General features: G+C 43.8%; 2 protein-coding genes across 2 annotated transcripts in view; one reads left to right on the top strand and one right to left on the bottom strand.

Moving 5' to 3' along the window:
* Positions 1-11,865: 11,865 nt before the first annotated feature.
* TTC9 (tetratricopeptide repeat domain 9) lies at positions 11,866-39,783 on the bottom strand (the record flags this gene model as incomplete). The annotated part of the gene is made up of 3 exons (XM_083862567.1): positions 11,866-12,681; positions 17,811-17,993; positions 39,411-39,783. The coding sequence occupies 3 exons, from the start codon at positions 39,781-39,783 to the stop codon at positions 12,602-12,604; spliced, it is 636 nt and encodes a 211-aa protein (XP_083718693.1). The 3' UTR covers positions 11,866-12,601.
* A 17,600-nt stretch (positions 39,784-57,383) lies between these two features.
* MED6 (mediator complex subunit 6) overlaps positions 57,384-59,864 on the top strand; it is a 9,848-nt gene continuing 7,367 nt past the window's right edge. Inside the window, exon 1 of the mRNA XM_083864197.1 lies at positions 57,384-57,459. Coding sequence (XP_083720323.1) covers positions 57,429-57,459 — 31 coding nt within the window. The 5' untranslated portion in view covers positions 57,384-57,428. The remainder of the gene's footprint in view (positions 57,460-59,864) is intronic.

Below are 59,864 nucleotides of genomic sequence, written 5' to 3'. Positions count from 1 at the left end.
GTCCATGTCCTTCTTATACTGAGGCTCCAGAGCTGGATGCAGTACTCCAGGTGGCAGCTAAAGAAAGCAGAGTAGAGAGGAATTCATTTTCTTCCCAAGCCAAAGCAGAGGAATCTTTTCCTGTGTGATTTGATGAAGAACAGAGACAGCTCTAAAGCTCCCACACTGCAGGCTAGGCTCTGTGAATGGTGGTATCTTTTTGCAAGCAGCAATCTGAGGCACAGAATCTCCTTCCAATTTTTAAAATTTGCTGCAGAAAGTTTTGGTGTCCATGACATGACACATCTGTGGGGAATTAGCAGCTCTGCCCATTCCTCCTGTTATGAAAACCAGTAATGATGTGACAGGACACTGCCTCCTAGTCAGCAGTACTTACTACTTCTAGAGCCTTGTCAGTAATGGTAAGTACTAAAAAAACTAGGGATATTGAATCCTCTTTCTCCACCAGAAATGGTTCCTCCAAATGAGGTAGTCTTTGAGTATCTCAAAGGTTAAAGGTAAAGTGATACAGTAATTCAGAAAATGAATCTGTGCAACCCAACACTCATCTGTGCTTGTCCATGCTCTGATGTCATCGGCAACCAACCTGAGAGCTCCATCTGCATCCTGCTCTCTGCAACCACTCTGTAATTATGTCTCATTGTACATCATTTTTGTTCAACAACTTGCTGGCTGTTTTTCACATCAAATGAATTATTCAGCAGCAGACTCTGTTCTTAGTCCTAACAACAGCAGCAGTAATACTTCATGCTCATAGGGTCTCTTCAAAAGTGTGCTGGAAACGTTATTTGTTGAGTTCTTCCATACTCTGCAACAGCAGATGGGGTTCAGAAAGTGAGAAATGGGGCTCAGCACAGCTCTCTGGCATGGGCTAAGTGAAAGAGAGAGTGCAGAACTAGGAGACAAGTCTATCCTCTACTGCCCTACACAACTTTTCTTTCCCTCTGAGCCACTTTTCAGCACTGTACCCAATCTGTCAGATCCTCAGCTACTCTAATTAGCATTATTTCCTTCAATGCCTCGGGGAAATACCAGTATTTATTTCTTATGTGTTGGTTAAAGACAAAAACACTGGGATGTGTGCATTCCAACCCATGACCTACCAAGCCAAGTCCTTGGCTGCATACACTTTCTCTTGCTAAGGAAGAGAAAACATCAAGTCAGACATTCAGGATGTCTTTCTGGATGTCACTGAGCTACTCACTACCTGTGAGTACAGAATGAAAATCTGTGAAGAGAAGCCAAGCCATAATCTTCACTGAAATCTGTACAAACTTCAATTAGCATTTTCTTTTTTTTTTTTCTTTTTTTTTTTCTTTTTTTTTTTCTTTTTTTTTTTTTCCTTCATCTTTCATCCTCAATTTTCATTTCTGCTGAGCATCACCTGGTTTTCTGTTCATGGTCAGGTGCATGAGCTGCTAAAAAACCAGGACACGCATGAGATTTGGTAATTCAAATCTATGGGCTGCACTGCCTGTGACCTTTGCCTAGAAGGTTTTGAAAGAAAAATGAATCTTCTGCCTGACTGGGTATGCTGGGGAAAGAGCTTGCAAGGAGTGGTGAACACTTGATTTTTGTGCCATTTGTTCCTCAGTGTTCTAATCTTGTTGAGGCATTATTAATCCTGCTTATTTTGGAAGATCTGAATGTGCCTGACTCTGCAACATAATTTAAAGGAGCAAGGAGTTGCTTTGCATGATGAAAGACACTGTGAGTGAAGATCCCAACAGTCTGTGACTCTCAGCTCTAAGTGTTTTTCGTAGCTGCTAAAGCACTGCTGAGCTTGTGCAGTAGAACTTGTTAACAATGGTACACAAGTGGAACAGATATATTGATTTTTCCCCACCCCAAACCTGGTACTTTATGCTGAACCTTACTTTTGCTTCATTTGAGCACATGCATCCTTTTAAAAGCAGAGATACAGATCTGTTCTTTCTATGGAAAAGGAATTGTGATGTGTGATTTTGTGGAATCTGACTATTTCTCAGCCACATGGGATGCAATTCAGTAAGGAATGTTGGCTGCAGAAATCCAAAAGGGCATGACAACAACATTGAAGAAATACTGGAGTGAGTCAAAGCAATCTGGGGTGAGACTTGAACATGAGTCAATAATGTCTTGCTAGTACAGCAAATATCTAAGGAGGCCTATCATATATCAGACTTCTGAAATAATGCTTCTGCTCTGTCTTGTGCTGGAAGACCAAACCTAGAGAACTGTCCTGCTTTAGCACTGCACTCCAATAAAGATGTAAACCACCTGGAAGAAATCCAGAGGAGAATGAGTAGAACAAGCAAGGAACCAGAAGACTTGCTGAGTTGAAGAAATCTTGATGGAAGCTGAAAGATCAGTCCTAGAGAAGAGCCCTTCACAAACATAATGACTTACTGCAAAGACAGAGATAACTTTTGATCGTATCTACTGTAGGTGAAACAAGAAGTAATTGGTTTAAATCACTGCAAAGGAGACAATTAAAGCTGTAGTAAGAAGTCTCTTAACTTTTCATCCATGAAGGCAGTGATATTCTGTCATAGGAGGCTTTTGAGAACAAGTTAGATTAACATCTCTCAGGAGCAGTTTAACTTGATGTGACCTAATTGCCTTAAGGTAATGGGGTGATGTACATGCTCTCTTGAGAATCTTTTCAAGTTCTATTTTCAGAGTTGGTACTTCCTCAGGTTTATAGTATGAGACGACATGGCTTGGTTTGGCTTGCTCATCGTGAACAGAGCTGTGAAGTCCCTGCAGGGACTTTGCTGATGTAAAGGAGAGATCTCATCTTTTATTAGACAGTCATTTTTCATTAGTGAAGTGAGTCCATCTGACATCACAAAGGTGTAAACATCTGGGATCCCTAGAGCTCCACATCAGTCTGTAGACTAATAACAGGTGGAGTGGGACATGGCTGTCCCAGAACACTGAAAATAAGAGGGACGTCTCTCTACAACAGCTTAAGTCTTAGAAGGAGATTCATTGCTTGAGAAAAAAAAAAAAAAAAAAAAAAGAAGCTCATTTTATAATGGGAACCAGTAACAATGATACTGTGGGGTTCTGCATTTTTCTGTTGATATGAATTTTGAGTGTGTGTCATGGTTTAACCCCAGCCAGCAGCCAAGCCCCATGCAGCCACTCGCTCACTCCCCCACCAGTAGATCAGGGAGAGAATTGGAAGGGTAAAAGGTAGAAAACTCATGGCTTGAGATAAAGACAGTTTAATAGAGAAAGCAGCAGCTGTTCACACAAGCAGAGCAAAACAGGGAATTATCTGAGTGCTTTCCATGGGCAGACAGGTTCATCCATCTCCAGGAGAGCAGGGCCCCATCACACACAAAGGTGACTTGGGAAGACAAACACCATCACTCCAAATGTGCCCCTCTTCCTCCTCCTTCCCCCAACTTTATATACTGATATATATATACTGATCTCATATGGTCTGGAATACTCCTTTGGTCAGTTGGGGTCACTGCCCTTGGCTGTGTCCCCTCCCAACCTCCCATGCACCCCTGACTTCCTCACCAGTGTGGCTGTATGAAAAGCAGGAAAGGTCTTGGCTCTGTGTAAGCCCTGCTCAGCAATAACAAAAACATCTCTATATCATCAACTTGGTGTTCAAGACAAATCCAAAACACATCCCCATACCAGCCACTATGAAGAAAATTAACTCTACCCTAGTTAAAACCAGCACACTGTGTATGCTGCAAGTTACAGGAGTTTCCAAACTGAGAGTGTTGTGTTCCCAACCACTGATCTGAGAGTCAAGCTGTGCAGTTACCTGTAAACTGCAGATTCAGACTCTATTCCTATGTACAGTTTTTTGTCTTCTGTCATATGGAAATAATTTTCCAGACATCAAATTTCCCATACTGACAGCCTGTTGAACAGCAACTTGAGTTTGCCAGGTTGAGGTGATAACTTGAGTTTGGTTGCTGTGACATGTTGGTTTGGTGATGCTCAAGGCAAGGTTTTCTCTTGCTCAGCCCTTCCACTCTGCTGGGCCACTGACAAAGTAACTATTTTTCTGTTTTTATATGGATGCCCAAGCCTGTGTGACACAACAGCAGGCAGGCTTGCCTGCCACAAATATTAAGAAGGGATAAGCTGAGCCCTTCTGAGCTCTAAAAAAACCTCATGGATTTTTACAGTTTATTTGCTGATGTTTGGAGTCCTTCATACTGCAGTTTTAAAGGACTTATCAAAAGAGAGACCTACCTCTACCTCAGGGTGACAGTGCAGGCACCAAAGACTGGGAGAGTCAAACCCCATGAGGGTTGTTAGCAGTGGGGATGTGCTGGTCAGCTGTCAGCCCTGGCCTCGTGACACCCCCCTGCAGCTTGGGGAGCTGATGTGAGGGCCTGGCCTCTGGACCACGCAAGGGTCACACATCTGTTCTGCTCAGCTGATGCCAAGACCTTGCTTTTTGTGAGCACCCGGGCTCAGCCCCCATATCTCACTCAGTCAGAGGCCATCCAAAGGACCCCATGAAAGGGCTGGCATCTTGGCTTGTATGCTTGGGCTCATATGCTCTCCCTGAGTCAATGTTCAGAGCCTGCCAAGAGGCAGCTGAGCCTCAAAGACAACCTACTGAATTCAGCAAGCTGTTAGTTTGGATCTAATTCAGCCCCAACAAAATGCGGGAGACCACTTCTGAGTGAGGAATATGCCATTTGTATGTGGCCATTTCTCTAACCAGAAGTTTGTAGGAGGTAATATGAAACAGCTGGGGGTTTATCTGCTGCCAAAAGTTCTGCTGCAATCCAATACTGCTGCTGTGTGAAGTGGAGGAAGCCTGCAGAGGCTGTACCTCTATCACCTGCTCTTTTCAGGGAGCCATAAAACACGGTCCATCCTGCACATGGCTTTCCCCTGAGGCTGTTCCAGGCCATGCTAAGCTGCTTTCTTTGAGCTGCCATCACGAAATAACACTGGCAGATAAACTGGCTGCCAACCATCCATTGTTGGTTAAGTGAAAATCCTTTGTTCTCAACTGTAAATTCTCCAGCTGTCTTTTCTAAGCAAAATCAGAGAAACACTTTGTTCATCTGTTTCATCCTGGATAATTTGAATATGTATTTTTTTTCTTGTGGCCATTAAAACTCATTTTAATTTTAGTATCACATGCTGAACATCATTTAGAACATGAGTTAAAGATGCTGCTGCAGGAGGAACCAGGTGCAACTACATCTGAGTTTGGACAACTACTGAAGCTGAAGCATTGACAGCAATAGCTTCCGCCTACCAAAGTGGAAGAGCAGCCTGCTTTTATGGACAACTGTGGCATAAGAGCTGGAATTTGAAGTCATCAGGAAAAGATCAGCCTTGGAAAAAAGCTGTCATTGGCTTTGTTTCAGGGTTCAGAATAACTCTGCCCCCAAAAACATAATGAAGGTGGCTTATCACTTCCAGATAATATAGGTCTTAAAATGATGACCCTGTTATCCCTGTTCCCCCAGCCCTGATGCTGCTGTAATGTGTTAAGAAATAAATCAGGATAAGGCATTTGGGCTGTCTCTTGGTTCACTATATTGAAAACAATACAAAGGCAAAAGAAAGGGATCAGCATTTAAAGATCCAGCAGAGAGCCACTCTTGAAATCTTGTGTCCTCAGGATGATACTGGCCTCACTCTTCCTCCCTCTGCCCCCAGAGTCAGAGTCTGAGTACCCAGATGCACAAGTCCTGCTGGGGTGGGAAGACGTACTATCAGCTCTATCTTTTATTTTTTTCTGCCACATTCCATTTTTCTATTTCCTCTTGCATTTCACTCCTTGTGTCTCCCATTCCAAAAACCCCTCCTCTGCCCTGGAGTCAGAGCTCCTGCCAGCTCCTTCAGACTTTCAGGTATGGGTATCTATGTTTCTTTCTCCTGTGTTCCTTTTCCCACCTAAACTGTCCTTTGAGATACTCTGATTCTGCTTTCTTGCTCAAAGGATTCCAGACTGAGAGCTGCATGTGCTTTTATTGATTTGTCATGAGAGTTTTCACTCAGGCTGGCTTTCACATTCAGTGAAGCTCTTGCTTCCTTTGGAATACCTTCTCCTTCCTCTCTCTCCATAGGGAGCATGTGTAAGCCATTATGTTCATGGCAGATTCATGGCCAGAGAAAAGCTTCAGAACTGGTAACAGCAATAACTGGTAACCAAGCATTTGCCCTGATCCCATTTCAAGAGAGTCAAGTAGTGGGGAAGAACATGTCAGGATGGTTGAAGTGGAGAAGTTCCTGCTGTGAGATGGAACTGGGCAGCAGGATGTGGTCAGGTCCAGCTCTCTCTTGTACATTTCTCCCTCTAGGGAACTGCACCCCACAACCCCCTTGTGCACCCACCCAAATGCACATTCATATATGTATAGACTGAGGAGTGCCTCCATAAACGTTTGGGAAAAAATCACTGGTTGAGATGATTTAATATTAAATATCACTTCTGTTATTAGTAACCAGGTATTTTTCCTTTTCTTTTGAACTGATTTTTTTTCTTGGCAGATTTCTTTACAGAAAGCTGTTCTGTCATCTTCAGTGCTCATATTTTGCATTTTAGATGTCAACATTACACAAAGTTAACAACAAATCTTTACAGTACTGAGGTAAGCTGGGGTCTAATACCAAAAATGTACAGTTTCAGATTAATCACAGTTTTGATTTGAAGCTCTGACAATAGACAAGAGAACATATGTTCGTATGCTTCTGTTAGCTCAGCTCTGAGGAGAAAATAGTACAACGCAGAGAGTACACTGGTGATTCACCCTTCCGAGCTCATCTGCCATCTCCTCTGTAGGCTGTGGAACACAACAGGGAGTTCTCTGAGTGCCTTGTGTATGGATATACAGTGGTCCTGGGCATTCTGCACCTGGGCACATGGAATCACTGAAGATCTGATGGCATTGCTTATATGAAAATCTGTGTTGGCCCCAAAGCCCCAGCCAAATTCCTCTTCTTATTTCCTGATGCCCTTGCCAGTTCTACCTGACTGCATTACAAATTATTTCCTAACCAGTGATGGGGAGCCAGAGGTAGCTACCAGCTGGCACAGGCTCATGTTGCCTCCTGACAAAATGGGGTGAAGGGGAGCCCTCTGGAAGGAAAAGCTGTGGAAGTTGGTTTTGCAGAGCTGCTGCTGTTTATGACTTGGCTGGCAGTAAAGGAAAAAAGGAGGCTGTGGTAGGGCCTGTGAAATCTCTCTTGGAGAGTAGCTTCATCCACCATGGCCATGGCTGTATAGTGTCATATGTGCCCCCTTGTCTGTCATGTAACAACAGTGCTTTCCAAAGGATAAGGAGTGAGCAGGAAGGTAGAGTGATTTCCTGGGCACTACAATTTATTTTCTGATTCCAGACCACAACTGCGACTGGAAAGAGTTGCTGTAGACACAGCTGTCTGGGCTGAACAGAGTTTGAGCTGCCCCGTGCTGTCACAGAGGGGGCACCTGTCTCTGGGAAGCAAAGGAGAGGAAAGGTTTTCCCCTCCCTACATCTGTGGGACCACTTCCATGCCCTGCCATCTCATGAGCTGCAAACTGCCTTGAAGTTACATACTGCTACCGGTTTCTTATGTTCTTATCATGTATCCATGAATTTACCTTCAACTGCAGCTGTGGGAGGAGCCAGGATAGTGCCTTGTCTTTTCATCACCTTCACTGAGGCAGCATTGAGGCTGTTGGGGGTGGGGGGGGAGCAGGAGGGGTGGTGGTACAGCCTACAGCACCTTAGTAACTGAGGAACTCCTAAAGAACAATCTCTGGAATACACTTCATAGCAGCTGCAGTGATCTTATTAATTGATTATGCAAACACATGGATAGTATTAAAAAACCTGATCATTTACTGCACCCTCCGAATCCCACGCAGGGGGCATGTTAGCCCACTACTGTTCCTCCTTATTTAAGTAAGTCCTGCCCAAGCCTCTAAAATACTGTGCAGATCAGAAATTTCACCATAGAGACTTGGGAAGAACATCAGTGTCCTTCAGAGTGCATGAGGAAAGATGAATAAACAACCAGAGAAAATGGATAGTCAGCAGGATCTGTTTGAATTTAGTTTGATTTTACCTTCACCCAGTGCATACCCTCCCCCTTCCCTTCTCCTAGATAAAAAGCAAATCAAAAAGGTATCATCAAGGGACTGAGCATAAAGAAAACAGTGCAAGTAAAACCTCTGTAGATGTTATGTGAAGTATGAGAACACAGCCACTCCTGGCTGTATTTTGGGGAGAACATTTACACAGATGAGGCTTGCAGAGAAATTCTGAGGAAGCTAAATGGAGATGCACAGCTAAAGGGGTTGCTCTGCACTTAAGACTCTCCTTTTCATCTTAGAGGCTCCTGGATTTCACTGGTAAGCAAGAATATCCAGACCTTTGCCTTCCCATCAGTTCTGGAAACTAGTCATACCCTCTCCCTAATTTAAACAAAAGACTCTCCACCTTGTTCAAACCACTTTTACCAACAGCAACTGTTAACATGTATTTGGAAAACTTCCACAAACAGCATCTGTTTGTCCTCTCCTTGCACTTTCAAAAATGATTGTGCAGCAGGAAGGAAGCCTCCCCCTCTTTTGCCCCCTCCAACTGGAAAAATCACATCTAATATCGCTGTCTTTTTTCCCTGCTGTGTATTCTGCCAAAACTGGGTGTCGTTATGAACAGGAAATAGTGTGTTTAAACCTTTGGTCAGTTTTTTCCTAGTTCAATTATCATTCTGCCCATGAACTTGTGTTTGGCACATATTTTGCATCCCATGATCATCTCAAGCCTCTCTCCTTTCACCCTCAGTTCCTGTTTGCTGTCCTACTGCTCTGCCTGGCACCTGCCATTTTGTTCTTGCTGTTTTACCCTGAGATGGATGAATGGGCTCACTTCTCATTGCACTGAGGACATTTTAGCCTTGCTGAGTATAGGTAGGGGCCTGTGTTTATTCCCCTGTGTACTGCACGGTGGTGTACTGCTGACATACAGATACACCACCTGGCTGAGCTAAAGCTTTGTTTACTTTTTTGGGGTTCCAGGATGTGTATCTTCACATTGCTACTTGACTGCTCCACAGAAACACACCACCAACTTGTAGGGGACATGGTTACCTCCAACAGTGTGTCTGCAGCTCCTTACAACAACGTCTGTGTAACTTGTGTGGGGCTGTACTGCCCACACCTTCACATCTGGCTGCTAAGGACCAGTTATTTGAAAAACCATGTCCATAATTCTCTCAAACTCAGTGTCACTGCATGAAATAGTTCCCAACTCTGTTCTCTCTTTGGTGGCTTCCTTCTTCCAGCCTCTGGTGTGAGTGTCACTGTTTACAGGTGCTCTGGCTGTCAGTGTATGTAAGGACAACAGTTTTCTGAAGAAAATAGGTTGTTGTGTGGCACCTGAAGGCTTTCTGAAATCTTTTTTTTAAGCACATTCAAAAACTTCCCTTTCCCCCACCCTTTGCAGTGCTCCTGGAGGGAAAGATGCTAAAAACTGAGGAGACTGGAGCCTGCTGTGCCCTTTTTATATTAATATATACACAGCACTGATGCAGTGACAGTACGTCAGTGAAACCATTGTGAAGGCTAAAATTGTTCCCAGACAAAATGACAGTCATGACCCTACATCTCCAGTGGCTGGAGAATGTCCTTTCTCTTACATTAAGGTCATGAGTAACAAGCCTGTCTCTGCTCGCATGAGCTTTCCTGGGGCAGTGACTGTTTGCGTAGATGGTGTCCTCTTCTGCATTGCCTGCAGGATGAATCCTCATTTCATTCCTAGTGAAGAGACACACGTGGCTGCAGGATGAACTGTCATCAGTAATATGAAGTAGGGGAGAGTCACTTCTATTTGAATTTTTTGTGTCCTGTGATGTATTTAGAATATAGAAGACTGCATGTGCCTGAGAAACAGAATCTTTTATGGATTCTGAGATCTCTCTTTTATGAATTCTGAGAATCAGAACCTTACTAACACTGTCTTTTATGCAGTACTAGGTACACCTTATGTGCACTCAAGCACATCTCTGCCTAACCTTTATTTTCTGGTCTGGTTAACAACCACTTACAGAATTTCCCTCATTTGTCCTCCCTGTCTTCCTAGCAGCTGTAGTTCCATTTATTGCTTAGATATCTGTAGTGATGGGCAGGGGTGCTCACTATTTGTGACCCCGATGTCTGAACCAAGGGCTGTCTGAAGAAGGTGACTGTGCTGCCTCCAGCAGCCCTTTCCTTTACATAGCTGCACACTGTTCCTGATTTTGGGAAGCAGCTGCTCTCCACTGCCCACCTGAAGAACATGAACTTCTGGTGCCATCCCAGCTGATCTTAAGTTTTACACAACTGAGGTAGATCTGTCTTATTTCAGGGACTTATATGCAACTTTTAGATGGTCTCTTCCCCAGCCCTAGCGTGAGCTGGATGTGTTCCTGTACTGAAGAATACAACTGAGGTTTTTTCAGAGACAATGACAGAGATTTCATAAAATCATAGAATCATAAACTTCCTGAGCTGGAAGGTACCCACAAAGATCATCAAGCCCAACTCCTGGCCCTACACAAGGCAACTTCAAGAGTCACACCAGTGCCTGAGAACCTTTTCCAAACACTTCTTAAACTCTGTCAGGCTTGGTGCTGTGACCAATTCCCTGGAGAACCTGTTCCAATGCCCAGCCACCCTCTGGGTGAAGAACCTTTTCCTGATATCCAACTTAAACCCCTCCTAACACAGCTTCATGCTGTTGCCTTGGGTCCTGTCACTGGTCAGCAGAGAAAAGAGATCAGCACCTGCCTTTCTGCTTCCTGTCATGAGGATGTTAAAGACAACAATGAGGTTCCTTCCTCAGTCTCCTCCAGGCTGAACAGACCAAGTGATCTCAACTACTCCTTACAGAGCTTCCCCTCAAGGCCCTTGACGATTTTTGTAGCCCTCCTTTGGACACTCTCTAGTAGCTTTGTATGTTTTTTATATTGTGGTGCCCAAAACTGCCTCCAGCACTCAAGGTGAGGCTGCCACAGTGCAGAGCAGGGCAGGACAATCCCCACCCTTGCCCAGCTGGTGATGCTGGGCCCAATGCCCCCCAGGACACAGTTGGCCTTCCTGGCTGCTAGGGCATGCTGTTGGCTTATATTCAATTTGCCTTTTCTCTTCATGTTTCTGTAACAACTCTCTAGAATTTTGGCTGGAGAAAAATGTTCAGCTCTGTTTCAGTTTCTGTGTTTCAGCTGAGGGCCAAGTGAAACAACTCTGGCTACACTCAACACTGACCACCATGAGACTAAACCACTCATGTATATCCTGCATATATAACTGGGAACAGGTTGGGCCACTGCTGGGACAAGTCACACTGAGAATATGTTTGTGGCACTTACTGATCCCATTAACTGACAGTTTCAAAAAAGGACCTTTGAGTCAAGGAGACAGAGCTCTCAGAGAAGATCAAACTGCTGGAGAAGGTCTAAACAGGCCCTCTGGGCTGCCAAAATAGGCTCCAAAGCTGTTGGTCCTGCTCTGTTGTCAGCACCACATTCTCCTACAAAAGAAAAAAACAGGACACAGGAAGCACCAACACAAGGTGGGAGAATCAAGACCTCAATCCAATGTACTAATAATACTTAGCACTGTACATCACTGTACTGTTACTTACAAACATTAACTGATACATCCTCACAACACCCCTGCGAGGTAGGGAAGCATTATTATCCCTAATGTACAGATAGGGAAACCGAGGCACCAAGAGGCTAAAAGTGACTTGCCCAGGATCACACAGCAAGGCATTAGTGGAGCCAAGGTACGAATGGAGATGTCCCTTGTTCCCCACCCCATGCTGCCCCCTCCCTAGATAATGTTGTCTGTCTGGACACAGGGAACCAAAGAGGCTCCTTTGGAAAGCAATGCCCAGACTTGTTGCCTATGAATAATTTTTATTTGCCTTTAATGAATTATTTCACAGTTTTTCCCTCACACTGTACACCATGCTTTCACAGTCCATTCAGCACTCTGTGGTGGCCCACAGCCTTCTCCTCTGGCACCAGGACAGCTCTGCAGGGGGTTCTTAGGGTGCTCTGTGCTTTCATCAAGAGGATGTTTAGAAACAGTTTTCACTGACATTAGACTGGGAGCATGTGAGCTCTCACTGGAGACCAATAACACACACTGGAGAAGGAGGCAGAGGGAACTGACGGTAAAAAGGCATTTGCTGTCCCCTGTGGAATGACCAGTGGCTCTCTTGGTTTCTTAGCTCTTCCAAGCTCCAGTGATCACTGAGCAGAAACCCTCTGTCTCCAACTTGCGTGGTCAGGAAGTCGTTGTTCTGGGGGTTGCTTCCCTAATAGGTAAAAGGCAGTCAGTTCAGGACCAGACAGGTCCCTCAGCATTGCCTACTCCAGGTGTGTGACACTGTCTGGGAACAAGGCTGGCTGTAGTTGTTGTGCTCTTTTGCCATGGGGAAGGGGTATTACCATGGTTGGCAAGCAGCCATATCCAGCGTCCAAGTCTCTTTCATGTCAAAACTGGTATTCAATGAAGAGCAAGGGAAAGTGGATGGATGAGGAGATGAGGATGAGGCAGAGCAAATGGGAAAATCCACCAAATGAGCTTCTAGGAAGGAAATGTTCCCCCTTGGGCACTTCAGCTGAAGTGGCTTCATTTTCACAAGGTTTCCTTCTCTCTCTGGGAACATCTGCTGAGCTTCATCTCTGTCAGCTGGATGTATCGTATGACATTGGTATCTGCAGGGAAAGAACACACACACAGGTATGGTGGTTACACAACTCCCTGTGACAGAAAGAACACACCTTCATCCCTGGTACCTCACAGGTGAGCAGCATGGCTCCAGTGCTGTGTGCTGGAACAGCACCACTTGGAAAGGGCTCTGAACCAAATCCAGAATCTTAGGTTTTAGAGAGCATGGTCTGAGTTGTGCTCACCATCCCTGTTGCTCACAGTCTTGCCTCAGCTAGTTTTTACCTTTTCTCCAATTATTCCTGGTCAGCACAGTTGAACTCACACACCTGAAACTATCCAAGTCATCCCTGCCTGTACTTGTGGAACGACACAACTCCATTGGCTTCTCTTCCTGCAGTACCTGTATGCAAGCCCTTTTTTGCATGAAAAAAAAGGCATTTTATGTACAGTTATGCTCTTCCTTTTCACTCTCTCACTCTATTTACAGTCTATTCCACTCTTTTCACATTTTTCCATGAATAGAATTGAGAAGAGCATCCTTCACACTGTCTTTATACTCCTCCTACCCTTAAATTTTCTGTTTGGATGTCCTTCCACCATGACACGCTTTCTGCAATTTTGTCACATGCTATATTCTGCATAATGCTTGTCTATCCTGTCTGATGAAATTCCTAGGGGCACCAAACCACGGATCCATCCTAGTAGAAAGCTGTGATACCCCAGCACTGTGCAGGTGCTAAGGTTAGCCTTCTTTTTTCCAGCATTTCAGAGCATCAACACATCACACAAACTATGCGAGTTTGGCTTAATCTCCTGGGCCCAGCTCTAAGGGAACCCATTCACCCTGGATCACAGTTTGATCTACATGAGTATGTGTCTCCAGACAGAGCCAATGATTCTGGAGTCATGGTCAATCCTGTCTTAAATCAAGCTGATTTCTATATTCAGGGTAAATTCACATATGGCACCCACAAAGTGGCAAAAGCCATGTAGAACCAGAAGCAAGCAAGTTAAAACACAGCCACTTTCACTTCTGTATTGATTAAAAAATGGTTCTTTGCTCAGAGCCTTTCTCTGACAGCCAACCAGGACCAGCTTGGTCCACTGAAGTTAGACCCTCAGACACCAATCAGAAGTGCAATCAGTCTAATCAGAGGGCAGTCTCGTCTCCTCATCCAAACTGCATTGTATTCCACAGTAGCTATAGAAGTGAGAAGCACTCCAGCTTTCAAAGTGATGAACAAATTACTGGGAACATGTCCAGCACTAGTGAGTGTGGGTATTGCAGCCCCAAAAGCAGTTGTAGGTGCAAAGCTTCCTTTAAAGATGAGGACATCTCTGTTGTGCTCTCTGCCAGTGCTGAATCAGTGCCAGACAGATTAGTTTCCTGCCACATAGAGTTATCCACAAACATGCCACGGGGCATCTATGGGCCACAGATGTGACGTCTCAAGTTGTCTCTGGTGAGGTGGGTCTCCCTGCTGAGTCTTCTGCAGGTTTAACTGCACCATCCTAGGCACTCCAGAGGGTGGAATTCGATGACTAAGCTACTTGAACTGTTTGGGACATATTTAATGAGCTAAGAATTCTGCTGTTGCTTCTGTCAAACAAGATGCACCAGCATCCTGGGCTGTTTATGCATTAGCACTTGTTACCAGCCCAGCAAATTTTAAAACAGCTTTTTAAAAATCAGAATTATTTTAGTTGTGCAGCCTCCTGAAATGAAGAAATTCATTTGAGGGGGTCACCCTGAATTTTAGGCTTAAAATGAAATGAGTGCAGTTGGCTGACTCACTCCCAGCAGTGCAGGGCAGGACACGCAACCTGAGCAGGGTCCTGCTGTGCTGCCTGAATCTCACCTCTGCTCTGTGCTCTTCTAGGCTCTGATGAGCTGTGCTCTGGGTACACATCCCCACCAGAGAGACACACTTGGAATGGCTGCCTGGTGCAGGTGAGAAGGGATAACTGCGTGGGCATGTCAGGAAATCCCACCTGCCTGGGCCCAGAGAGACTCAGCATCTTGCTGAGGGGGCAGAGGTGGGCTCATAATTGGGAAAGGCTGCCAGCCTCCTTTGGCTTTCAGGTAAGGTAGTGACTGCTGATGGCACAGCTTCACTCACCCAGGAGATTTCCACATGTCTGGGAAGCCCTGGGGAAAATAATGTGTAGCCTGACAGAGGGTGGGAGACACTCCCATTGCAAACTACTTATAGATCTCTCAGGCTGGTTTTGGCATGTTTTGCTTCCTTTGTGAGGGCCATTATTTTACCAAGGAAAAATAATGAGAGCAGCATTTTGTTTACAGGAGCGGAGCCCTGTCTTTGCCCAGTTTTTTCTACCAAATAGAATTGCACCATACTAGCTTGCCTGCAGAAGTATTCCAAAGTTATGTGTAAATGTTAATGGGAAGACAGTCATCTCAGTGGAGAAGCAGCGATCCCCGTTGGCTGATGAGGAAATAAAAAGTAAGAACAATTCAGATGAGGGGTCAGATCCATGCAAAGAGGTACTGCTAGAGCTGCAATGGGAATGTGTTTCTGGGCTCTTAGGCTTGTGCCTGTGTTTCTCTGCAGAGTGGCCTAATGCTATTTTAAAGGTAATTTCTGCTTCCCCTGTAGCTTTAGAGCCCACTTGCTTATCTGCTGTGCAGACACCATGGCCTGGGTTTTGCTCCCAGGACTTCTGAATTGCCAAGGGTGGAGGAAGGCAATGCCTGAGTGCAGCCACGAGCCCACCCTGCACAGCACAAGAACCGTCTGGTCAGAGCAGCCCTTGGGATATCTGAATGTGGGCTCCCAGCACAGGGACAGCAGGGACCACTGTTTGACATTACCAGACCACTGCCAGCTGATGGTCTGGTCTCAATCCCAGTCAGTCCCTAGCCTGGCAATGTAGCCCCAATGAGAGAGGGCTGAACAAGGCTTTCAGCAAGGTGCATGTTTGGCTGCCTATGCTGCACCAACCTCTGGACAGAGACCTCATGGAGGGTCCATGCATGCTTTACATGACTTAACAGCAGCTTCCCTCTCCCTTAGAAGGAAGGTTATACCACTATCTTGTGTTGTTTCCATCTGCTTTTGTGATTTTTTTTTGGAGGTGGCACAAGAAATGAGGCCAAATCCAACCTTTCTTCACCCTGGGCAGATAGTGAATAGCCATAAGGGATCTGCTGTGCTGACAGCCCTTTAGAACACTAAACCCCTTTGCTAACTAATTCCTCTTTCCTATTCAAAATCTCTCCTACCAAAGAGAATAACTGCCAGTGATTTGTGCCAAAAACATTCCTTATTAGAAAAAAAAAAAAAAAAACCCAAAAGAACATGACTGGAATAATAACCAGTGAGCCTGGTGAAACCTCAGATAAAGGAAAACAATCACACTTTGCAGATGGAGACATTGAAAGTGGAGACACTGACTTATTCCAGGTCACATAATAATTCTTGATAGTGCTACCTGATTCCTATTACTGTGTTTTAATACCCACATCCTTTTTTACTGTACATATTAATTTCTTTCCCCTGAATGCCCTTCAAGTTTTCCATAATCATAAATAAAACAGTGGAACAACAGCCTTGAATGGTCTACAAATAACAGGAAAGAGTCTGATGCAGAGCTGAAGGCCAGAACTGGGTTTTGTATACTTTAAGGGCCTTTAGGGACACTTTCTGGTATGTTTTTGTAGCAAATGGTATTTGAAGTTGTTGCTGTTGAATAAATTAGTATTTATTTCAAGAAGCAATGAGGAATACCAAATAAATAGTATCACGAGGAGGGGGGTAGTGAGAGAGCTAAGAAACACATATTTTAAAAATGGGAACTAAGTCATTCAGCTAAGAGAAATTTTTCACATCTGAGCCTAGTCAAAACTTCAAGGTTAGGATAACTTATTTTCCACTGACTATTTTTCTCTTGCATATCCTTCTCCATTTCCTGGTTCTGGCAAGGGCTGAAAGCAGAAGGGCACACTGTAAACTAAAATAGGCTAAACTGAGCTTTTAAACACATTTGCTCTGAGAGTGTGGGGTGCACAGCTGTGCTGTCAGACTGCCCAGAGCCCATGGCCAAGAACAGCAGATGGGACCAAGCACCCTTAGGGGAGGTGGAAGGAGATCCCAGCACACTCTCAAGCACACCCTCCCTCACAGTCCTCCAGGGCATAGCCACTGCAGGAGCCCTGCAGGGCCAGTGCCTTTAGGACATCAAGCACAGCCAACTCCAACAGCCTCCCTTCCCTCCTCTAGTTCAATGAATATCAGCTCCACCATGGTCCCTCTGCCAGGACCCAGGCTTGCCCATTTCACTCAGGAAAGAGTTCTCACTCTTTCCTCTCAGATTCACATGAAGAGCTGCTCTGTAGGATTTTCTTTGCACATGGCTTCCATGTTACTTTCTTGAAATTCTTTAATTTCGAGTTTTGCAAAATTCCTGTTTAAAACCACAGTGTTGTTTTATCTCCCTATGATTTCTGAAAAATGAAAGCATCATCTCTGCCTCACTCTCATTTCTGGCCTTTCACCCACCTTCTGAGGCTGGGCAAGTTAGCATGAAGATGGTTGCTCTGGCAAGGCTCAGTTGTTTGCATATATAATTTCATTTCTGTCCCCAAATGAACTATGTAATTTTGACAGATGGATGACAAACACTTAACAGGGAATTGGCTGATTTCATGGCAGAAGTTGAAGCATCCTGATGAATGCTTTGTGAGTAAATGTCTGTCTCCTTGAGCAAAGCAAAATACTAACCCTTTACTGAGATGGCAGAAGGCTACTGAGGATGACAAATAGTCTCCCAGCATTGCTAAGGGGAAGAAGCTTTTTCATAAAGAGTCAGAAAATGTAATGGTTGGGGTACACTCTTTCCACACCCTGTTTTCTTCTTCAAAAATAAGTTAGTGAGGAAAAGAGAGGTAGGATCCCCTCCACACTGACAGCATTCCAGCAATACTGTCATCTTCCAGGCCATGCTGCAGCCTTGGCAGCAATTAATCTTTGGGCACTGCAACCTTGCTGCACTACCCACGAGTGCTTGAAGAGAGTCCAGGCAAGGACGTAACAGTGAGTCATGCTCATCCCTGTGGAAATCAACGCAATCAAGTCAGGGACAGATGACATTTCATGGAAAGAAATACAAAAGCACTCAGTGCAAAGCCACATCCCTGCTCCCTTCGCCATACCTGTCGGCTGGCGGGATCTTGCCTCTTTCAGGTAGTAGAGCGCCTTGTTGAAGTCACCCAGGTGGTAAAATGCCACTCCCGATCGATAGAGCGCCTTGAAGTTCTCGCCTTCCTTCTGCAGCACTTTGAGGCAGTACTCCTTGACCCGCTCGTAATTCACCAGCTCAGCCTGGAGCAGGCAGGCTGCAGAGCATGAAGAGGATGGAGAGACAGAGAGAGGAAAACATTAGTGCTGGATTTCCTCCTGCTCTTGCAACCTGCACGGGAGAGGAGAACAGCTTAGGTGAGGGAAATGACTCAGACCTGTGATTCAGAAGGGGTGCAGCCATATGGATTGTTGGCCAAACCCAATTGTTCGTAATTTAAATACCAATGTTTCTGTTTTTGCCATTGCAAAGCAAAGGGATTATGTTTACTCCCGGCACATGCACAGGGATTGTGTTTACACAGGCACATGAAACACTGGGGGAGAGAGGGAGAACATAAACACCCCTCCACAGCTCTGGAATGCCACACAGTCTCGTGGCAGTGGCTGGTTTCATTTGCTGGGAAATGAAGGGCTGGAGCTCCGAAAAGTACAAAAAAGGCAGACTAACAGTTATCTGACAAGGAAAAATGGGGATAAATTGAATCAGATTTTGTATTTGGCTTAATTCAAGACTCTTCAGTTTAAAAATAATATGTAATTGGCTTTTATCCAGGAGATCCTGTATAGAGTTTTGCTATAGGAAACAACAAGGGACTCTGCCCTGCTGAAATGTGCTGTCAGCAAGCCAGAGACACCTGGAGTTGTAGTATAGGGAACAATTATGCTATGCTGCCTGCTTGCTGGTAAGCACTGCAACATAAGTTCATTCCTAGAGGTGAGTTCTGCTGACTTCCTAAAGGAAAAACAAACAGTAAATAAACAACATGTTGAGGGTTCTATGTGCTAAAGAACAATTGTTGCATAAATATCTAGGATCTGAAGAAAATGCTCATAGTGAGCTTCCCACAACTAGGAGTGAAATAAAGAGGAAAGGGGAAGATCCCTGACTTGTGCTTTACAGCTGTGCTCATGGCTTTCTGTAGTGCTTACTCCAGTGAGTTAAACTTCATACAGGTGATCTGAGCATTAGGAATGGCTTGGGGAACACTGACAAGAATAGGCCATGGTGCGGTCACAGTTCCAGGGAAATAAAGTTGTGCTGCAATACAAGCCCATCTAGTGCTGCAATCCAAGGCAACTTTGAAAATGACACAGTTTGGGAAGGAAGGAAGAATGCCACTGCAAGGATCGGTTCAGAAGCTGGCAGTATGAAGTGCCAGGGCATGGAGAGAAATTTCCCATGGCAGGTGGTGTTACTCAGTGTGTCTTTGGCAAGGAGGAGATTCAGGGCTCCTGGAAATCCAAGTCATCCTAGGTCAGGTGTCACCAATGAACAGCCAGACTTCATTTCTTGCATGGTAACTGCAGCTGAGAGGATATGGTGCCAGGTCAGAAACACGACACAGTTCTTCATCCCCTTTCCCCACACTCCTAGAGTAACCCCTACAAACATTTCTGTATCACATTTTACTTCATGAGAAGGGAGCTGGCTAGATGACCTCCAGAGATTCCTTCCAACCTAAATTAGTCCAAATCCATGATCACTTAATGTGAACAGAATACATTTCTAACCCAAGTACACCTTCAAAGCTTAAACAGCTTACTGGGAACAATCATAAACAGGCTTTTACCATCCAAGCACTGATGCTAGAGACATGTTTAACAGGGACTGCAGAACTAGTCCCACTGCTGGTATGTTATTTAAGTGACAGAGCCATTACTAATAAGAGCTTTGTCCCATTTGCTTTAATAATGGAATGTCAATATATTCTAACAGCTCCTGCCATTATATGCATAGGTATTTTGAAAGATTCTGATCATTTGTTATTTGATTGCCAGTTAAAAAACACATATATTTCTAAAACTTTAGTGGCATTTCCTTATCCAGAGTTTGTTCCTTCCTATTTGCCACACATTGATTTTTCTCACTCTGTTTCTAATGGAGCTTGAAATGACTGTGCCTTGTTTTTCTTTATTTTTTAAAGCTATTGAAAAGATGGCCGTGTAAATTTACTGCTGGCTTCACTGCCCTGGAAACAGGATTGCTTTGTTTATCTGCTGACCAATAGCATGTACAGCATTGGCAGTAGCTTTCTGCACACTGCCAATCTGAGCCAGCTTTTCATGTTCTGTGGAACTGCCTTTCAGAGCAACTAGGGGGTGGATTTCAGTCTCTGTTAATTTGCTACTTAATTTCCAGTGAGAGTCACAGAAATGACTCTCTGAAAAATGACAGGCGGTCTATTCACGTATATTCACTCAGTAATTCCATACTGGACTTGCTTCACCTATCGGTTGAAAAGAAAAGAAAAACTCTCCCACATCCTGCTAATTCATAAACCTAAATGGGTTTCCAGATATCCAGCTGGGTTCTTTCTGTGACTCATACTCACAGTAGAGCTTCTGCAGGGCATCCTCGCTAACTGTGCACGTGGTGGAGAGAAGTCAGCACCACATGGCCAGCAGGAGAGACGTGTGTTTATCTGAACAAACCGAGCAGATGGATGTGCAGGAAGCAGTTCTGCTGGAAGAGTTGGCCACTTGGAGAGCCAGTGTTGGACGCGGCTGTTGGAAATCAACCTGAAGGGTGTATCTCCCTTATAAATATTTAGATATGCGTGCTTCCAGTTCTTGGTGGCCTGAAATGATCTTAATCTACCGTGATCCAATGAAAATATTGAGGCTGGTAGTAATTCAGCTTTCAGAAATGGAGGAGACACGGAATCTTTGTACTTCTTACCTAATTCAGTCAGGGAAGAATTGTTTTGAAAATGTGTTGTTTTCCTAAACAGATGTGGAACTGTGACTGGTAGTGTTTCTTTGCTACATCAAATGCTTTATCATACTCCTTCTAAGTTCATAATAGGCCCCTGGTGAATCCCTCTGAGGAACAAAGCTCACTCAGAGAAACCAAATCTAGAGGTTTATCCAGATCATCCTCCTGCTTTCTCAAAACTGAATGGGCTTGATCGTGCACAGCACCAGCTCTAGTAACCTGCTGATTAGAAAGGTGCTCTTTACTTGCAGAGGCAAACTATAGTCACCCATTCCCTGCAGGTCTCGTTGTCACTGTAATACAGCAGCTGGTGATTACATCACCCCCACTCAGAAATGTTGCTTGCCCTGCTTCCAGCAGCATGCCATGGTTATCCATCATATTTGGTTATCATTCGCAATATAGCAGCTGATCCTTTGTGTCAGCTTAAGCAATAAGTAATACTTAACTTTCAAGCTTATTTATGTCACATAGTGATGAAGAATCCCCATCTGCTGTAAAATCAAATCAAATCAAATAAAAGCTATCTTGAAACTACTGGGTGTAATGTGCCTTGGGAACAGGGAGAGGGTTAATACTATTAGCTTCAGAGGAGGGGTCCTGTCCATCACGCTTCCCAACTGACTGCTGATGTTTAAGCAAGGAAACAGGAAATTTGTCTGTTTTTCTTCACAAGAGTAATGTCAAGCCTAGATTTGTACATTTTTATTTGTGGATTCAAATGTATGCCAGCCAACTCCATTTGAGAGGTGCAGTACAGATCTGGTACCAGTAGATAAGTGAGCTAGTTTGTATAGCCCTGTTCAGCACAAGGTTAAGCAAAACAAAGATTAAAGCACCTGTGGAGCCAAAATACATCTACACCTTTAACCTTTACCAGCAGCTGTGGTTAGCAATGATGGAAAGTTGTAACTAAAATCCTGGCAGTTGAGGGGTTTGGATTCTACTTTATTCCACCCTGAAACAATTTTGAATTTCAGAGTATCTTTTGGGAGGCTATCTAGGTTTGACAGGTACTAGTGAGAAGGGATCCATGACAGCTTTTTTATACCAAAAACTAATAACTTTAATTGTTTAGGAAACATTACTACATTTCTATACTGATTTTTTGTTTAGCTTCAATTTGCTAGCCACGAGTCACCCTGAAAAGCCTGTGTATCCTTATTGTATTGGTACTCTTGAGATTCCATCAAGTCCTTTATTTGCTTGCATAAAGTGGCATCTGGAATCTCTTATTAAAAAAAAAATAAAAAATTATTTTTCAGCTTTCCTTACTTTTATAACTATTCTCTGAACCCTCAAAATGAAGTTCACCTGAAAGTGCTGTCAGTTAGCATCTTACCACAGAAACCTGTTTTGTGAGAATACCTCTGCGGGTTATGCAAAGAACTCAGTTTGGCCCGAACTTTTGGTTTCTAATTTTGGCTGAGCTAAGAACTAAGCATGGGAGTAGTATGTCCAGGTTTTAACATGGAGATATTGAACAAGAATATCAAGAGCCTTGCTTAGCTGGGAATTTTAACCAAAGGCCAAATCTTCATTCCAGAACAATCAGATATTTTTTATACCAGTGGCTGAATTCCCATTGTAGGTAAGGTTCAAGGCCTATCCATGTTACAGAACAGTTAAAAGTGGGCTGAATTACTGTGCCAGCAGCATTAGGGCTGTGCAAGCATCCCTACCCTGTGGCATGTTCCTTGTGCTCAGCACACTGAGATGAAAATACCTTTGCCTTACAAAAAAATCTTGGGTTGCAAACACATGTTTCACAAACTCCTGTTTTGTTTGCTTTCGCTCAGGTAAGCTGGTTGCATTGCCTATTTTTAGGATTTTCTTGTGCCTTTCACTGAAAGAGAGAGTTGGTTATTTATAATTTTGCTGGTCATTTAAGTTTATGAGCTAAAATATTCCATGTGCAGTATCTGCCTTTGATGTCTGCTTTTGAAAAATGTCGGACAAGACTGTTCAGGTATTTCTGAAAAACAGGCTAGGGAAACATAGTTTATTTTTCCCTTGTTAAAGATCTCTGGTGACTGCCTCTTTGGCTGCATCTCATGCCCTCATCATTTGGCTTTGCAAATGCAAATCTGGCAGATATCCTTTGTGTCAAGCAAGTGCCTTCTGTCATCCCCAAGGTAATCTTGAACTGGCCAACTGATAACCTGAAAATAAAACCAGTATGGTAGTGCATATTGTACTCTAAAGCATGTAGAGACATGCTTTAGAATCTGGTACCTAAATCCTTTGAATATTCAGTCCACCCTGAAAATTTTAAGATCACAAAAATCTTCTTGGCTCACTGGTCATGGGAATAAAGAGCAGAAAGTAGAAACCAAGGTAAGAGATGTTGCTTCAGCTATGACAGAAAAATAGGGGGGCAGAGACACAGAAAGGGGTTTCTGGTGAAAGCAGTGTATGAGTGAGAGCTGAGGTCTGTTGGGGAGGTAAAGTCTGGGTGGAGATGTGAAGTTAAGAGTTTGGGACAATGTGCTAAGGATGTAATACACAGTGCAGCCAGTCCGGAGACCAAGAGAAGCAAGCTGTAATTATAGCAGTGAAATCCAGGCAGAAGAAACCAGGTTCCCTAGCTATGTATGGCAGCAGCATCTCTAGCAGATCACTTAACCACAGTCACATCCTGGCTCTTAATCACCTTTTTCTACGCTGGGATATCACCAAGGGACACTAACTGGCACTGCTGAAAGGCTGTCCTACCAAGTATTCCCTGGAATAGGTGTCCTGTATGAGAGTTAATGGTAAGTCATGTGGCTGAACCACTCTTATACACCTGTGCAAAAAGGTCTGAATCTAAACCACCTTTATTTTTAAACCTTAGAAGGAAAAAACAGCCTGTGTTGATTTGTTTAGTTGCAATGCAGAGAGAAGTAGCTAAACCAATTACTGCTTAAACCTGAAGTGGATCTTCTCTCTTTATTGTATTTATTCTTGACTCCACCAGAAGAGTTTAACAACATACATGGATTGTTCCTCTTTATCAAGTGCTAGGTACTCCAACCACTCCAAAGTCAACCTGTATTTCACAAATTGACAGTGTCATTCCCAGAAATAACCACAATTAAACTCTGCAAAATACTTTGCTTTCAGATATGATCTCATCTTAAGCACAGCAGCCAGCAGTTCACTTTAAATATGTTTAATTGGAAAGATGGTTCCTATTCTTGCTCTGGGGTTCTACTTTGGGAAACATGATTGATACTTCAATATAACTCCTTCAGGGTTTTATGCAGACATTTGATTAAGATGTTCATATATCATTGAACAGGCTTTGTTCTCACATCTCTTTAAGACTCAAAATAACAGGGCAGACTAAGAGAGTCCTGTATTTCAGAAGGCTTGGTATTCTCCATGATGATGCTCCCTCAGAAAAGAGAAAACATGGTAGTGATAACTTCTGGTTTAGACATTTGGGAAGAGAAGTTATTGGAATATAACAATAACAAAACCCAAATCAAACAGGAGGCAGGGGGGGCAGGAGATGAGGGTTGTGAAAAGTAAAAATATTGGTCTTGGATTAGACAGCAACCTTCTAATCATGCCACAAATGCATGTATCATTCATCTCTGTTTGCTGCAGACTGTGTAAATGGTGTTGATAAAAAGCACATGGAGTTTATAATGTCCACTGGAAGAATTAAAAGGGATACCATTACTATATGAGACTAAAAATGTCAGTCATGTGTTAGTAATTTGAATATAACTAACTTCTAAAATAAATCAGGTAACATGTGACTCACAAGATTATGCTGAAAATGTAAAGGGTTATTTTAGATTTAAAGTCACCTTGAACTTAAATATTGTAATTCTAATATACAGTATAAAAAGAACTGCAATGCTTATCCAAATTTCTTTGGATTTATTGATCATGAGTTTGTAAACAGCACAGGCTACATGTAGAAGGCACAGCCCTATGTTTTAACTTGTGTTAAATTTTCAGTAGATTGGTACTAAAAAGAGCCATATAATGTGTATGTGTAAGAAGCCTACAGTAGAGGAACTGAGAAAAGCATCCATATCTCCACAGAGCCCCATGTGTGCTGTGCCTTTCAAGAATGCAAACCAGCATTCCTCAAAAGAGTATGCTTAAAGTATTTTTTTTTCCAGAGGAATGCTGCATGCAGTTTCCCTACTAGACTGAGACACTAATTAGGATCTACAGTTTCCAAACAATCTCTTCCATTAAATATTTCTCTTCTTTCTCTGTAGTCCAAGCTTGCAAACAAAGAGGATTTTCTGGCTTCTCACCAATAAAAAGCTAATTATAGACAGCTTGATAATGTCTGGCAATAATCTGATCAGCTGACTCCTAGTTCCCAGACAACCTTAATGGGATGAAAAGGGAATATCACAATGACAGTACAACTTTCCAGCCAGTGGCTCCCATTTATTCCTCTCCAGGTACCAAAAAGACCTAAACATGCCCGTATGTTTCTGCTTGCAGGGAAACGGGTGGAAAATTAAAATCCAAACTGTATGACAGGTTGCCTCTCTCCATAGGGAGGGATTAATGCTAAATGAAGTGTGGATCCTCAAATGTTTGTAGAGCCCAAAGTGAGCCACCTCTTCCAAACAGCCTTCCCCTTCTCAGCCTGACTCAATTTGTGAACAGATACCAACTGTTCCTCCCCCTCCTGCCATCCTGGCAATGCTTTCCTTCCAAGACATAGCATGGTCTCTTTCACTCCTCTGTTGCTCCTGAGTCCTTCATGCCCCTTTCAGAAGAAAGATCCTGACTTCATCATTCCAATTAGCTGTTTTAGGAGAGAGAGAGGCAGTAGCAGTGACTGAAGTATGCTGATGCTTCCACCATCGTACATATTAAAAGGATTTAGTAGCTCTCAGAGGAGCTGCTGAGCCTGTGTGTCAGGCTTGCAACCCACCCTAGGACTAATATGAGCTGTCAGAACAGATCAGTTTAACTTCAGTCTATGATAGGGTGATCAATCCTGAAGATAAAGGAAAAACAGCAGATATCTTGGCTTTTACACTAGTCAAATGACAACTTTTAATGATATTTTCTTAAGGAAGTTGAAGGACCATAGTCTAAATGAATAGACTTAATTCTGCTAATAAAATGAAAGGCAACATTAAGTAGAGTTTGCACTGATCTGTCCTCAGCCCCATGGTAATTTGGTATTGTCAATACAGACCTAAATGACAAACTGCAGACTGTCTTGGCAATTTGCAGATAACTCCTAGATGTGAGGAGCTGGTATCTGTTGGAAGGTAGGGGCAGAATTCCAAAGGATCCCCACAAATTGTTGGTGGTGTTCTGATAAAAACAGGATGCAATTTGATAGGGACAAGTTAAAGGTCTTACAGATATGCAGAAAAAACCTGAATGTGTAAGTTAAGCAGGGAAACAGATAGTTGGAAAGCAAATCTGCTGAAAATCCACAGGAGGACCCTGATAATAACAGGTGGTCCAGAGAGGACAGGGCCTCACCAAGACAGTGAGGGAAGAGAGGCTAACCCTACTCATCCACATAAAAAGAGAAAAGGCAACTCAAATACAAAGCAGGGTATAACTGGGAAACCATCCGTTCTCCTTGTACTCAGAAAGTGAGAAAAGGGCTTATATTTCATCTAGGAAAAACTCTGTAACAGTGAAAGGAGCAAACCTTTGAAAGAGACTGCTTGGGAAAATTGTGAAGGTTCATAGCTTTGCAAATACTTAAGAACAGCTTAAGCAAATGTTACCTGGGCTATGTCTTACCTGTACACTTGTACCACCCATGGGCAGGGATAGAAGACTCTTGACAGCTCTTCAGTCCCATTCTTGATTCTCCTGAACACTCCAAGCATGAACAACCCTGGGTTGTCATTGACAGCTGCCAGTTAGTTCTATTTCCTGTTAGAAGGTCCTGTTGGAGGATGTCAGAGCAACATCCTGGCCAGACATGGCAACAGGTAAGCATTTAAGAACAGCTGGCATGACTGCCAGCCTTTGCTATGTGTTTATATTCTGCTACCTCAGACTTCTGTAGGTTTGAAGAGCCTATTTAAGTGCTCATTATTTCTGTAAGATGGTTTTAAAGCTACTTCAAGGTAAGTTTTTGGTGATTTTTTTCCTCTTTTTTGTCACAAATTCAGTGATGTAATACTGCAGTTTTCCTTCAAAGGGCCAAAGCTTTAAGAAGCAAGGAATTTCAGCCAACTTTTCATCTGATCCCCACAGCTTCTGTTTTGTAAGAGTATTTTGGCCTACCACTTCCTGTAGTTATTAGTCCTTCAAATCAAAACCACAGGCTTACTGAAAATCCTTGGCTGTGGTAGTATTAAAGCATTAGTTAAAATCTAGATTTCAAGCAAACAAGAATTTTCTGTGTACCAGCAAATCTTTATTCTACCAAAATAAAGAGCGTCACATGGAGATGATCTTCATATTGCATCTTCTAATCTGCATGCCTTCATTTTTCTCAGCCAGGAGAGGTAGGAGCAAAGTCCTACCAAAGCATTGCCAGAGCAAGAGATTCAGTCAGGTTTTAACTACTACAACATTTTAATTCTATAAATACTAGCTCTTCCTGTAGCCACATTAGAAGAGGCGGAAGTTCCTTCTGCTTGTTTTTGCCAAGGCTGTTATTGTTGATCTGCCAGGTTAAACATCCTGGAGGTTTCCTCCTCTATGACTATCTGGTAATGACCTGTCTTTATCTTTTAGAATCTGTTCTCATCTAATCCAGTCTAGTCCAGTCAACTAGATGTGCTTGGCCTTCAAATCTGTTCCAGCTATTTATTCCACTGCCTCTTTGTTGCTGTTTGCTTTTCCTCACCTTGTGTTGCTTTACTTTCTCACTGTGGCACCTTCCCTACACTGTACCCTTTCCTCCTATGGCCCCCTATTGCTATTGACACCCACTGAAGGAATCTTGTCTCTTTACTTGTTTTCACAAGGGAAAAATACACAGAATTTTCACAGAGATCAGCAACACCAGACAACCATCTAGTAAATGTCTGGTGTTCAGCAGCAGTCAACTCCAACAAGTGCTATCAAATATTTATAATTCTTACTAGAATATAACAAACACTGAAATGAAGGTCTTAATGAAATGAAGGTATTTTTTCCAAACCCATATGAGACAAAGAGCGACTTCTATAAATAGGGAAGCACTTTGAAGGATATGGGGGTTCTCAAGCTGCTTTCTCTGCTGAGGAGAAAAGCATCATTTGCTCATAGTAGTTCAAACAACTGACAGCAGTACTGTGAAATGCAGCTGGAACAGCATGAAGGCTGAACAGTGAAGTCACAGACACTTGTGCCTGCCATGATGGCCTCAAGCCTGGCTCACTGCGGCATGCTCAGTTTGGGATGAAAGCTAGCACTTTATGCTGTACCATGAACAAGGCACGATGACTGGCTGGACAACATCTGTGTGCTGTGCCCTGTGGCAGCTCATGGTTCACCTCCCAGGACACATGAAAGAGCTGACCCTTGCAGAGTGTGCTGAGGGCTGGAGAGCAGGTTCACCATGTAAAATTTATAGGGGCTGAAATGCTTTTGGATTTCCCTTGAACCCTCCCTAGCTGAAAAGATTAATCTGGCAAGATGGAGATGTTAAATGGGGAGGAATATTCCCTTCATTAAATTAATTACTCATTCATACGTTTTATCCAGGTCCAGTGTAGCCCAAAGCCTTTCAAATTTAATGATGTTTTGAAACAAGAGAGAAACTTTTATGGCCTTTGTAGGAGGGATGGAGAGAACAGCTGACAGAATCAGAGGCAGAGGATACCTCAGTCAACTGTTTTCTAACTAACTGAACAGAGATATAAAACAAAGTTCTCAACCTTATTTTCCTTAAAAATGCATTAAACAAACTTACTGAGAAGAGTAATTGATCAGCAACAGTGAACTAACCCTGCCTGTGCCAGGCTGTCACCTGCATGAGCTTTCACAGACCACAAAGGTGCAGTTTAAGCATCATTAAGTCATGCAGTTGGGCCTCTAGTGTCCCTGCTTCTTCCCTATCCTCCATTTATACCATATTAAGTTAGTATCATTGATACATCAGTCTTCCCATCAAATCGAGCTGACCAACATGTTTGAAAGTTACTGAAGAGGGGACTGACAAGCAGACAGCAGAAAACATATGTACTAATGACTCATTTCCTTTGGAAATCAGGCTGAAAACTAATAAACTAAAGGCCAGAGGGATGATTCAGAATATTATTTTCTTGAAAAAGTCAGGCCTTAAACTATGCAGAAGCATAAGCCAGTCCTCTAATAAGACATCTGTTCTTTAATATAAGCTGTGGCAAAGTGCTTCAGGTAAAAAGCTCAGATCACTCTCAAAGCCTTCATAAACCACATGTGTGCAGTGAATTGCTGGCAGTGGAAGAATGAGGTAAGAGTCAATTTCTGACTGGGGGTAACTTCCACCCCAATAGAGGCTGTGTTCAGGCACCAGGAACACCAAAATCATTGTACTGAATCAATACAATTCTCTGTCTTGACTATGCCTTTTTTGATCAAGCTAAGGAAGGGGTAAATACAGTCTAACAATTATGTGATGAAATGTGTTCTGCTGACAAGGAATTGGTCTGAAAAGAGATCACTGTTAGAGTATCTCAGGAATAATTTTAGAATAGAGCTTGTTTAGTGCTTTATTAATAGCCCTATGCAAAAGTCAGAGTGACCTACTGTCAAGTTCAAAGATACTGTCAAAAGGAATGAAGATGACAATGTGATGATGTACATGACCTGGTACACAGAAGTAAATTTATTTGGAATAGAATTTGACGATGTAAAATTTAAGACCATACTCTATGGGACCACTAAGAATTTTTGCTAGAATTTGTGAGCTCATGAGCTGGAAAAAAAATGAAGAGGAAAAGGATGTGAATACACCAGATGATCAAAGAATGACTGAGTCATTTATGTGACATGGCCATAGACAGGGAAATGAAAATCTTAGAGAAGTTTATTCAAAAATTCAAACCAGTTAGTGGTTCTCAAGCATGAAAATGTAATATTTGCTTTTCAATTTTTATCCTATTTAATAGGGCAGTGAATGTTCTGATTAGCTATATGTCTAAGCTTTCTTTCGTAACCTTATTAGGTTCTTTAACTCCATGATACCTTCTGGCACTGTACTCCAAGTTAATCAGACCTGGAGCTTAAAAATTATTTTGTATTAATCTATTAATTTAATTTACCACCCCACGCCATGAGCAAAGCTCCTCAGCTGCCTCAGTTTGAGCTCCATCACAGTAGTTAAGGAATGTAAAAAGGAAAATCAATCCATTTGTTTTGTACTTCCAGTATAGGTGAGGATCTTACACTGCTCTGGTTTCCTTGCAACATGAACACACTACTGTGTCTTAAGCAATTAATCATTTAAGAGGACAGTAATCTAGGATTTGAATTATGTTAGTATTAAAAAAATATACGGTGACTAAAGGAGTTGAGGCTTAACTTTCCACTACATTGTTTGATGAGAGAATGATTGCTTCAGGCATGGTACAGAGATTCTGATTTGATCCTTTTTGAATCATTAGACAACAAAAAAGGTGCCTTTGCAGAACAACAGCTAAGGCTGGCTTAGGATGGTTTTCCAGAGCACCGTAACACACTTCTCTCATTCTTTCGGCTGATCTTGCAGTTCTGCTTCTTCATGATCAACTGGGTGGGCTGATGATCTCCTGGGCAGCTCCTGTTTGCTTGGATTTATTCTCTGAAAGTGTGGATGAAATAAAATCTTTCTGCCGTCTTCCCCTCTCACTGGGGAAGCACTCTCTCAACTGCTCCTCAGTGGAGCAGAGGAATGTGAATTCTCACAGCTTCTTCCCTACAGCTGGTTGAAAGATTCTTAGATTGTTGGTTATATCATAAAGATACTTTTCATGTCACAGTACATTTCTGGATTTCATGGTGACTGCAAGGATAAGACAACACACTGGGGGTAGATGTTTGTTAGTCACATTGGTCCAGGAATAGACAAAGGAAGCACTAAAGGTCTGATGTACATTTTCAAGTCCCAGACACGTCCTCTGCTTTTAATTTACTTCCAGGAGTAAATTTCCTCTCCCATACACCGGGGAATGTGTGTGGCAAGGATGCCCTACCACTGGTTTTGTATTCCCCTCTCCTGCTTCAGGTAGCAGTAAACAGCTTTGCTGTCTGGAGTGGGGTCTTTCAAGCTGGAAAAGCCTGAAGATAAGCAGCATCCAACTGAGCTGATCTGAAAGCAGTCTTTATGTGTTAGGCTAAACCTTACAGACACATCAGATGGGCAGCAAATTTTCACCATTGCCTGACTGGGTGCTACCAAGAGGACCCTGAACCCTCTTGCTTCACTGAATAAGGTGACTTAGAGCAAGAATAAGGTGACTTATACTCAAGGTAACCCATCTGAGTTTCATCAGGCAGGAAATGAGCTTTTTGTCAGATGTCTCTGATGTGACCAGGCCAGAACAATGCCAGGGGTGTAGAAACTGACAGTTGTAATCTGGGCATCAAAGGAGCTTTGGAATCAAAATTTGAGGAATACTAGTTTGGTGGCTCTTTGCTGGCTGACCCAGCTGTTTCTTTCCAGCAGCTCCCAGGCAACTGGATCGACAGCTAGATTATCAGAATTTTGCTGTCTGCCACTCTGATATGAAAGGAGTTGCTGTTGCCATTGATGCAGAACAATCAACATGACAGCCCCCTAAACTGGCAGCAAGGAAATGCACTGGGCAGTGTTCCCACTAAAGAAAGAAAGGGAATACTGAGCAGTGGCTGACTATAAAAGTAGTTGCTTTAGTAGGGCAGAGATTTGACCTGTCAAACACAGATGTGCTGGAGAAGGAAAAATGCTGTAGCCTTGCAAGCAACAATCAGTGTCCTGGGTCCTGAAAAGCTTATGTAGCAATGTAAGGATGGTTGCTCTCTGCACCCAGGGACATGAACAGGGTTGCAGTTCCTGCCTTGCTGATGGTACATGTGAGTGAAAGGGATTGAGCAGTCACCATAGTCAGGACCCTGAGACACAGGACTCATCAGGCAATTATGGTTTTTCTGGAAAACATCCACAACTACTAAAGGTACAAGCAGCATGGGACTGCTTTTTGCCCCCAAACTTCTATTGGGAGGCTATTGCAGAACTATTTCAGTGATGGTGACTTACACTGCCTAAGGCTTTCAGTTAAGTATGTGCTACTGTGATGGGCAGAGTTGTGATCATGGCCACACAGGACAAGCATGTATTAGAATTCATGGCCCTGACTGGAAGAGTTGCTAATTTTATCAAGGTGAGTGACACAGCATGTAAAGATAGGGAATAGAGTCTCATGCTTGCACACACAGAGTCTGTTGTAGAGATGTCACACAAAAACAGGTAACCAGCACCAACTGACTGCCTTCCTGTAAATGTCACATTGCTCACCGAAGGGATAAGAGGACCTCACTGGCAGAACAGAGATGGGGGAGTCTGGGAAGGACAAAGGTCTGTGGGGGAGTCTGTCAAAAAGTCTGACATAGGTGTTTTGCAACTGGGACAGTGAGTAAAGGAATTCAAAGGGTAGAGGCATGGACTGTGCAAGCAGCCCTGACTTCTGTGCTGAGACGTGATGGGAGAACTGGGTACACAGGACAAAACCAAGGAGTAGCAGATGGTGTTATCCAGCCTATGAGCCTCAAAGCAATGGCATGTCAAGAATTTTGGAAAGTGGGGAAAATGGAGTGGATTTTGAAGTAAAGATCATCACATCAAGTTATTGCCTATGCATAGTAATAGATGAGTTCTGGCATGTCAAGCTATGACAACTAAAGACCACTGCTCCCAGCTGTCACTAGGTTATCAGAGAAAAAAACATGACTGTGCCTAAACCATTTCCATGAACTGTCTTAGCGCTGTTTCTAGCAGTGTCCTAAACTCCAAATGGCTATCCTGAGGTAGATTTTTCTGCTGCAGATCCACATTCAGTGGTTGCCATTTTGAACTGCCTAGGCAAGTGGATAAAACCACTACTCCCACCTCTCAGCTTCACTCAAGCAAGAGTGCCCCAGCTGGAGTTATGTTCAGCAATTCCAGCAAAGCTTCCACAAACTGCACTGATTCTACAATCTCTGTTAAAGAGAACGGAATAGTAGCGCTCCATGCCACCACAAGATTTACCTGCATTCATCCATCAATGTCCTGAGCCTACTGTTTCCCATCCAAGATGCAGTGCAGAAATGAACAAAAGGAGAGAGATTCCTGAGCAGCCATTAGTAACACCTTTCTAGTTAATGACAGTTAATTCTGACTCTTTTTCAAAGCATTTCTAATGCTCAATATTAGTCATTGGTATGGTCATCTGAATGAGCTGAAACCAGAATTAATAAACAGTTTTCCTCCTTCCCTATCAGTTTCTCATTCATGAAGCGAGAGAACAAAGAAGAAATAAATAGCCAGTAGTTTTTCTCAAAAGTTTATTAAGTATTTTCTCCCTTTCTTCATTTTGTTTCCTCCATTTCACAGTCCTTTGTATGTTACTTCCTGAAACACTACACAATGTCAAGAAGCTGGCAACATTTAGACCTCCCCTTTTATTTACACTGTTTACTTTTACTGGTTTTTTCCTCACAGCAGTTCCTTTATCATCCTAAAATCCTAATGTGAGAACTCCTGATGATCCTCTGTTCTTGGAACATCCGTTGTAATGCTAGAGGACAGTGACAAGGAACTTTGGATGTGTTGCTGTACTGATAAGGAGTTCTAAGAGAAAGGCTGGAGAAAGAGGCCTGGAGCTGGGTTAGACATTTCTGGGCTTGAGCCCAAGTGAACATCAAGGAGAGAAGCATGCTCCACCTGCTGAACTATTCAGAAGTGGCCCAGCTCCCAGAAAAGGTGGTAACTATGGAGCTCATGGGTATATTTACCAATTGACTGGGACCCAGTTTTAACACTAGGTTTTACTGAACCAGCTGAACCATCTTCAGCACAGCACTGATGGAAACCTGTGGAAGTGTAAGAGGCTGTGACTCATTGCATAACTCTTCCTGGAGAAAACTATAGGACAACATTTCAGAAGAGGATGGAGTAAAGCTGGAAGGATGTGCTACTACAGAACTCTGAGAAAACAGCAGTGTTCTCACAGTGGAAAACAAGCAGTACTCTTTAGGTAAACAAACTAACCACTCTGTCATTGGAGAAGCTTTGTGATTTTTGGTATCTCTTGCTTCATCTCCCATAGTAAGCTGTAGCTAAGCTTTGAGGGATCTCAGGTCACCAAGACGGCAGCTGCTCTGGACAGTCTGGCCAGGGGATCTATACCTTCTCAGTTCTCTGTTTCAGGCAAATGCTGACAAGATCAGCTGGGACAGGTTTCTCCTCATGCAGAGGGAATTAAACTTGTGGTGGAAGTGGCTGAAAAAAACCCTGCAACCCACAGAGCCTCAAGTTTTGAAAAGGCTTGGGATGAATAGTGACATACATGTGAAAAATACATCTCCTGCCTCAGCAAGAGATGCTCTCAGACATGTATCACTTAAACCAAAGTTGGTGGCAGCTTGCTATCCTTTCTCTTCCCTCCTTAAAGCCCCCCTGGCATCTGGATGTATTTCCATCCCACCCTTTCAATGCACAAGAAACTCCAAGAACAGGGGAGATTTTTGTTATCCTAAACAAAAAGGAATAGGTAAATACTGAGTATTTCTAAAGAGCAATTCATGACAATGGCTTGAAATTCTACATCTTTCTTAAATACATGTCAGAGTTTGGGCCTATCACTAAAAAAACCGCACATAGTCATTAGTGTTTATTCTCTGCTGCAGTTGCACCTCCCTGGAGCAGTAACTGCATCAATCCTGTAAAAAAAGGAGCTTCCAAGCACTGCAGGCTAGTCAGATGTATCTAAAACAAAAGTGTCAGGAAACATCCCCTGCCAAGCAGTGAAAAAGCAGACCACATCCTGCTGCTCTGTTTGCTGCTGCCCCTCTTTCCCACTGTATGGCATCCTTATAGAGGGTGTTTTTGTTGATGCAGCACATTAAAAAAAAAAATCACATCAAGCAACAATCCAAGACTGCTTTAACACCCACAGCACCATGTGTCCTGGTAGAGTCTGTACTTGCTAACGGCTATATACTGGGATGGGCTTTTAGCAGAGGCTCTTTTTGACGTCTCCTTGTGGGTGGTCAGTGGAAAGTTTTACCAGCTTTTCTCATGTTTAGTTACATTTTTACTTGGATTACGTATTATAAGTATTTTTGTTTGGATTTCTCACTGGAACTACTCACAGAAGACCATGCAACCAGCAGTAATTGGAAGTAGTCCCTACACTCCAGCCTGAGGATGCTAGAAGGTTCCTATGCTGCCAGAAGTGTCACACTATGTGGCTGTCACTATGACCGTCACATAGCCATTAGAATGGTACCAGTGCAAATTTCCTACACTTCCTGCCAGTGTAGGAAGCCAAATATCATTTTCCAGACTGAGATATATCTAGGAGAGCTAAATTTTTAATCCTCTGTCCAGGCATTTGTGCCCTTCTGCCAAGACTCCAATAGTAAACTACAGGTACCTGAATGGGAATATAAATACGCTACATTTATTTTACATTCATGTAATTAACAGCTTTACAGTAGTCCCAGGAGGTCAAAAATACATCTGGATAAACTGAAGTTTAGGAAAGATTTGGTGAAGATAATACAGCTGGTTAGCACAGAGAGGGAGGATTAGCAACCAGGTCCCCCAGCGCCACTCGTCATCCCCAGATCTCTCTCTGGTTCTGTTTCTCCTGCCAGAATTAGCTCTAGAATTTCTGCATGCTTAGGAAAATCAACAAAGGTTTGCTTATCACACTGCAACATTCCCTCACCAGAAAAGCTTAAAACTGTGCTTACCCTTAGCATTTTGCTGCTTTGGAATGACTAGGACTTGTTTCTCTCTGCAGAGCAGACATAGTGCTTTTAATCCTGTAAACTTCTAGGCAGTAATGGTAGAATAAAATAATCATTGCATTTGATGGTTGCATTTGTAGTTGGTAAATGACCCCCATCTGCATGCAGTGCATAAAGCATTTGAGCTTCTTCTAGATCAAATATGCTGTATGAGTGGAAGTGAGATTAAGACGTCAGGTGTATTTGGCCAGTTTACTTTTCCACAAGCATTCTTTGTACATCCATCTGTTTTTTAAAAGAACATAAACCACTAACTTGTAGAAAATTCAGCTAAATGCACCATCAGGATGAAATTGTGGTCCTTGTTCTTTATTTCTCAACAGGGCTGAGGGAAGCAAAAAGAGGTCAAGTGACTTCCTCAAGGTCAGAGACCGTCAGTGAGTCATAAAGAAAGGACTGTTTGCCTTACAACCCTGCATTCATTCCGCAAGGCTCTATGCTGCTGGTAGGCTTTTGTCTTTGCCTACCCCAGCAATTTCTGGGAGCCTTGGCCATGCTGCTGCTCTTGCCTCTGGTGACATTCATCACAAGGACTTGTGGTAAAATGATGGGGTATTGGCAGGCCCATGCAAGAACGCAGCGGCACAGATGTGAAGAGCAGTCCCTTTAAGGCAAAACTCTCGGAGCTTAAAATGAAGCCCAGCTAGCAGCTTAGTGAAAGAAACATGAGCAGCCCTGCCAATGGAAAGTTCTGAAAATCCTTGGCTGACTTAAAATAATGATTTTTTAAAAATGACAAGAACTTAAAACCCAGCAGATCTGGGATCCTTTGAAATGGGCTAAATAGTTTAGACTGTGAGTTGCTACACAGCTCTACAACAGCAGACCTTGGAAATACAACAAATATTGTGGGACTTTCAATAAATATGAGAGCTGGCCATGCCATCTTACAGTAGAATTGCCTGTTGAAGGTTCTCTACAAAACAAGTGGGCCTAAACAAGAATCCGTGTGCACATCTCTGCCTAAATTTACCTTCGGCAGGCAATGACGGCCATTTAGTATTTGCCCATATGTGCCTACTCATGCAATTGGTCAGATTAAAAAAAAAAAAAACCAACAAATGAACAACCTCAGCCTTTACCCGTGAGATCACACAAAATCCCTTCTGGGTGTATTTCTCACCTATGTGCATATTTACCTGTAGTTGATGCACTCCTCTGACTCTCAGGCTGCATGCAAACAAGTCAATGTGTGTGTGCATCTGTAGCTGTGATGCAAAGCGTCTCTGACAGGTGGATGTGTGGTGCCCACATGAAAAATGACAGTGAGAAAGCAAGGTGGGCTTCTCAAATGCCAGGCTTAGAGAGTAAGCGGAGGTGCTAAAAGAACTTGATAATAAGGACACTCAGATGACAGCTGGTAATGCTACCGGCTATACTTCAGAGCTAAGTGAAAAGCTGCTTTCTCCAGAGTTAACATGTACTGCTGTTATGCTTGCTGCACTATACAGATTTATTTATTTTAGAAACGGCTCTAGGCAGTTCTCAGAAGCAAAACTCCCTGCATCTCCTCTGCTCCCCATGTCAAGTAACACTGACTTCAGCTATAACAGTACGTGCTCTGCCTCTGCTAGAGCCCACTGTGTAAAGAAACTGGTGTCTTCTGCTGCATCACACTTAGAAAATGAAGTTCCACTGCTGCACATCTTGAAGCTGCTATTAGAAATACATACTAATTATTGCTGTATTTCTGGGGAAACTCCCTCTCCTCTCTTCCTGTCTCTTTCAACATGAATTCACTGATCTTCCTGCTAGAATGGGGGCTCTGTGACTGGGCTAGGAGTAAGAACACTGCAATTCCAGTTTAACTGCACCCTCTCCTCTCCAGCATGCAGGGAATTTCTTTAAAATTGCTTGCAGATAGCTCAGCAGACGCACACGAAGCTATGAATTTCTGAGACAAATGCTGTTCTCTGCTCTGTGCATGCCATCTACTGAAAACGTGTGACAACCGCCTGTGTGAAATGACAGCTTGACCTGCTGTGAGGTTATCCCAGGAAAAGCACTGCTTGTAAGTCCAGGGTTAATTATACTCACCTCCTCCTGTGTTCATACTGGTTAAATTTAGGAAAAAATCTGTTCATATCTAGGATAAAGATGGGGAATGTTTCTCACACCAATTGCTACTGCTGCCAAGATCAAATACAACCAATGGTGACAAAAATTCCTTGCACAAACATGAAACTGTAAAAAAAGGAGCTGGACAATGACAGTGACACAGGACAACTCCATCAGCAGGAATCAAGACATTTCTAGCAAGTGGAACCTGCGCACTGGCAGAAAGTGCCTCGGAAGCAAATTCCATTCCTCCCTCTTCATCTACCTTCTACCTACCATGTCTCGTTTGTATCTAGCAGAGATAGTGCCTGTGAGCCCTTTTTCAAGCCCAGGACCTCACCAACCTATATTGTTCAGAGTATTATGGGCCCCTTGTGTAACCCTGCCAACCTAAATGATCCTTGCCAAATACAATGGATTTTAATAAACCCGTGAACAGAAATTTGTGGAGACAAAATTACATCTGTGCAATTATGGTATCGCTTTGAAATCTCTCTTGCCTCTCCACCTACGAGATTTCAATAGGCTTTCGAAGGAAGAATATTTGGAAACATGATGAAAAGGAGCTAAATTGTGCTCCCCATTACATCCCAAAAGGCATGTTGAATGCAGGAGATTGGCATGCATTATGACGAGAGGTTGCTGGCTTGGTGTTTCAAACCATTCACTTCACACTGCATCTTTTCTAGCACTAGAGAACAGAAAACAAAGCTAACCAACTCTGTCTACAAAGCCAAAAGCTAATGTCCTGATTTGCACCATTTTTTACCCCCAAGGATATAAAGGGTGATGAGTGACCCTTCATCCTTCTGGAAAACAGCAGAGCTTTGAAAATGCTTTTATTTTGTGTATCTTGTCCAAGTTTTGACTGCCCTCTTCCCCATATGTACCTAGGCATAAGTTTTTGTTGTAGACATGCTTTCAGGCTTGGAAAGAAAAACAAACCTGCTGTTGGGGACCAAAAATAACATCTGATCCTGCACTTGTTTGGATAAAGCTTCTTGAAGTCAACAGGAGTTCTCTTTCTGTAAGGACTTCAGCATCTCTCTACAAAGTAGTTAAACCCCCCAGCAGCCCTCTCCATCCTCCTGCAGCACTTTTGAGCAGATGGCAGGGAGCACAGGGAGGCACCATCAAATGTCTACTGACCACGGTGATGACTGGAAGCCAGCAAAAAGCCAGGACTCCATTTCCTTTCAACTTTAAGTGCTAAGAAGCCAAAAAAAATATTATTTTTATATCTGATAGAACTATTTGGAGGTATTGCAGTTGCGCCCAAACCCTTCCCCTTCCTTACATCAAAGGTGGCAGGAGTCGGTCTCTCTGTAACACCATTAATTACAGGCTGCAGTGTGGCGAAGGGACTGAAGGACATGTCGGGCTGAGGGTACAGGCGATTTTGGCCATTTCAGGAGGCACGGCTCCTGTCAGGCGGAGCGCCCCCCGCGCACACACACACACACACACACACACACACACACACACACACACACACACACACACACCGCCGCGCTGCCACCTGTCCCCGGGGAGGAGGGCGCGGATCCATGGGGGCGGATGGAGCGGCCGGGGGAAGGGCTGGGGGTGGCAGGCCGTCCATCCCCTCCCCAGGGGCACCCGGGCTGTGCCCAGCGGGAGCGCCAAGGCGACAATGGGAGCCAAGGGAAGGGAAGGGCAGGAGATGCGGCGAGCGCGGCGGCAGCGCTGCTGTGCGCAGGGGGAGGGAGGGAAGGAGGGCGATGTGCGCGGCGCAGGTGGGGCCCCGCCGCCCCCCGCCCGCGGCCCCGCTGACCTGCCAGGCTGTTGTAGCAGTCGACCTCGATGGCCTCCACCGCCTGCCGCTGCTCCTCGCTCAGCCCCGCGGCGGCGGCGGCGGCGGGAGGGCGCTGCCCGGCCGGCTCCTGGCTCAGCAGCAGCAGCAGCGCCTTCAGCTCCAGCAAGGCGCGGTGGTACTTGCCGATGGCCTCCCGGAATTTCTTGTCCTTGTAGCACTGCGCCCCTTCGCTCTTGAAATCCAGCGCCCGTCCGATGAGCTCGCCCGGCTCGGCGCTGCCCGTCGCCGCCGCCGCCGCCCGTGGCTGGGCACCGCCGGCTCCGCCGTGCCCCTCGCCCGCCCCCCGGCCGCCGGCGTTCAGCTTGCCCGCCGCCGGGCTGGCCCTCTCCATGGCCGCGGCGCCGCCCGCCTCCCGCGCCGCCCTACGCGGGCGATGCCGCCGCCGCGCTCCCGGCCTTGCCCCCGCGCCGCTCCGCGCCTCCGCCGCTCGCTCCCATCCTCCGCCGGCCGCCGCTGCTCCTCCCTCGCCCCGCCGCCCGCGGGCTGCCCGCCTCCGCCCGCCCCCGCCGCCCCCCGCGGCACCGCCGCCCCCCGTTCACCCGCCGGGACCCTCGGGCGGGGGGATGCGCCGGCTCTGCTCCCTGCTCACCCGCCGGACCCTCGGGCGGGGGGATGCGCCGGCTCTGCTCCCTGCTCACCCGCCGGACCCTCGGGCGGGGGGATGCGCCGGCTCTGCTCCCCGCTCACCCGCCGGACCCTCGGGCGGGGGGATGCGCCGGCTCTGCTCCCCGCTCACCCGCCGGACCGTCGGGCGGGGGGATGCGCCGGCTCTGCTCCCTGCTCACCCGCCGGGACCCTCGGCTCCCCGGACTGCCCGACATCACCGACCCCCGCCCGCCGTCCTGCTCTCCCCGAGACTGGGCTCCCTCCAGCCCCCACAGACCTTGCCCTGCCCTACCTGAGGGTCTCGCTTCCCTGTCTGCGGGCTGGGATTCCACCTCTTCCATTCCCCTCCTCACCTCAGTTTCCTTCTCCTCCCTCAGATCCCATCAGTGGCCATCCACTATCAACACCTGTTCATGGTCCCTCTACTCCACATCACTGGGCAAGTAAGTGTCAGACCAGGAAATCTCCCGTGTCCTCTGCACCAGGGCAGCAGAAGCCCAGCCCGGTAACTGCCCTGGCACCAGTCACTCAGGGACTTTGATTTTCCTGAAACAGATTTTCCCATGTGCTGCTGAAAAGTGGGTCAGTGCTCACTGATGCCCAGAACACATCCTGGTTTGGAGGTATCAGTGGGGAGGGACTCTCCTGCTGCAGACCAACAGCACAAAAACTGTGTGCAGCATGGAGCATTGTTTTGCTAGGCCTAACACCGTGTCTGCATTGAATATTGGAACAGTTGGATGTATTTTTTTTGCATTGTTGTGCCAAGATATTTTGTAGGTCTTACCTTGTGCTTAAAAAAACAGAGGATGGATGAAAAAAACACAGTGATTTTCTTTTTCCTCAATAATATATTGGGATGCATCTTTTCCTTACCCATGCAACTCTTACATGCTAAGGCTGCAGCTGTGGTGCAATGGGTTCAAGCTTCTCTCTGCAACCATGAGGACATTTTAAAATGGAAATTTGAGTTTCTCTTTGGGGTATGTACAGCCTACTGTGGTGGTGTTGTACTGCTGGGCAAACTGGGATAGCTGTGTGGCATGGCTCCATATAAAGGTATTAATGCAGGTCTGGGACTGGTGCCTGGAGGGTTCTTTGTTAGCAGGGCCAGTGAACTGGGCTTTATGCATTGGTAATGTTACTCCCTGCTGCTATGTTTCTGGACCTTGTTGAGGTTGTGGTCACTTTGTGGGACAGACATGCATCTACCCACTTGAGTCCAAAAGCCAGAGCCACAAGGAGAAGCAAATAGCATCATACTTATTGTGATAAAAGTACAATTTTGAAAATGCTTTCACAAGAAAATTACAGCTAAGATATTCAGAAATGATTACATGATTTCAAGTGCTTTCATTTCCAGGTGCCCTACTAGATACATCTTCAAGAAATCTTACTTTATGGAAATGGATGCTCAGCGTTTTCAGGTACCTCAAGCCAAGAGTGAGATAAATTACTTAAAAAATCTTGCTCAAAGTACATGTGATCTAAAATCAGGAAATCCTGGGGGGCGAGTGTGGCAGGGGTGGATATTAGTCACAGTAGCTAGAGTGGAAGTGATGTGTGGAACCTAAATATTAAGGAAGGAAAATTCCTGTTGGGACATTGTTTTAGTCTGTCTGCTAGTCATATTACACAAAGTAAGTTTAAGTAATTTCAGAGGTTTCATTGTACCATTATTGATTGCTGCTTGGGAGAATTCACAAGGACAACGTATATCTCTTGTGCTGGAACGCTGACTTTGCCAGAGGAAAGGAGATTGCCACAGAGGATTAATTGCTGACATCTGAGCAGCTGCAGAACCTATCGAAGAAGAAACTGTTTTCTTGGAGGGTGATGTAGCAAAGTGACATTGTGAGTGGTTGCTTCCCTTTTTCAGCATTTGCCTGAGCCCACGGACTTACATGGCATAGGGGGCACTGAGATATCAGTGACTTTTTCTCCTCTCCCACCCCCTCTGCTTAAGGGATCATTGAGATTTCTTCATTTGGTTACTGATCAACAGTGGTAGTCTGAAACAAGCTATGAAAAGTGTAAGTTTTCTTACAGAAGAGTTTGGCAGTGGCCATTGGCATTATGGGTGCAGATGTGGTCAGAAATGGTCACAAAATAGTGATAAAACTGGGTGGTCCATGCATTATGAGCTATACTGAATATACGAAACTGTGACTTATCCCCAGTGTTGCCTAAGCACACAAATGAGTTTTCCACCTTGTAGTTCTTTCAGAAATGTCCAAACTCTCTTCCTGACATTGCTGGTGCCTATGAAGATGAATGCCACAACCTTGTAAATCCCAGAACAGAGCATAACAGAAATGTCTGAATGATTGCTGCTTATTGGCCAACTTAGACTCTTTGTTGATAGCAAAGAGTATCCCTCAGCTGAGAGGTGGATCTCTCAGCCAGAGAATTCAAAGCTGCCGTAAAATGTGCAGACCAGCAAAGGTGAGTTTAGTCCACCAGATCCTTCTTCCTGGAGAGGAGTTAAGTAGTGTTGGCTGTATTAAAATATTTAGGAAACATCACACCAGCCATAGGGTCATCACACTGACCACAGCATAAGGGACTGCTTTTGTTTGTTTGCTTGCTTTTCAAAAGGAAGGTGGTGCTTGGAGGAAAACATGAGACAAGTCAGACAAGATTTGTGCTCGAGAGATACCTCACATTTCATTTAACATATGACATGATGTTCAGGAGTAGATGTTAGCTGTCTCAGGCCCACTAGACTCCCCATACAGGCTTGCCAGTGCTCAACACCTTTAGTGATATTCAGCTTGAAAACATGACAGGAACCTGAAAGCATCAGAAGGAGTAAGTTTATGTATTGTATTGATGCACTGAACTGTGAAATAAAGCATACATATATTCAGATAAAATTAAGCCAGTTTGCAGTCATTACCTGTATGCCATGAGATGAGGTCATGGTATTGGTCAGGATTAGCTGTTATGTCTGTCTTTTGTCCAACAGTGAGGGATTTTCTGTCCAAAGAAGCAGAACATGCTTATCTATCCTATTGTGTAATAGATGGGGTGTACCTGTCTGTCTGGATGCCCCCAGGTGCTGTGAGTATCTAAAACTGCCTGAATGTGCCTGTCTCTCCTCCTCCACACTGAGCTTTCCTCATCATGTTCCAAAAGCATACACTTGTATTGCTTAATTATTATTAATAGTAGTATTCTGCAGAGGTCACATGCTTTGTAGGATATTTAAGGATCTGTGACTCATTCAACCATAATTTCCTGTTCATAGGTTACCTGAAGAAAATTGTCTTTGTGGAGTCCTGTTCGTGGCTGGAAGATGTGAGGGAAATGGCAAATACTGAGAAAAATACCAGATCTTACTTATCCGTGAGCTGTCCCAGCCTTCCTCCAGGTGCAATTGTTTCTGCCTGCACATAAGACAATTAATTTACAGGCATATGGAACAGATTCTCTGCATTTCAGGATACTGCTGTAAGGAAACTGGAAAGGCTTCTTAGACAGTTGAGGAGGCTGGGCACTTGGGCTCCGGTGGGGCATTGAAGGGCTGGAGAATCTTTCCTATGAAGACAGGCTGAGAGAGTTGGAGTTGTTCAGCCTGGAAAAAAAGAAGGCTTGGAGGGGGGGACTTTATTGCAGCCTTTTAGTACCTAAAGGGGGCTAGAAGAGAGTTGGAGAGGGATTTTAACAAGGGCAGGTAGTGTTATGACAAGGGGGGATGGCTTTAAACTGAAAGAGGGTAGATTTATTGGACATAAAGGAGACATTTGTCTGTGATGAGGGAGGTGAGGCACAAGAACAGGTTGCCCAGAGAAGCTTCTAGAGAACAGATCCCTAGGAGTGCTCAAGGCCAAGCTGGCTGGGGCTTTGAGCAATGGATGGGCTAGTGGAAGGTGTCCATGCCCATGGCAGGTAGGTTGGAACAAGATGATCTGTATGGTTCCTTCCAACCCAAACCATTCTATGATTCTTCTAGGTGGATGTGAATCCACTGTAACATTTATGCTGTTAGGAGAGCTTTTTATAAATTGGAACTCTAAGGGTCACTGTGAGGAAGCAAGTTTATATAAATTAAAAACCAGATATCAATTTGGAAAGTGGTATAGCATGTAAGGCCTCAGTCCAGTTCTTGTGCATTCATTCATGTTGATGAGATTGTGGACCATGTGAGAGTTGTTTCATCAAATCCTTCCTGCCAAAGCACAAGCCTCACCTATTCCCTATTGTGATGAAAATGGTGTCAATCCCTTGTGAACAGAAGAGATCCCTCATTGCCTCCATTCAGCTGCAGAATTTCCAAACAGCAGCAAGCTTCCAGCATACACAGCTGCTGCTGCTACAGTCTGTCACCAGCTTAGTCAATCATCCATTATTTATTTCTAAACTGTATGTAAAGCTCTGCAGCATAGCCTTTTATGTCCATATACAGGGAAAAGAAGAGAAAGAACTTCTGAATAGCCAGGAGAACAAAAACAGAGAAGCTTCTGAAATCCTTTGTTGAGGAAATTGTCTTATGTAGTTATATCCAAGGAAGAGAGGAAAGGGAAATAAAATCACATTTAACAGAAGATGCCACCTTGGTACAAATTTCTTTGATCACTCCATATCATTTGTTGCAGTCAAAAATTCCTTTTCAGAACATGAGATCCTTTGTTTACAAGTGTCCATCAAATGCAACACGCTTGGAGAGTATTGTGCAAGTCTTCGTCCCCAGCCTGCGTTCTGCGTCAGGTCAGTTCATCCTGTGGGCTGTTTGATGTCTGCTGACTGCCTGGTTGAGAATGGTTAATTGGGACTACAATGAATTTCCCAGGAATAGTGTACAATCAAGGAAGAATAGCCCACAGAAGTGTTCGCAGGCAAATAAGAGAGTCCTCATGACAAGACATTGCCTGTGTGCGTATACAAGCAGCATCTTTGTCGCAAAAAATGCTTGCTGACAATACTAAGAGGTAGATAGTTAAACAGAGCAGCTGTTCAGAATTAAAACAACTGTTCCGAATTCTGGTTTTAGCATTCTGTATTCTTTCTTTCTTTTTCATAAATGCAGTAACAAATTGCTAACTAAGGCTTACCCATGAACCCAGGCAGGTCAAATCAAAACAATTTAACATAATTCCCAGTGTTTCTTTTTGCACTTTAATTAAAAATGAGTACTGTGATTTGCAGAACCGTCACACTGGGAGGGAATGCTACCAAAAAAAAAAAGTTTGAAAAACACTTTTAACCTTTTAATCAGCTGTTGGCATCCCATCTGCAGGCTGCAGCTATAATCTCCCAAATGGACCACAGTGTTCTGGGTAGCTCTTGCACCTTACTCAGGCTGAACTAAAGAGTAGCAAGGTTAATTCCTCTGTAGTGTGTGAAAAGAATAGATCTGGGAAAAATCACACCCACATCTTGCTTATCAGATGGATATTGAGAACCACAAAGTAGGCACTCCTATATCTTTCAACCCTCATTTTTCCTCTATCTTATCTTCCAGCATCCAAAGTTGTCCTAATTCTGAAGTCACATCTACGCCAGGCAAAGGAGAGTGGTGTGAGGTTTTTGAGTTAGCAGTGACCTAGATCTGACTTGAGAACAATGCTTTTTCTGAGACCCTAAGGAAGCAGACCCTCGCTCCACTGTTAGTTGTTACTGCCCCAGGGAGACCTACAGAACTGCCTAATGCTAGACCATGCCATTATGGGCTCGAGTTACTGCACATCAGCTGTTCCACCAGCCTGGCAGGGTGCCTGTTCCAACCCTCCATGGAGGTGAAGGCACTCATTCCTGTAATGCTGAAAGACTGCATATTGAGAGGTATTAGTGGGGAATAAGAGACTGCAGAGAAGCAGTTACTGCAGGTCTGCTCATGTCTGGCATCCTCCTATTGCCCAGGTAAATGGCAAGTAGTTCAATGTTAGTAAAAGTCACTTAACTCCAAGAGTGACCAGGTGACACTTTGAGTTCATATCTGTACAGGAGTGCACAGTAAGTCACTTGGGTTTGACTCTAATGAGGCAGTATGTGAATATAACTGGAAACTGAATTACTGAACAACACAAAAAAAATCCTAAAATGCACTGACTCCCCATGAACTTTGAATTGCTGGTACTCTGAAGAGAAATGCCATCCAATGACCACTGGCAGTAAAGCCTCCTTAAGTTTACCTACATTAGGACCGTTGCCTAGTCTTTACACCATGCTTACATCTTCAGGATCGAGCAGTGATTGCAACTGCATTCCAGAATAAGTGTGTATTTATCATTACTTGTCCATTACCTAAAGAGCTCACACCAGCACCCTTGGGTTCAACTTGCATATACAGCTTTAACTCATACAGCTGAATTCTTCCATGGTATTATATAGGCACACATCAAAAGTGCATCTAACTACCTCTACGAAAAACCATCTCTCTCTTAGTTTTGTGGCTTAGTCTTTTTTTATGAGATTAAAAATAACACATGGGAGCAAATGGAAATGCTTGTGCTTCTAATTGCTTGCTCTGTGTGAGACACAGCTATTCCCAACTTCAGCTGAACTGCAAGAAGAAAACTACAAGCGGTAATTTTACAGAGCAAGCAGACCTGCTAGAGAAGTGTCTGCTTTTTTAATATCTGGTCTGGCAGTGTGTGAAGGAGTTAAGTTGTCTCACAACAAGCAGAGTTGTTTGGGAAGTTCCTAGTTTGGCAATGTCTTTGAAAACCAGGGCTTACAAGAATGGTCTTGCATATCCCATCTGTTTTCATTGTCTTGTATCATGGCACAATTTTTGCTAAGGTAACAGTTTAATGCCTACTAACTTTGTCATTCCTGAGGGGTACCAAACCCTGGCCTCTGGGAAGGTTCTTGCTGTGCTAGACATACTTGATTGGGCTGATGTCAGAGAGTTTGTGCTGTTCTCCTGTCTGGTCTCAAAAGTCCCTGCAAGTTATTGATGGTGATCAGAGTGGCCTCTGAGGAGAAACAGGCTATTTCAGGAAGTGTGGCAGTAAATGGTACTGTCCCCTAAGAGAGCGCTTAGCCACTCTGTCGGCAGACTGGCCGGCCCTGTAGCTCAGTTAGCTGCGCTATCTTTGGAAGAGATGTGAGACAAAGGTGTTTTATGGTCCTGACCTTTAACATGCCTGTGCTGTTATTGAGTTTGAAGGGTAAACTGCAGGGCCTGGGTCAAATTTCAGTGTAAATGCATTTGTACTTGCTTTTCCCGTTGGATATAGCTATTCTGTTTGCTTTTCTCTCTCTCTCCTAATATGCTGAGGGTGCTGCAGTGCACAGCTAAGCAGATGGCTCACTTCATCCTAGAGACAGATCCAGTTCGGAGCACAGGGATTCTTGTATCTAAAGAAGAGCTCAAGTGAAATTATTTGAGTAAAAGCTGCATGGAGATCGTTAAGCTCATTTACCACATATATGGGTGATTTGCTTACAAGAAAAAGGAATAAAAACTATGAGTGAGGAACACTTCTTGCTATATCTCCAGCACTCATCATGCAGCATATGGGTTTTTCCTGAGGACGCACATTCCCAGATTTCCTACAAACAAATTTGTGAGGTCTGGTGAGCACAAAGCCCCAGGCAGTGTGGTCACAGCCTTACCATCTGTGTACGATCTCAGTAGCATCAGCCCTGCAGTTTACATGAGGTTCTCGTCTTTCAAATTTTGTTGCAAAAATGGTTCTGTTCCCTATCCAGACAGTTTTCCAGGCCAGGTCTCATCTTCCAGGATACTGCAGTGATGGAAGGTGGCCAGCATTGTGTGGTATAACTGTGTGCATACTGAGAGCTTAAATGAACATCATTGCTTCATCCTACAAAGAGAAGAGAAATTCTAATGGATCTTGATCTGTGAATGACTTTCAAACTTATTTAGTAGATCCATGTAATAGTGCCAATGTAAGGTCTCAAGTGTGGACATGTAGAGATTAGTACTATCCCTATTTAATTGAAGCTCACTGAGGATTTCACTGCATAAAATTTATTTAGTGGTTCCTGCAACACACTGTTATTTATATTAACACACTGCAGGCTGTTTGAAAGGTATTTCTTTCCCCATAAGCTGTCATGCACAGCTTACATCAACAATATTGCCCTGAGGAGAGTCAGATGAGCAGTCCTTATGGACCTACTTGTCTGTGCACACCTGTCACAATAATTTCTTAGCCCTGAGCAGGAGTGTCCTGGCAGCTCAGGAAATAAAGATTTCCTGGTATTGAGGAGACTGAATAGAATCAAAATGGACTATTTTCCTCCAAAATGAAAATATAGATTTTTTTTTAAATTACTCATTGACTCTGCCTCTATTTTGATCATGCCATGGTCATAAGACCATGCTTCTCTGATTGCATGTCCTGTCAACTAACTACCTGATGACTGCAGTATCCACACTTCATTTAATTCTTGACCCATTGGTTTTCAAGTAAGTGTGGTTTGCTTGTGAGGATCAGCCCAGATACATCTCTCATTGGGCTGTTTCCTTCCTTCCTTCCTTCCTTCCTTCCTTCCTTCCTTCCTTCCTTCCTTCCTTCCTTAAGTTGTACAATTATTTGACTGTTTTCATCACAGTTCTAGGCTTAGAAATACCAGTACTAAAAAATGCAGAGTAGTTAGGAGAATAAGCTATGCTTGACCTTTTTAGCAAGATTGCTTATTCTGTACTGGGAATTTTTTTAAATTGTACTGAATAAATTTTATTAAAGAGGAATATAAAACAGATAAACACGTGCATTTTAAAAGATGAAATTCATCTAGAAAGAGAAATATGGGATAAATGTAGCTTTCCATGTCCACTTTTATAAATGTTCAAAGACAGAGGAGATATTTGATCTGCCACAAAAGGCAGTATGGATGAGAAAGTAGAAAACCCATGAGCAACACAAAAATTCAGGCTACTGCTTCTGTATCCTTGATACTCACCCAAGAATCAGTTTGAAGTGATCAATTATTCTGCCTAGAATAGAGTCCAAGGTTTAATCTCAAAGGTTAGTAAGTCATTAGCCATATAATATTCCTCTCCACTCACCTTTCCTCTTTAGGAAGGAATAACAACAGTGAGTTGAATAGATGGATAATATGGATGGAAAAGATACTCCAGTAATCCTGGAGCTAAAATCTGAAAGATTTTGATTTCACCACAGGTCTTACAGTGGACTTACATAGGCAAGAAAACTGATTTAACTTGTCCTCCCTTAAATCCAAACCTTGTTATGACTGGGAATAAAAAAATAAAATTAACATGATTGAGACTTGGTAAAGTGTCAGGCACTAAACAAGGATTATTTTGGGGCTGTACAACTGTATAAGACTGCATAGCTCAGCAAGGCTCAAGTTGTCCTTTTTCAGTACAGAGCCCCAGCTGATTATGTAAGGACATATACTGCTGGGCAGAAATGCAATTTCCCACAGATGCAATTTTTTACAGATGCAGCACTCTAAATGTGAACGAAACACTTTGCTGCTGATTTGTCCCATACTGGGGAAGCCCATCCTGGAGAAACAGCCCTATTGATGAAGGGTGATCATTGCCCTGCCTTATGTTTTTTACCCTTGAACAACAGTATACGCTTCATGGCACTGAATCAAGCTGTGAAGGACAGTCATGTGGTTATGCTGATGGTAAATGTTAATTTTTGACAGATTTGTAGGACATACGGTTTGAATGTATTCATCTCCTGATGTTCCTATTACCATTATTTATCACTGCATCATGATAGCTTCTGAGTCCCAGTGGAGCCCCCACTGAGCTAAGTACTATAGAAACACATGCCTGGCTTTGCTGGTTTGGTTTCACTCCAGTAAATCAGCTATATTCATGTATCTCCTGCCTTGCTATCCTAATTTTTTCCTGTTCAACAAATGGGATGTTTAAAACACTGGGGAGAAGAGACTGGGGGAAATGATCAAATAAGATAATTTGATTTTTAATCTGTAAGTGTCCTTGCTCCAGTCTCTATTGCACTGATGGAAAAACATGATTAGTTCTTTGCTGGATGTGCAAATATCCCAGCATGTTCTGTAAGTTGCCACTACCTGCTGATTTCAGTATGGTCTGCAAAACAAAGGGGTGCTGTGGCTCTACAGGTGAGGCTCGGGTATCAGTGTGGGCTTATCACTTGTTTGGAGCAGATGCTGAATCTCTGTGATGTGAGCTTAGTTAATTTAACCTCTTCTTTCCTACCAAAGCCCAGTGTAAAGTATTTACAACTGGCTTACTCTTGGCTGATGAGAGAATATCTCAGATGGAGGATTCTCATGTGCAAATACAGTGCCCTCCTGCTAGGCTACTATCTCCCAGCTTTGTAGATCCTGACCTCAGGGTCTCAGGTACAGCGTCTGCAAGTTTCTGTGAAGTGGCATAGGAACTCTGATCTCAGTCTGATGATGGACAGTGCAGCACCAACCAGCATGATGGGCTGATACTGTTCTGATACCCAAGGGATCTACCTTGCTTCTTTGGGATCCTGCTGAAGCAAAGTATAAGATAACCTGTATTTGGATAGGGAAATCTGGAATTTTTTTAATGTAGTCTGTAATAGGAATTTTGTTAGTCCATGTAGCTGTTGAGATGAAAGGTCTTCATAAACTCATGCCACCTCTACCAAACTGGGCCTTTCCTCTCTTCAAAACAGTTTCCAATTACCTTTGATATATGAAGTATTACCCAGCAGGGAAGGAACACTTTGTTATCGATCATTTTTCACAGGCCCAGCAAATAGGCCAGGTTGTCCACCTTAGGTTAGGTCAGACATTAGTGCTCAATTCCCACTCACTCTGGACCCAGGGATGAGCAGCCCTGGCTATGCAGCCATTACCTGGGCTCAGCTCTTGGGCTGCTTACCTGCCTTCCATTTTACATAGTGTGGAGGCACAGATGAAGAAGAACAGTGCAGCCAGAATGGAAATAATGTGTTTTTTCTAGTACCTGTTGGGGCGGGACACGCAAAATTCCTGTGAAGGAAGAAAAGGTGTTAGAGTTAACAGGCAACCAACACCAGGAAAAAAACAATGCAAAAGGAGAGCAGGGGAAAAGGGCTCCAATTAAAGACCTACCTGGACCATTAGGCACCTGAGACAAATGATGAAGTGTGCACACTAAGATTTAAGGGTAGGTGAGGACATCTGTTTCAGATAGATGGAAGGTGCAGAGAAAAAGCATTTGTGACTCAATGGACAGAGCAGAAATGAAAATTTTTCACTGAAGTGAAATAGATCCCTTTTAGCATTATGAGGCCTGCAGTTGTTGAAGCAGAGATATTGCTAGACAATTTCGTTAATGTTCTGCCACCATTGCTGCATGCTGGATTTTGTAGCTCTCTCCAATCTTGAAACATATAAATTAAGTGTTTCTTTTCACTTCCTGATCTGGTCAGCTTGTCCATGTTTTGCATCCTCCCACTGGGAAGCACAGGGCTCACTGCCAAACTGAAGCCCTCTGTTTTTCAATGGAAAATGAAGTAAATCAGGAAAACAAATCTTGATTTCTTCATCAGACTAGAGAGGCTGTTTTATTAAAGAACTCTTTCAGATCAGCCAAGTGCCTGACTTAAAGGCAGAGAAATCAAGGACTTTGCAATTTGGCCATATTTGGGGTTACAATGCACAGCAAAGTGATGGCATTCAAAGCTTACTGAGAGGTATGTGCCAAACACTAAGGCTGTGGTGCAGTCCAGAGATTGGGAATATTGGATTGCTAGACATGTGCAATAAACAGGATATATGGTGAGAAGATTATTTTGATTTTTTTTCCCCATCCCTGTCCTGGGAAAGCCTTTCATTGTCAGCAGACACTGTTTGCTTGTTGGCAGTGACTGGGCCAGGGCTCTGCTCCAGGGCCCTGATCTGCCCTTTGAAAACTGGGGGGAAATAAAACATTGGTTGACTCCCAATCCAGCAAACAAATGCACACAAGTAGAGCTATATGGGATGGAGGCCATTCTCGCCTGACAGTTTCATCTGCCTCTCACCGGACATCAACCTATATGTGACCTGTGCAGCTCTAGGGACATGGGGCAGGCTTCTGCTTCTCCCACCAGCCCCCTCTGGGAGGTCCAACGCCTGTAGATTGTACTTGCTGCATCCTTCTTTGTCTTTGGCTTTTGCATTGACAAAGCCAATGCAGCAGCAGAGATGCCAAGGTCAGAGATGTCTGCAAAGACACAAAAGTCAGCATCTGCAGTTCCTGGTTTTAATACATGATCAAATGCAAGATGACATAGTTTGTGCCTCTTTGCTGGGAAGCTCATTTCCCCTCCTGCCTGCAGTTGTTAGCAGCCATGTGGCATCCTGACATTTCATCTTTATTAACTTCTTGACAGATAGCCTTTTGGGGCTTACTGGTAGATTAATTGTTTTCAGGAAGTTTTTAGACTGTTAGCAGGGTTTCATCTTTTCTTTCCAGATTCTTTCAAACAGGAGACTCTAATAAAACACTATGAGATGTATTAAAATACTCTGAGGATGCCAAGAACATTACTCTTACTGTCCCCCAGTTCCTCTGCTCTTTACAGCCCAGAGCTGAGAGCAACAAGGTGCGGGGAACACAATTTTGAGCAGGGCACCAGCTGCAGCCATCATTGCAGCCACTTTAGTTAGATTTTTCCCAGTGGCACTTTTCCAGGGGAAAAAAAAAAAAAAAAAAGAGCTTACAAGCCTGGCTATTTTTTTGTAGTCAATGCATGTGATTAGCAGTATTTATAAAAACTGTGCAGAAAACAGCATCTCAGGAAAAGGAAAAGAACACACAGATGCACTGAACGAAAAGAGAAATTAACAGACTCTGAAGTCAGCAAAAGTGCCTGATTAAGGATTTAAAAATCAGAATTTTGCAATTTGGCTGTGCTGTGGCTTTCTAAAGCACAATTCAGTGATGGCTTTTGAGGCCTACTGGAAGCTATTTTTTAAATGACTGCATGCGTAACGCCATCTGAAGATACCAGCAAATTGAGTGTTTTCAGGGTGGAAAGAAAGAAACTTCACAAGCAGAAATGTTAAAACGAAATCAGGGTGATGAACTCCTGTAGCCCCCTAAAACATTTCCTTTCCCTCCTTACAAATTTTGTGATTTCAGCATTTTCTTTGCATTGCCCATACATTTCTCTGTTTTGTTTACATGTCTTTCCCTCAAACCATGAGATAAGGATTTAAAAGAATATTTTCCCTTTCCCATTCCCATTCCTATTTAGTATAAACCAGTAGCAAATTGCTTGTTTCATAAGTAATTGAAGCCCAGCAATTTTTCATTAGCATAAGAATTTAAAATTCCCTTGTGCTTCATTGCAGAACTAGATTTACTAGAACACAGAATGGGACTTGAAGATATTTACTATTAATCTGTGAGTTCAAATGCAGGTGGGCAGAATCTGAGGTGCTGTGATGATACCCTTGTTCAGAAGCCTCTATTATGTTTTGGAAACCACCCAGAGTTTAATGATAAGGATTCATAAACAATACTTTTCCTCTGATGGTGTATAGCTAGCTTATTTATTTAGTCTCTGCAGACTGTTAGAAATGTGCACAGAGATGGTTTTCCATCCCTTTTTAGATGCAGTCCTCTCAGTTAGATTTTGCTTATTTGAAACTATAAAGGGACTCCTTGGTAGTCTCCCTGCTGTACCCATAATGTGGTTTGGAGCACTCAGCACTACCAATCCTGCATCCACTGGAGATAGCAAACATTGTAAATTAAGGACAGTCTCTTCTGTTACACATAGGGGAGCATAGTAGCATGAGATTCCTTATTAGCTCTGACTACAGAAATACAGAAAAATAATGCCACTGCAGGGAGAGTGACACTAAATGACATCTGAACACCAGGACTTGCAAAGGTGTCAGTTTTTATCCAAGTGTTTTATGCATTTTTAAAGCACACAAATGGAATGAATATGTCTAAATATTCATTGCTTAAGGTGCCTTTCTCTGACATCAAAAGCAGTATGCATAAATTCCTCATTTTATGTGATAGCTTTCATTACCTCTCCATCTGTAATCCACACCTCCTGCTAAGAGGGACAGAACTCCAGTGCTCATTAGGACTCTCCCATTAGAGGAAGCCAGGGGAAAAACCCTTTTATGCTACAGCAGAAGGTGAAAATGTTACCAGATGAACAATTCTTTCCAGCAGTGCTTTGGCTAGTCTCACCATATAATTGAAAATTCATTGTAAGCAATCAAGCCCCATTATTTCTCACCCAGGAATCTTTACTTTCTAGCCCCTTGCTCATCCGAAGACATACTTGCTGAGAAGAGGTGCAGAGTCAGCAGGAAAGATGGACAACATGAATAATTAAAATAGAGGTTGAGTTTCCATTTGCTACTGAAAAGAAATGGTTTGCACAAAATTAGAATGAAACAGGGCAATCAGAGATGCTCCAGAAGGATGGCTGTTGTGTCTGGTGGCATTTTCCCCTCCAGGAAGATTGTTCATGACAGGGATATAGAGGTATTTGGTTTAGAATGGCAACCTGTCATAGTATTATTTTGAAACATTCTGATGTGGATAATACTAGAGAGATGTGTTTGGTAATGTAGTTGTGTTATTAAATTATACCAAGTACTGTGTTTTCATGGCTTTCTTCTGAATTCAGTATTACAGTTGGACAGGGCTCTTCTGTTCAGTACTTTTTCTTCCACTGTTCGATCTTTTTTACTTATTTTTACTCATTTTGCCAATTAAGCAGATCTTTTGAAGAAAAGATTAATTTTCTTTTTTTTTGAAGACAAGATTAATTTTCTCAGAGCACTTACCATCCCAGCCTCATAATTGTGCAGATATTATTAAAATTATTTTCATGAACTCAGAGCCAAGGGGCCTATCATCACCTCTCTTTTAGAGATGCAGCCATGAGGCACTCAGATTACAAAAGTCTTATTTTGAATAATTAAACTGCGAGAGATTTTAGATAACTTCTCAGTGTGCAGAGAATTACAAAACACACAAAACATGACCACCTTTATTTGTACGGAGGGCTCAGCACATCTATAAATCAGAGTCTGAAAAAACTTCATTAATCCAGTCCATTAATCACTGGCAAGACTAGAGTCCAGTTTTCCAAACCAGCATTATTCTGTCTGACCTTGGCACTTTCTGTAACCTTCACTTGGTACCTTCACACCTTTCAACACCTGAAACATGTAAAGCAAGTGTTTTGCGGGCACCTCTTCTTCACAGAAAACAAGCCCAGGATATTCACAAATGATATAGTGACTTTAATGCATTGAATGGCACAGGAATTCCTAGGAAGAAAAAAAAAGAGTATGTGGTTTTGCAATTACAGTCTGTCTCCTAATCCATTAGCATGAGAGGACTGAATAGAGAGCAAATAAGCAGCATCACCTCTCTTTTGCTCTTTTTGATTGCTCTCATACAATAATAATATCCTATTCCTGTACTTCATACACGGTAAAGTACTTCCTATACTTTTTTCACACAGGCTTCTAATGGAAGGGGAAGAGATTCCATCATCAATTACGATCACCTGCCATCAGCAAGGTGATAACTCCAAGCTCCCCTTGACTCTGCTACTGACAGCAAGGGGATGGCTGATCTTGGCATCAAAGGCTGAGGCACGGTGAGTCCCTGGAGGTACTGCTAGCATAACACAGTGTCAGAGTCTGTCCAAGGATGTGATTTGCCTCACAACTGTCTCCGATGGTTGGGGACTGGGACCTCGAACTCTGAAGGGAGCCCCTGGCCTGGCTGAGGTGGGACGTTTGCTGAGTCTTGGGGGACTGATGTGCATCTCCATGAGAACGGAGTGCAAGAACAATGGAACTGGTTACAGTGGACTGAGCCGAGACTGCTTGTCCCAACTGGTCTGTCCGTACCAGGAGAGTGTGGTTAGCAGTTTGTTCCTGAGCATCCAACCTCGACATAAGTGACTCCTGCCTTGGCTCTGTGCCCTTGCTTTGGTCCCCGCCTTAACTAACCTATAAAGACTCTGGAGACCCCGCTCACTTCTGTGATCACCCCACTGGAGAAGATCGCATCTATGGGCATCTCTACGCCTCAAGGACTCGACTCTCCACATTGGTAGCTATAATCCCCTTCCCCTCTTTCTCTATCTTTCTCACTATTCTCTATTTTCTCTCCCCACTATTGCATTTGTTGGCACTAAATAAAAGTGCATTTTTTGTTTAAGCAAACTGAGTTGTCCCCCGCTGTGTCATTTGCGCTCTGAGATCCCTAAAACGAACCATCAGGTTCCCCGCATGTTTGCGGACCCTGACACACAGGGGGATTGGACACTCTACACAGCAGATTGGGAGACTTTAGTTGTCAATCAAAATAAGGAGCTTATTAATCTTCAGTGTATGTATATTCTTCCACCTACTGAGTGTTGTTCTTCACTCTATAAATGACTGATGACCGATCATTTCACTAAAGAGCCAAAATGGCAACGACCGTATCTCAGGACAAGAACCATACAGTCTTGTGATGATGTGACCTCAAAACATTTATTATTCCCAGAGGGCAAACTAAACCTAGGCTACCCCAGTCAGCTCAAGCTGGATGGTTGTGATGCTGCTATCTGCAGCCTACACCTCTTTCATGTTGAAAGTGAACAGCAAATACCAAGGTCAGGTGAAAACCACGGCAAGACCCTTGTATCTCCCCTTTTGGGCAAGCAGCTCTGAACCAGCACATCGATTTTTGGCACTGGCACTGTCCTTCTGATTACGCACTATGGTCCTTCTGAGCTTGTCTGTCCGGCCAGCTTTGCTCTTCAGACACCATACAAACGAGTTAATCCTTTGGGTCCAGATTTCAGACAGAGACGTGACCTTGCTTGGAAGAATGGAGCGGACTCACACTTGGTGTTGCTTAGGAGGGTTTATTCAGGGCGAATGCCCAGGTGGTCAAAGTGTGAGTGGTTGCCAAAGGTTCTGGCTTGCCCTTATCAACATGGGCGTTACAGATGGAAATGAAGGGGAGGGGTTTAGGTACAGGAAGGCTGGACTTCGACATGTAGGGGAAAAAGGGGGTGTGGATGTTACCCGAGGCCTGGCAGAGCCACCTGGCTTGGACAGCCACAGATAACATTCAATGGGTCCGCAATGGCCTAGGCCAAGCCATCAGAGACATACAATAGGGATGGCTCGCACCTATTATGTGACTTGATAACAGCCATTAAGGGAAACGGGATGGGGGCGGATGAACACTTACAGAAACCTAATACCAAAAAATTACAAACATTTTTGAAAACCCAAAATGCACACTGCAACAACGCGCCGCTCAGGTGACGCGCAGGCCGCTCTCTGACTTGCGGTAGGGACGCTGAAACAGCTCCACCCGCCCCTTCAGGAAGGCGTTTCCCTGGCCAGGGCCGAGGGGCGTTCTCCCGTCCCGTCCCGTCCCGCCCCGCCCGCTCCAGGCGCTTCCTGCCCGCCCCCGGACGTGCGCGGGAGGCCATGGCGGCCATGGCGGCTGTGGATATCCGAGGTAGGCCCGCGGCCGGGGCGGGATCGGGGCTCGGGGCTCGTCCCGCCGCTCCGGGGCCCTGCAGGGGCACAGCCTTCCGCCGGGCGGCCGCGGGAGGGGGTCGGTGTGGTGCTGTGGCGGTCCTTCGGCCGGGCTGGGCGGAAAAGCTGCCCAAAAAGCGGCTTGCTTTCTTCCCTGTGCTCAGGGCCGCCTGGGAAAAACAAGCTTCCTCCTGGTAGGCTCTGCCTGTTCAGGGGAGATAAGGAGGGCCTGCGGTGAGATGGCGGCGTGAGGGAACAGCTCCAAAAGCTCTGAAGTGTGGGGCAGAGTGGGAAACGCTGGTGTCTGTGGGACTGGCATGAGCAGAGCAGACAGTAGGGCCGGTAACCCCAAGAGCCCTTAGGGGGATGTGGTGGGGCAGGCCAGGGGTGAGGAAAGCCGGAAAGAAAGCTCAAGTGACAAAAACCAAGAAACGTTAGGGATATGAATAAAAAGAGATTATGTTTTGAAGAAGAAGCGGTATTTGAATGAAGCGTTGAAGAGTATTTATGTTGTAAACAAAGTAGGAGTTAAATTGTTGTGAAGAATTTGAGTGTTGAGAAAAGAAGTGGGGGTTCAGAGGCTACAGGAAAAGAAGAGTTTTTTCTTTCTAAGTGTGTTTGAATGGAAAAACATCAGAAGCCTGTGTGGTGGAGTCTCAGAGAATTAACAAGAGCAGGTATTTAGGGAAATCTCATGCAGGGTCAATTTTGATAATGTCACTGAGGTTTTCTCCGGTTTTGTCTTCAAATTCTTAATGATTATGTGTAGTCCTGTGTGTTTTTCTGACTGCTGTGTTTGAAATGACACAAAGAAACTATGTAGACGATTAATGGAGGAGTGTTGTATTAAGTTATGATGAGAACCTTCTGCCTTACTCCAAATCGTTTAAGCTCCTTCAAAGTCTTTTATTTAATATAGTTCCGTATATTAAGTAGATTTTGAGGCATACTTCTATTTTTAATCTATCTGCAGTGGATTAACCCTAGCTGGGTGCCAGGTACCCACTAAAGCCCCTCTATCACTGCCTTCCTTCACTGGACAGGGGGAGAGAATATAATGAAAGCCTTGTGGATCAAGATCAGGGCACAGAGACATCACTCATCAGTTACTGTCCTGGGCAAAATAGACTCGGTTTGGGGAAATTAATTTAATTTATTACCAATTAGATCAGAGGAAGATAATGATAAATAAAACCTCCATGAATTTCTCCAATGGCTTTTTCACCTGGTACAAAAAGCCCATCTACACAGCAGAGTTGAGGTATCTGATTTACTGCTCTTAAATCCTCTACCAGCCTATACCCCTGAGAACAAGGCTCTACAGGTATTAAATTCATATTGATACTCTAAGCACCAATCAGTACTGCATCCAGGATGTTATGTTCAGGTTCCTTTGAAATCTGATTCATTGATAAGCAGATTTGAGCTTTCCATGCCTTTTTCTGTGAGATGCATAGCTATACACAGTTCTTAAAAAAAGTTACTTGAGCATTTAGCTTGCATGGTAAGTTTTGTCGTAACAACAGAGGAATACACTCTGGATCTGATATACACCAGAATGATACACTCCAGTAAAACAGATTTAAGCCTAGCCACTTTGGTTAAGCATTTTAAAAATGAATGGGACTCAGATAAGGATGAAGCTGATAATAATATTCCCTGAATTTGGGGAACAGAAAGGTTAGAAATTAAGGTAGAATGCTGGATGATCAGTGGGTGTACCTATGAAAAACCATCCCAGATTTCTCTGTAACCAGTAGTGAAAAATCAAAAATTTTGCACCTCTGAAAAATGGGATTGTTGGTGTAATTTTACTCTGTATCCCTTTGAGTCTACCATCATGTGGGACTATCATTTAAATTCAAAATAGATATTACTGAAACTAAAGCAACTGCATTTTCACCAGTCCAAGAGTATTAGGATATTTTATCTCCACAAGCTTTTGACCTTGACCCATGTGTGGTCTAGTAATATACAGGTTGTCAAGAAATTTTTAACGCTTAATCCATCTTGGTCTCAGAAATTGGTGGAGTTAATACTGCAGATTAATATTTGGCATTTAGACCAACCTGCTCACAATTTTTAAGTACCTTCTGTGCAGGATGGTTCACTTCGTTACAGAGGCAATCCTTCACGTCTCCAAAATTACCGAGGTGTTTGCAGCTGGGTCAGGATGGGCAGGTTCCCGTTGTCACAGCAAGTGTGGCCTCTGACCTGCCCTACCCCTGGGACCAGCTTTGGGGCTGCTCTGCCCAGGTGAGCCTGGCCTGGCAGCTCGTGGGGCTGCTTGGCGTGGCTTGTATTGCACTTGGCATGGGGAGAAATGTGAACAAAGTGCTCCAGCTTGGGTCCCTGCAGTGTCACCAGTCCTGCCAGCAAACCTGC

This window comes from Zosterops lateralis, assembly GCF_965231275.1.
Source record: "Zosterops lateralis genome assembly, chromosome: 6".
In the NCBI taxonomy this organism is placed as follows: domain Eukaryota; kingdom Metazoa; phylum Chordata; class Aves; order Passeriformes; family Zosteropidae; genus Zosterops; species Zosterops lateralis.
The sequence above is the reverse complement of the archived record's forward strand: the minus strand, read 5'-3'. Positions and strand labels throughout refer to the sequence as shown.